The sequence below is a fragment of the Nicotiana tabacum genome, chromosome 5 (genome assembly GCF_000715075.1).
Source record: "Nicotiana tabacum cultivar K326 chromosome 5, ASM71507v2, whole genome shotgun sequence".
NCBI lineage: Eukaryota > Viridiplantae > Streptophyta > Magnoliopsida > Solanales > Solanaceae > Nicotiana > Nicotiana tabacum.
In genome coordinates, this window is record NC_134084.1 from 100,165,153 (window position 1) to 100,237,241 (window position 72,089).

The 72,089-nt window shown below is 35.7% G+C and overlaps 1 protein-coding gene, 1 long non-coding RNA gene and 1 other non-coding gene across 5 annotated transcripts in view; all 3 read left to right on the top strand.

Annotated features, from left to right (window-relative positions):
- The first annotated feature begins 8,985 nt into the window (after window positions 1-8,985).
- Window positions 8,986-24,872, top strand: LOC107775427 (uncharacterized). The gene is made up of 15 exons (XM_075253863.1): window positions 8,986-9,364; window positions 15,843-15,977; window positions 16,062-16,141; window positions 16,280-16,363; window positions 16,495-16,582; window positions 16,684-16,838; window positions 17,010-19,014; window positions 19,380-19,690; window positions 19,867-20,182; window positions 20,267-20,422; window positions 20,828-20,969; window positions 21,212-21,288; window positions 22,242-22,381; window positions 23,379-23,487; window positions 24,180-24,872. Exons 1-15 carry the CDS (start codon window positions 9,182-9,184, stop codon window positions 24,375-24,377), a joined length of 4,179 nt encoding a protein of 1,392 aa, XP_075109964.1. The 5' UTR covers window positions 8,986-9,181; the 3' UTR covers window positions 24,378-24,872.
- Window positions 22,964-23,068, top strand: LOC142181411 (U6 spliceosomal RNA). The gene has a single exon (XR_012710065.1). It is a non-coding gene; the product is annotated as a U6 spliceosomal RNA (small nuclear RNA).
- A 45,339-nt stretch (window positions 24,873-70,211) lies between the features above and the next one.
- LOC107786774 (uncharacterized) overlaps window positions 70,212-72,089 on the top strand; it is a 3,326-nt gene continuing 1,448 nt past the window's right edge. Inside the window, exons 1-3 of one of the 3 annotated variants that reach the window (XR_012709667.1) lie at window positions 70,212-70,411; window positions 70,572-70,742; window positions 72,039-72,089. The exon at window positions 72,039-72,089 is cut by the window's right edge and continues 119 nt beyond it. This is a non-coding gene — a long non-coding RNA (uncharacterized LOC107786774). Of the gene's footprint in view, window positions 70,412-70,553; window positions 70,743-72,038 lie in introns of all 3 variants that reach the window. The other 2 variants (XR_012709666.1, XR_001648226.2) reach the window with 2 other exon arrangements.

Below are 72,089 nucleotides of genomic sequence, written 5' to 3' on the forward strand. Positions count from 1 at the left end.
TGGACCCGCACGGTCAACTCACGTGCTACGCGGACAACTCACGCGCTATGGTATTAATATCCTCACAACCATGCCATCATATCAATACCTGGATCCGCACGGTCAACTCACGTGCTACGCAGATAACTCACGCGCTATGGTATAAATACCTGGACCCGCACGGTCAACTCACGTGCTACGCGGACAACTCACGCGCTATGGTATTAATATCCTCACAACCAGGCCCTCGATCTTACTCAATCATATACCTCACTAGCCTCACTATCATCAACAAATAAGGGGACACAACCCACATCAAGTATCACAACATATTAGCAAATAATAGAGACTAAGATAAATATGTACAATAATTTCTATGACTGAGTACAAATAATGTGAGCATGAATAAAGCCTAAGCATGATCTCTAACATGAAGGCAAACAAGTTCAACAACAAGTAAACACATAACCACAGATAATAGCTATTAGGCCTCGCAGCCTGACGGGATGGACCAAGTCTCAATCCCTCAAGGTATACACCCACACGCCCATCACCTAGCGTGGGTATCACCTCCAAACAATCACATGATATCAAATTCTCCGAGTTTATACCCTCAAAGCCAGAGTTAAAACTGTTACTTACCTCAACAACGTAAAATCCTACTCCGGGATGCCCTCGTCTTTGGACTCGGTCTCCAAAAGTTCCGAATCTAACCATAATCAGATTAATACCATCAATACATGCTAAAGAATCAAATTCGACAATAAAAACTATAAAATATACCAAAAATCCGAAATCGGCTAAAACTCGGCCCCCGGGCTCACATTTCGGAATAAATCAAAATGGAATAATAATCCTCGGCCTCTCCCAAGTCTAACCATATAAAATTCATCAAAATCGGACTTCGTTTGGTCCCTCAAATCCCCACTTAAAACTCTCCAAAACTCAAACCCTATCTCCCTCAATTTCACTTTGAAATCATCAATCAAATCCCAAAAATGATGATGGATTCATGAAATATAACCAAAACCGAGTAGAGAACACTTACCCCAATCCATATGGTGAAAATCGCCTCCAAAATCACCCAAATCTGAGCTCCCCAACTCAAAATATGACTGAATGAACAAACCCTAATTTTATATATTATTCTGCCAGCTATTCTGCCTCATTTCTCATGCCAAACAATCTCGAAACTCGTATTTTATGCCTCCAATGGATTTCTTGTGAAATTTTAGTTAAGTTAGGCTTTTGAATCACTCAATTTAACCTTATAATGAATGAGATATGTATGTTTTAATATATGCAAATAGTGCAAATTTTTAAATACGTTGCTAGTGGCAATTTCGTAATTAATCTGAAAAAATCTGGCAACCTAATTCTTAGTAAAATGATCATAAAATCCTCATACACTGTCTAAATTCGATGATTCTTTTTGCTACAGGTCCATAATTACGATACAAATCTAATGATTCAATTAAATAAGAAATCGGAGCTCATTTGTTCAATATGATATCATTTATGCTTGAAGAAACGACGTTGAAACATAAGAAAAACGAACACAACACAACCCAAACCTGTCCAAAACTCACCCCAGGACCTCGAGACCTCAACCAATAATTTTAACAAGTCATATATCACTACCTGAACTTAGTCGAACCTCCAGAACACCCAAAACAACACTAAAACACCAAATCAACCTCAGATTCAAGCCTAAGAACTTCTAAACTTCCAACTTTCGTCAATTCAAGCCTAATTCTACCACGGACCTCCAAATTACACGCTGGACACATTCCTAAGTTTAAAATCACCAACGAAGCTAATCGAATCATAAAAATCCAAATTCGTTTACTCATAAGTCAACTTTCGGTTGACTTTTCTAACTTAGCTTTCTAACTAAGAGACTAAGTGTTTATTTCACTCCAAAACTACTCCGAACCCAAACCTACCAACTTGATACAACTCAACACAGCTGAACAATACATAAAGAAGCATAGATGGGGCAAATGGGGCTATAACTCTCAAAAATGATCGTTACACTCAGGCCCAAGTGCTTGCCTGAACCTTGGAGTCATCAGAGTTGTTGTTGTTTGTTTTCGCTGTCTGCGGGGCTTAATCTCTTTCAGGACCAAAACTATGAGTCCATTCCTTTTTTTTTCACAACTCTTATATGTTTACTATTATTCTTATGTGTATCAACAATGACGATATTGATTGAATATTTTACTTTATTTCTTTGAGCTATAGTAATAACCTAGGCAAACCCTAAAGACGTAGGTAAAAATCAAGGTACTGTATCTTTGTAGTAATTAATTTTAATTGTTAATCACTTCTATTATCCAATTTCTATTTTATTCTTACTAACGATCTTCACGAAGTTTTGAAACTAAGACAGATTTGCAAAGTCAACAGCCTTCTCTTTTGAAAACAAGAAGAAATCGAAAACCCAAAAAATGATTTTCAAAAGTGGCCTGTTCAAACAAACATTGCTGCAATTAAGGATCTTTCAAATGGTTTGAATTTGAATATGAGATTTGAAACCGAATTTCCAAGGTATACTTAAACCCCGTTTTTAGATAGTTTTACTTAACACAAACAACCACTTTATTTTCGAAATCAATATTTTAAAACTCAACCCCATTTATTAGTAGAGCAGGTGCTATAAACTCATTTTTTCTAAATATTTTTCAATTGTATAAACACTTTTCAAAGGCATTCATCTCAAACAAAAAACTTACACCTTTTCAAAATATATACACCGCTTCTCTCTCAAAATTGATAAGTTTTACAACACAACATAAATATAGACATCTAAATTCTCGTTACCTAGTCTAAATCCTATGGAGCTACCTTAGGTAGATTCTAGGGGGTGCCTAACACTTTTTCCTTAGAAGAACAAGAACCCTTACCCAAATCTCACTGGTTAGCAGACTAATAGGATAATGATCTTAATAATTAAATTGGTACCCTAGTATACCTTTATATATTAGGTGACGACTCTTTTTTATCATCAACATGGAAACCACTAGTTGAATCATGTTTTGACTCGTGCAAAATAGGGTGCAATAATTAACAGTTGAAATAAGTTGTTAATGAGTTAGTAAGATTGCACGTGAAATGCACTTGAGAGTTGAGAGCACTGAAGCTTATATATTCATCTATACTCTTTCTCAGAAAATAGAATAATGAGAATATTTTTCTTCTCTTCTTCCCAATTTCTTCTCTCTAGAATGTATGTGTGCGATTCTGTCTCTCTTCTCAATTTTGGTCATAATTGAGCTCAATTCAATAGTTTTTAATGATTTTTTTATAACTCTGTCGATCCAATATATTCAAATCTCTTTGCAGAGTGAAGCATTCGATAAAAGCTCAGAAGGAAGACATTTCAAATTGTTTCGAGCATGACTTGCAAGAGCAAAAGATGTGCATGTTAAACCTCGTGTTGGACATTACTTCCTCTCTTTTTTTTCATGATCTTTTTAATATTTCTTTTAAATATTCTGAACTGTTACTTATTGCGACTTATATAATTTTTATGTAGTTTTCAAATATGTACTCTTTATTTAAAAAAATTAAAAGATTCTATGTTCGAATTCACAATCAAAATTTAAAAGTTTGACTCTTGAAATATGGACTAAGAGGGTATTATTTTTTTTATACGGTGCTACTACACACTCGATCAAGTTCCAAAAGTCTATGTTTTCAACTTGAACTTTAAATTATATCTTTTTTACATTTCACCTTCAAATGTTGTCCAAACACATTAGCGAATGATTTATTTATTACTGTTTTTTCACTTCACACATGAGTTCAAATGGTTGCTCCCAGTCTGATGCAATGATCAGTATATTCATCCGTCTCTTCTTTGACTCCTCAAATGCACCTCTTTTGCTTAATTAACTTGACAAAAGCGAAAGATAAAAGAACACTACAGAGGAACGATAATAATGATGTTTTCATGACTAGTTGAGGATAACAATGCAAAGGTTCCCTTTTTGAACTTGATTTAACTTTTGAATTAGTTAGATGGATATGCCTAAGGAGAAGAGGTCCTCATTGGGCTCAATATCTTCACCGATCCTCTTTGTAGAAGAATCCATTGGGTGGATAACATAGAGTTTACCTATTGTTAGCAAAAACTATTGAATATTTAAGAAATTTGGATTTGTATCTTTTGAATCTTAATTTATCTTTTGGATGCATAAAAAATGTTTAGTTATATTAGTCCTATTTTTATTTGTACTTTCGATTTTAATTTGTGTTTTTGGGTGCAACAAATTTTTTAATGAGTTGAATATAGGGTAATCAGAATAGATTCATGATCAAATAATATAAAAATATAATTTTGCTATGCATATGCAAATACAGTTAAAGTACAAAGGGAAAATTTATTGTTTATAAGCTTGTTTGGATTGTTGTTACAGATTGTTACATAATGTATCAATTGTATTATATTATATTATGCTATTTTGATGAATACAACATTTAGATAGATCGTATTGTTTGTATATCATTTCTTGATGTCATGCACTAGCAATATGAAGAATAAACTTGTAGTATTATAAACAAGTAAAGTACAAATAGAATTATTAAGGATAAAGGATAGAACATGATTATTTAATAATAACGAAGGTCAATATGAGAGGAAAAAAATAAGGTAACGACGCGACCATACCAAATTGGTCGTTACATAAAGTGATACTTTTTATCGTTACACAATAATGGATTTAACGATATGACACAATAAAATTTAAGTAACAATCAAAACAAATATTGTATTTAAAATAACAACACGATACAATACAATAGATAACAATCATCCAAACAAGTTGTAACTTAACTCATAAAAATTTGAAAATTCCATAACATTGTGTTATCAATAAAATGATTAATTAATAAAAAAACTTATTATTTTTCATCATTTAAGAGTTAAAACAACTAATTTTAAATAAAATAAGTCTATGGTACAAAAATATATATATTTAAAAAGATAATATAATATATCTATACTATATTAAAAGCACGAAGGCCCTTAGCGAAATGTCGTTCGTCTTTTTTACCCTTTTAAAATAGAGTTCACACTGGACAAAGTAGTCATTGATTTAATTTCTCTAATATTTAGGAAGAGTTATTTAATTAATTTCCTACTATTTAGGAATAGTCATTTAATTATTTCTTAAAATATACTAATATATTTTTATTAATCATTCCTTATTTGAACTAAGTAAAAAAGTACTTCTAATATTTAGGACTTTAAAGTTGTTAAAATAATAATTAATCCAACATTATCAACTAAACCACAGAATTATAAAAGCGTACACGTAAGAATAATTTATAGTCTACTATAAAATATAGAAGGAGTTTCCTTTTCCAACAAGGAAACTCCACGATAATTTTATGTTCTTTGTTCTTTGTATTTTAATTATATAAGGCCAATTTTGCCTCTTTATTTCCTTTCATACTTCTATTCTTAAAATTTCAATCGATAAATATTTTTTAAAAGCTTGGTTATTAAATTATATTATTTTTCTATTTTTAAAGTTTACTACGACAATTAATTCTACTAATAATATCCATCATTAGCTTTAGAAATAGTAATCATTAATGTTGGAAAAATATATTAATCATATATTTATGATAAAAAATAATAATTATTTGTCAGAAAAGAAACTGAGAAAACCTAGAAATATCAATAAAAAAACAATACTACCTTTATATTTGACTATTGGTTTCGAGAGATGTCAAAGAGGGTATTTAAAAAAAATAGGAAACCAAAAATAAGTTATGAATTTACTTATATTGCCAAGAGAACTTCTATAAATTAATATTTTCATATCAAGTATATTCTGCTAATTAATTTTAAAAATAGAAAAGACAACTGCATAATCTGGGTAATTGGAGGCAAATCCAAAAATCACAAGGAAGTGAATTTGTTTTCTGCCACTACTCTTCATCTTCCTACTTAAGAAAAATCTTGTAAGGAGAAAAACAAATATTAATCAAACTTCTAGTTGGACCCTACTTCGGTCAGGAGTTTTTCATACGCGTCCATTATGGATTTAGTAAACTTGAATTGTCCTCAAACTCAAAAATTTCACGTTTAAGCTTGCAATATTCGAGCTTGCATTTTCAAATTATTTCCTTAGGGAAGCGTAAAGATCATAGAAGGAGTGAAATATTATTGTGAGCAATGTGAATATAATTCAACACTTTGTGCTTCTCTCTATAGGTTTCGTCACCAAATACTTAACCCATATGGCAAAAATACAATAAGGCATCAGATGACTAATAGGAAGTAATTTCTTCTTTTATTGAGCTAGCTAAATAGAATTGACATACATTATTTTAGAAAACTTATACTACATTTTTAATTTAGATTCATCAACTAAAATACATTACTTCATAATATTTGTATAATTTTTGAAAAATTTATATTTATTGACATAGAATACACGCGCAACGCGCTGAGTTTCGGGTGCAGTCCTCTCCCCAAGTGGAATTTCCTTTTTAGGAATTCTTCAAATAATGCAACTTGCTCCAGTTCTTCCGCCGTGGATTTCGTTGCATCTGTCTCTTCTGGATCGAACTTGGAAATATCTCGGCACCTGATAATATTCCGACGCATATGTTTTCGGGCTAAAAGCACGAAAGCCCTTAGCGAAATATTTTGCCTTGTTCACCCTCTAAAAATAAAGTTCACACTAGACAAAAGTCATTTAATTATTTCTCTAATAATTAAAAATATTTATTTAATAAATTCCCTAATATTTAGGGATACTCATTTAATTATTCTCCTACTATTTATGACTTTAATTTTCTATTTCTTTTAATTCTACAAGTCGTGCCTTTTCAAATCCATGTAGATTTAGTAGTGTTAAATTTCATGAACTTTTAATTACCACTATAAAAATTTCCCAAACTTTGTACTCTTTATATGTTTAAGATTGATCTTTTAATAAAATTTTCGTCACTTTCAAACCCCATTTAGTTTTAAATTTATGATAGTTTTTTACTTTCTACCTCCACTTAAATTTAGAAGTATTAAATTTCAAATACAATTTATCTTAGGAAAGTATTCGACCACTTTGTAACTCCTTTTAATTTTAGGAGGCTTTTTAAATAAAATTTTGACTCAATTAAATTTCAAGCACTTTCGTTTTGTACTAGGAAAGTTTCAACCACTTTGTACCCATTTTAGGTTTAGATTAATTTTTTTTATAAGTTATTAGGTAAAAAAATAAGCACTTTGAACTCCTTTTTGTTTTAGGAGTCTTTATTTTTACCTTACATAAATCTTTTCCTATTTCAATTATATATGTAATGCATATATAAACGAAGCTTTACTATTCTATTATTTTTATCATCAAAAATTGCATAGTTTTACTGTAGGAAGTGTCAAAAAAATTACAATGAACAAAATAGTTATTTAATTATTATTTTTAAATAGTTAGGACCTTAATTATTTCTTAAATATTTAGGACGTCAAAATTAATTAAGTTTTATGTATTAAATTTTTTCCTATTCTAATTATGTACTATACCTTATTTGTAAAAGAAAATCACTTTTTGAGATTTAGAAGCTTAAAAACCATATATTACAAATTGATATTAGGCTAAGGCACGTATGCCAAATGCCTTGAAATCATATTTTTAGTTTCGAACATCATTTTTAGGCTTCAGGGTCTTAATTATTATAGTTCTAAAACTTTTAAAGCGCGTAGGCACAAAATATATTTTTACCTTTCAATCTATGATATTTTTGTATAATGAAGCAAGTATTCAAACAAATTAAAGGAAGAACTACTAGAATAGATCAAAATTTTAAACATGGTTGACACAATTATCATTTAAAATTTTAATTTTTGTTAATTCTTATATTATAACGTAAACACATTTTTTGAATAATACTTATGTCGTTTTAAAAAAAAATTATTCTTATTAATACGAGGTAACGCCCAACGAACGTACAATAAGATGCAATGCACGTACTTTGCATCTATTGATACTATATTAAAAGCATGAATCTCCTTAGCAAAATTTTATTCGCATTTTTTATTCTTTAAAACAACTTTCATATTAGAAAAAAGCTATAATTTGATTAATCCTCTATTATTTAAAAATTTAATTATTATTTTAACTATATAGAACTCCTAATATATATAACTATACATCACCAACAAATTTTCTTTCGCATATTTCACATAAAACTTTACTCTCCAGAATATTCTTATTACATATATATATTTTTATCTAACATTAAATGTACATACAATATTTTACTCCTATGATTAATAATTTAGTAATTTACATGTATTTTTTTCCACAATAATATACATGCATACTTACTTTTAATATTCTTTATTTGTATCTACTTTAATGTCCATTATAATTTTACATAACTTGTTCTTTTACAAAAATTTTAATTAATTGACACGATAAATACGTGCAACGCACGTACCCTAAAGCTAGTTTTAGAAAAAAGAACAAACAAAGTGTAAAGATTTCCATTTGGTCCCTCACAGCTTGTTTGGATGATTGTTACCCATTATATCGTATCGTATTGTTACTTTAAATACAATGTTTGTTTTGATTGTTACTTAAATTTTATTGTGTAGTATCGTTATATCCGTCTTTACATAACGACGAAATGTGTCACTTTATATAACGACCAATTTGGTGTGATCGCGTCGTTACCTTATCTTTTTCTCTCAATCTCACCCTCTATTATTATTAAATTATTTTATTTTATCATTTATCATACCTTTTTATATAGTAATTTTACGTTGTATTATAATTTTTCTTTATAATATTGTAAGTTTATTCTTCATATTGGTGGTGCGTGATATCATGAAACTATAGTAAATGACACAATCTATCTAAATATTATATTTATGAAACAATACAATACCATAAAGATGATGAAACAATACAATACCATAAAGTGTGTAACAACCATCCAAACAAGCTGTCACGCGAAGGGCACATGGAATGACTGACTCCTCCTCCTACTTACGATTATTCCTGGTAAGTATGAGTAGTTAATAGTAATATTAGTAAGCTTTCTCTTCTTCCCCCAAACTTGTACTGCTTGATTACATTCACTGTAAACTCACCTCATGCATTAAACCCTATTTTTCTCCATCCATCTTTGAGTCCATTTTTCGCTGGCGACGAATTGGAAAAACTGAATCAAATCTCAGCTATTAATGGCGGTTTCGGAGGAAGAATCCTCGTCTTCATCCTCTGCCGGTTGCAGCAGCAAGTCACGATCAGCTGCTCCTCGTGGCGCCTCTTATTTAGCTAAGACTGTTCTCAGAGGTAGTGTTGTTCTGCAAGTCGTTTATGGCCGTATCCGCTCTTCTACTTCGTACGACGTCGTTCTTGGCAAGGTAGCTCATTTTTTTAAACTTCATTTGCAGATTAGTTGTGTTAAATGTTAATTTCAATGTGTGATCATCTGCTTTGAAATTATTGGAATGAAATTGGCCAGGGCAGAGCAAAATTGATATAAAAAAAGACATATGGCTGACTCCAGTTGCTTTTCTTACGGGATTGCTTAATGTAGATAAGGACTATCAATCCTTTAGATTTAAAGTTTCTAAATATAATTCGAATGAATACTTATATATCTGAAAGTATTTTGTAATGGAATAAGGATGATTATTTCAAAGAGGAGGTTAGGCTTCCACTTCCCCTCCTATATATATTTATCTTTTGGATATTAATATACTCGTAAGGCGCAGGCTAACCTCCCGTCTTTAAGGATGTATTAACTTAAAGAAAAAAATGATTACTATGTGATTGGGGGCATAGTTGATTGATTTAATTTTATTTGAAATTAGATTAAAATCGTGAAACGTAAGCTTGTAAAATAGCTAGACCAAATTTAATTAATGGAGTCTTCTAGTGACATTATGAAATTGAACCCATATGGCAGAAAGCATAAGCATTGGGTACGTATGTTGTGCTCAGATTCTACCGATCGATGCATAGCCCAATTTTTCTTTTATATGCACGTGTAACTACACGTGTAACTATTTTGGGGTGCCAGGTGCTCTTTCTGTAGTCTTCCCTTGTGTTCTATTTGAAGCAAGTGGGTTGCACCAATGGTCAATAACCGGGAAGTCTACACCACTATTCCTTTTTATGAATCTTACAAAACCCCATTGCGAGCCTCTCTTCTCCTTTTGATGCTTGAAAGGGTTATGAGAGGAAAGTCACGATTTAAATCTTTATATCAATACGAATTCAACCATGATCTAGTTATTTTGTGGGATAATTAGAGGGAAGAAGTGGAATAGCCGTATGTAGAAGGTTGTATTATCATAGTTTCAGGAGTAAGAAATAGTGTTTGCTTTATCAAAAAAAGAAAGAAAAAGAAATAGAGTTTAAGTTTGTAGATTAAGTTTTTAAGGAATGTTGTAATAGTATGTTGTGACTTTCTTCTTTTCACTTACATATTCAATCTCTAGAAGAAAGTTTTCTTTTTTCTTTTTTTTTTCATTATGTTTTATGGAACCTGGTGGTATCGGTTTGTCAATTTTCTATCATAGATTCGTAGAGACGTACCTCAGAGGGTTTTGGCAATCTCACTAAGCTCCTTTGCCTTACAATAATGCCAAAAGCTTTCGATAATTTTGTCTCCTCTTGATGAAAATTTTATTGGTCAAGTGTTTTGGTCCAAAAATAAAATTGGCCTACTCCCATTATGATTTTTGGCCTGTGACACCTATTAGAAATTAGTTTTTTCCGAAATATAGTACTATGTCAAACTTATTAGTACTAAGAAAGTCTATCTACCATTCTCCATAGACAACTTACTTCCTTTAGTAAGTTTTTTTTTTTTGATGAAATAAGGTGTTCCATTAGAAAAAGGCAACAAGAAGTTGCAAAGTTACAGAAGTATTGAAATGCAGAAATAATAAGAATTGCAAATCCCTTTACAATGTCAATCTAAGACAAGGGAGCTAACAAAGTCCAGAAATTGGTCGGTGCTAATTACAACAATTAACTTAGTCCAACAAAAAAGAGATCCATAAACACCAAATAATAGCACCGGGGATCGTCAACTAGATTTTTTTGATGGTCTTATCAACTCTCCATAAACACCAGCTAATGTGTGCCTCTTTTATTCTGTGGCATGATCCAAATCTAGCCAAAAATGCAAAGGGACATATTCCAAAGGTCATTTGCCACTGGGCAGTGCAAAAACAGGTGGCTGACAGTTTTCGCATCTTCCAAACATAGATAACACCTATTGACCAGGTGGAAACCTCCTTTGTTGAGGTTGTTTTGTGTTAAGCAGGCCTCATTGAGGGCAATCCAGTTATGAAAAATAACTTTAATAGGTAGTTTGGTCTCCCTCATCTATGTTGCTCGGACTCTCTGAAAATGTGGCAGGATACGTGTTGGATCCTCCAAAAGTAGTGCATTTTTAAAGGATCCGACACGGGTGCGACTTCATTTTGGAGAGTCCGCGCAACATAGTCCCTCATTAGCCTCCAGGGCCATGCATCATTCACCTGGTTCAGAACCAATCTGTCTGTAGCATTCTTTTACTGTGAAGGTGCCCTTATTCCCGCAACATATGGTATTTGGTTGGCTCACATAAATATTATACCACTCCACTTTTGCTAGCATATCCATTATACCCAGTCCTGCACAACTCTTCTAAGATTAACCTCCTAGTTGCTAGATCTCTGACTCCCAAACCTCCATTGCATTTCGGCTGAATGACTTTATCCCACTTTATCAGATGAAACTTGTGGGTGTTGCTATTACCTTCCCCAAGGAAGTCCCTACTGGTTCTATCCAATTGCTTTAGCACCTTCCTTGGGATGGGGAACAATGACATGTAGTATGTTGGTGTGCTGTCAAGCACACTACTGATGAGAGTTAATTTGCCACCTACGTATATATATTGAAGCTGCCAGGAAGTTAATCTCTTCGCAAATTTTTCAATAACCCCATTCCATATCTCACAATTCTTGAATTTGGCACTCAGTGGTAGACCCAAGTATGTGGTAGGTAGAGTCCACCAATACTGCAACCTATAATGCCTGCCCAGCTCCTCTACATTAGGCACATGATTAATAGGGTAAATTATACTTTTCAACACATTGACATGTAACCCTGACAAAGCTTCGAAGAGAAGAAGTGTGAGGTTCAGGTACATAACTTGTGATTTATCTGCCTCACGAAAGATCAAAGTTTCATCAGCATATAGCAGGTGAGAAATAGTGATTGAGTTCCCAATATTGGAGCCTACTCTGAATCCCTGAATCCACTGCATTTCTTTGGCCTTTTCCAGCATCGTGCTTAGTCCCTCCATGGCTAGAATGAACAAGAATGGGGAGAGTGGGTCTCCTTACCTGATCCCTTTTTGGGAGAGAAGAAACCCACTGGTTCTCTATTAACTAACACTGAGTACTTGACTGTTGAAATGCTGAATCTGATCCACCTTATCCATTTGTCTCCAAATCTCATCTTCCTCAGTATAGATATTAGATAGGACCAGTTCAGTTGGTCAACAACCTTCTCTATGTCCAACTTGCACATATGCCAGGATCCCCAGTTTTAATACTCCAATCTAAAGCCTCATTGGCTATAAGTGCTACATCAATGATCTATCTTTGTTCGATGTTCGATAAAGGCATTCTGATGATTGGAGACAAGTTTACACTTTATCGATAACCTTCTTCAACCTTTCTGCTAGCAGCTTGGCCACAATCTTATAAACACTTCCAACAAGACTTAGTAATTAAATTAGAGGAGCTTCCAGGTTGCTATCTGCGTACTGAAATCCCTTACCCAGCAGCCACCACCACCCGATTCCAGTAGTAGGAAGAGAAATCTACAAGATCAAGGTCAAATTGAGATCTGGTCTGCTGAATTTAACCTGACCTCACTGCACATTGAAGGTTTAAGTTCTTGTAGAGCATACATGCACTGCGCCTTGAAGCAAATGCAAATTGAACTTTCTGTTGTTTAGGGAATTAGTACCAGTGGAAGGAGGTCTCATTCTTAATTGTCTGAATAACAGTGTACCGACCAAAAAATGTCTTTAGCAGCGTTGGAGAGTAAAAATGACACATATATTTGTTGATATTCCCTATCAGGTAAGATCCGTTAATTGAATGATGGTCATATAAACTTTTATTTTCGCTCTTGGCGAATGTCTATAGGTTGAGCTTGCAATCAGAAGCTTGAATCTAAGCGTGAGATTTATTCACTCTATCAGTAACCAAGCTGGATTGGGTCTGTAGGAATTTGCCTTTTGTATCAGTTTTTGTTTGCTTGCTAAAAGACCTTTTCTTGAGGGTGGGGGGATTGGTTGGAGGTTGAGGCAATGTATTTGATGGGAGATGTTCTTTTCTTGATGAAGTAAGAGATATTATCAAAAGCATCAAGAAGATGCAAAATAGAGCATTGTGCAGGCGCTAATACAAAAGAGAGTTTGCTAGCCCTATTACAGATAATCCTATGCTAAGGATAGGGAGCAAACAAAATCCAAAAGTGACTCATGTGAGCTAAAGAGGGGAGAGATTACTCAAGCTACATAACAAAATTAAACAATTAGCCTTGAGGAAGTAAGTTGAGTTGATATTCCATCAAAACATCTTCTATTCCTTTCTGCCCAAATTGTCCAAAAGATACATCCAGGAATCATTTTCCAGATCTTTCTGATGGATTTATCAACTTTCCATAAGCTCCAGCTGCTGTAAGCATCTTTAATACTTTCTGGTGTCACCCAATTGAGTCCAAGCACTGAAATGAACATGTTCCAAATGTCTGAAGTTACTCAACGATGCAAAAAAAGGTGCCTGTTTGTTTCAAAATCTTGATGGCGCATGTAGCATCTGTTAACTGTGGGAATACTCCTTTTGCACAGATTGTCTTGAGTGAGGCAAGCTTCATTCAATGCAGTTCAACTGTGACAGATAACTTTAGGGGGTAGTTTTGTTTTACCGATAAGCTTCCAAGGCCAATTGTCCACCATTTCATTCTGGCTAGTGATGTGTCAGTATCCCTCTTTCACTGTCTAGATTCCTTTTGCTCTTGTTCCCCAAATGAGTTTATCTGGAACCTGCTCATTGGCCATACATCTTCCCAATCCGTCTAAGAGGCTGAGTAGTTCACCCAATTCCCAATCCTGCACATTCCTTCTGAGAATTGGATTCCAGGTGTTGTATGCTCTGTTCTGAGAGATAGTATAGTCACTTCTGCTTGCTATTTGATAGATATTTGAGAAGTCATTTTGCAAAGTTGAGTCCCCTAGCCAATTATCTTCCCAAAACTTGACATTTGCACCATTTCCTATCTGAAATCTGCTATTCTGTCGGAACTCTCCCCATAGTCTGATTATGTTTCTCCAAGGTCCAACCTCATGTGCTGGCTAGAGACTTTTGTGACCAGTTGCCTTGCATTCACCACTTTCTTTCAGGTTCCCTGATCTTCCTGTACATATCTCCACAGCCATTTCATGGGAGATGCTTTACTTGTAATTTTCATCCCTATCATCTGATCACGTTGATCTAACTTTCAGTATGTTACTTTTTGCTTGGTTTTCATCTCAAAATTATTGACAATCCCAGTGTTATCAAAGGCGAAAAGCGTAAAAAAGCTCTAAGTCCGTTGGGGCTTGAAGCGCAAAGCGCAAATAAAGCGTGGGCTTTAATGAAAAAAGGCGCAACGGGAGAAAAAGTAAAAATATGCATGTAGTTCAAGACTAATCATTTTAAGCATGAATAACCAATATATGGACAAAGAAATTGAAAAAAAAATTCACGATAAAGTGAAATATCAATTGTTTAAAGTCACCTTTTCAGGATTACACTCATTGGCAAGGAAAAGTATGCCTTAGAGCTTTGATGTGACACTGAAGCACACACAAAGCGAGGCGAAGCGCTCAACGTGTTTTGAGCCTCGCTTCAGGGCTTAAGCACGCTTTAAGCGCGCCTTTGACAACACTGGACAATCCATTAATAAGGCTCTCTTGTATCAAACAACCGGAAAAAACATACAAACTCACATGGGAATATCATTTATAGTTCAATTAATTACACTATCATAGTTACATTAAACAATTCTATGTTATAGAAGTTGTCATAATTTTTAGCCACCACCCAACCATTTTGCCCTCTGTTTGTATCTCTGAATCTTAAAATTTAGGTGTTGACGAATCTGGCTTCTAGATTGATACCCGTATTGGATGCTTGTATTGAGTCCATGTAACGTGACAACAAGTAAAGCTTAGATGCTTTAACCAATAGATGTTCTTGCTCAACCTTGTAGCTAACAATTTTGTTATCCTTCCTTTAGATGCTTTAACCAATAGATATTCCCAGTCAACCTTGTAGCTAGTATTGGTTTTTGCTGTTTTTTTTCCTATAAGGTAAGTATTGGTTTTTTGGCGTTTTGCATCCTTGTTTTTTGGTTTTTGGCGTTCGCATACTATCAGTTTTTATAAGGTATATGAAATTTTGTTAATTTGGAAACTCCCGTATACAAGCAGTTAGCCAAAGAAATAGAGAGCCAACATAAGAGATGTGGTTCTCTATAAATAACACCCAATATTGTATACTAAAAGGAGCCTTGTGGGTGCATAAAGGGGTCAACCAGGATTAATCTATTGTTCACTGCCTTGTATTTTATTAAAATATGTTTTTTAGTAGCACTTGCATGTTCTCTTGATTTCTAGATGAATTATAGTATCCTATGCTTATATAGCACGGGTGTGCTGCATGCTTAATTGCTTCTGATTGGATACTTTGCATATGGGCTTCAACATGTTGAATGTTAGCTACTCGGTTTACAGTTTTATTTAGCAAGTTTCAGCAAGTAATATGACAATGTATTTTGATGCAGGAAACATCTGTAGAGTTGGTGATTATAGATGAAGATGGAATTGTGCAATCTATCTGTGAGCAGCCTGTATTTGGCATAATAAAAGATATAGCTGTGCTGCCCTGGAATGAGAAGTTTCGTGCTGGAAGCCCGCAGGTGTCTTAGATTGCTCCTTTCAACTTATCCCTTATTTCTAAGATTCTATACTCATGGCATTTTCCTTTCACTTCTTTTAAATAGCTTTTGAGCAAGGATCTCCTGGTTGTTATTTCGGATTCAGGGAAGCTCTCAGTTCTCAGATTTTGCAATGAAATGCACAGGTTAATTGTTTCTCAACTTATCTTTTTCCTTTTATTTTTGTTACACATAAAAGGAGCAGTGAATTCTTCTTAAAATCTTGATTTAGCCAAGACAGTCATCCTTTTCATTAAAGGCGTACCTTTGCATTGTTCACATAGGTTTTTCGCTGTAACACATGTTCAACTTTCATCTCCTGGAAATCCAAGGCATCAAATTGGAAGGATGTTGGCTATTGATTCCAGGTAAGTTGTATTTTTGATGGACAAATGAAACTAATTAGATGGTTGGCAACAATTGAAACCAGTCACCTTCAGCTACTACCTAAAGATTCTTAGATGTCCATGTCGGTAATTTCTTATTCTGCCCTATGCAGTGGCTGTTTCATTGCTGCTAGTGCATATGAAGACAGATTGGCTCTTTTCTCCCGCTCTGCTTCAGCTGGCAGTGATATACTTGATAAGGTTAATATTTTTGCATACATTTCGTGCTAGATATGTATACTACTTAACCGCTTGGATAGCTATGTTCTATTCTACTGATTTGTTTTAAATAATGATATTAGAGAATCTTTTGTCCCACTGACAATCAAGGGAAGATTGGGACTGCCAGTGGTTTCACCAGTATCTGTGGTACCATATGGAGCATGTGCTTCATCTCAACAGATGTTCGTCAACCAAATAAGGAGCACAATCCTGTATTGGCCATTCTTCTGAATAGGTAGGATGATGGATAAGTTCGCAAACATAATTAATTGTCAGATTCGCAATCGTTAAACTGGCTTTGTGATGGAAAGTGGGTTTTCTCTTTTGTAGTTGTATATGACAAATCATCATCTTCTAATTTCTGCTATGCTAGTATTGATATGATGTTTCAAATTTGGCCCTGCAGGAGGAGATCATATAGGACTGAGCTCATGTTGATAGAGTGGAATATGAAGGAGCATTCACTCCATGTAATATATCAGTATTCTGAACCTGGACCACTAGCACATCATATCATAGAAGTTCCTCATTCTTATGGAATCCTGTTAGTATTTCGTGCTGGGGATGCTATTGTGATGGACTTTAGAGATCCTCACAACCCTTGTTTTCTTTATCGAATAAGTTTAAATTTTACACCACCTTCAGTTGAGGAGCAGAATTTTGTAGAAGAGGCTATTAGAATTCCTGATATTATTGACGAAGACGGTATGTATAGCGTTGCTGCATCTGCATTGCTTGAGCTTAGCGACTTGAATAAAAATGACCCAATGAACATTGACGATGATAGCAATGTAAAACCGGGTTCAAATTTTGTCTGCTCATGGAGTTGGAATCCTGGAAATGAGCACAGTCCTAGGATGATATTTTGTGCTGATTCTGGAGAGCTTTTCCTGATTGATTTTTTATTTGATTCTGATGGCCTGAAAATATCTCTGTCTGATTGTCTTTACAAGACTCAACCTGCCAAGGCACTTTTGTGGGTGAGAGGTGGGTTTTTGGCAGTTATCATTGAGATGGGTGATGGGATGGTGTTAAAAGTTGAAGAGGGAAAACTTGTTTATAGAAGTCCAATCCAAAATATCGCACCAATATTGGATATGTCCGTTGTGGATTACCATGATGAGAAACATGATCAAATGTTTGCCTGCTGTGGGATGGCACCTGAAGGATCTTTACGAGTTATACGCAGTGGCATCAGCGTAGAGAAATTGTTGAAAACTGCTCCTATTTATCAGGGTATTACTGGAACTTGGACAGTGAAAATGAAAATGGCTGATTCTTATCATTCTTTCCTTGTACTATCATTTGTTGAAGAGACCAGGGTTCTATCTGTTGGTGTGAGCTTTTCTGATGTAACTGACTTCATGGGTTTCCAGCCGGATGTTTGCACGTTGGCTTGTGGTCTTGTGGGCGATGGTTTACTGGTGCAAATCCACCAGACTGCTGTGAGACTGTGTGTACCTACTATTGCGGCACATCCAGATGGTATTGATTCGTCATCACCAACTTTCACCTCATGGTCCCCTGATAATATGACAATAAGCCTCGGAGCTGTTGGGCCTAATTTGATAGTTGTTGCAACTTCCAGTCCATGCTTCTTATTTATTCTTGGCATCAGGACCTTATCAGCCCATCATAAAGAAATATACCAGATGAAACATGTGAGATTGCAAGATGAACTATCCTGCATTTCAATCCCCCGGCTTGAGCAAAAACCTTTTATATCTAAAACTAGTCATACAAATGGAGTTCCTTTGGATTCTCTTCCATCCGGATTGGACATTAGTAACACCTTCATTATTGGTACACATAAGCCTTCTGTGGAAGTTCTATCATTTACTTCTGATAAAGGCGTGAATGTTCTTGCCATTGGATCTATAACCTTAACAAACACTCTTGGAACAACCATAAGTGGCTGCATTCCTCAAGATGTAAGACTTGTACTCGTTGATCGGCTTTATGTTCTTTCAGGATTAAGGAACGGTATGCTACTCAGATTTGAGTGGCCCTCCACCTCGATAGTTGCCTCACTTGAGTCGCCTGGCCTTCAAACTTTTGACAATTCTTGTATGGCTAATTCCAGTGGTTCCTCAATTTTTGCATCTCAGAATTTTAGAACTCAACCTATGCAAGTGTCCAGTTTATTGGCTAAGACGAAGGATTCTCCTGTTTATCTGCAATTAGTTGCAGTTCGTCGGATTGGCATCACTCCTGTTTTTCTCGTTCCATTGAATGACTCTCTTGATGCTGATGTGATCGCTCTAAGCGATAGGCCCTGGTTATTGCAAACTGCAAGGCATAGCCTCTCGTATACTTCAATCTCTTTTCCACCTTCCACACATGTTACTCCAGTCTGCTCACCTGAATGTCCCAAGGGAATTATCTTTGTTGCTGAAAACAGTCTTCATTTGGTAAGAGAAAAGCCTCATTATTGTTAACAGAGCTCAACATTGGTACATCACCTCCCTAGTTGCACTTGGAGTAGGATTTCTTCTCGGTGTTCTCATATGCGGTTGATGGCGGATATTCAATGGCACTTTATTCATGCCACTTCCGTTTGCCTGACCTTCCCCCCCCCCCCCCCTCCCCCTTTTCCAAACACACACACACACATCACACCCAAAAAAAGAAGAAAATAATAGAGAATGAAAACTAAAGAAGCGAAAAGCAAAGGATGGAATGAGGGAGGTTGACTGTGTTTAGTTGTATATATCGATCTTGGTCTTTTTACACCTTTAATAGTCAGTCAAAGTGGTCCTCTATTTTCTTGTTTCAGGTGGAGATGGTGCCTAGTAAACGGCTTAATGTGCAGAAATTTCATTTTGGCGGCACTCCTCGAAAGGTTCTATATCATAGTGACAGCAGGTTGTTGCTTGTATTACGGACTGATCTCAGTGATGATTTATGTTCATCTGATGTCTGTTGCGTAGATCCTCTCAGCGGATCGGTGTTGTCTTCCTTTAAGTTTGAGCCAGGGGAGATTGGAAAATGCATGGAGTTGGTAAAAGTTGGATACGAACAAGTTCTTGTTGTTGGAACTAGTCTCTCTACTGGTTCAGCTATAATGCCTAGTGGTGAAGCTGAAAGGTAGTGCCATCCGCCAGTTATAACATTTTACTTCCATAAATCTACAAAGCATACATTGTTTTTGCTTATATTTTCTTTCCCAATAATCTATCTTATCTGGGTAGATCTTTGTTTGTGTGAAGTGTATGAATGAATTGCATGTTTTTGTATTATTTTAATAAAGATACTTTTTACAGCACAAAGGGCCGTCTAATAGTTCTTTGCATCGAGCAAATGCAAAACTCGGATAGTGGGTCAATTGCATTTTCTTCAAGGGCTGGATCGTCTTCTCAACGGACTTCACCTTTCCGTGAGATTGGTGGATATGCCGCTGAGCAGCTGTCTAGCAGTAGTCTTTGTAGCAGTCCTGACGATAACAGCTGTGACGGGATTAAACTTGAGGAAAGTGAGGCATGGCACTTAAGATTAGGTTATTCAACCACCTGGCCTGGAATGGTGCTTGCAGTCTGCCCATACCTTGATCGTTATTTCTTGGCCTCTGCGGGCAACTGTGTACGTTGAAATAACTCTCATATACTGACTTTCTCGCAAAGTTAGTGTTACTTCTTACTAAAATATATTTCATGCTTCCCGCAGTTTTATGTTTGTGGTTTTCCAAATGATAATGCTCAAAGAGTCAGACGCTTAGCAGTAGGGAGAACTCGTTTCATGATCATGACTCTTACTGCACACTTCACTAGAATTGCTGTTGGTGATTGCCGTGATGGTGTCCTCTTCTATTCGTATCAAGAGGTAAGTAGCTAGAGTAGGTTTTTAAAAAAAAAGGCTGCGTACACACTGCCCTCCCCAGACCCCATGTATGGGATTAAGCTGGGTTTGTTGTTGTTGTATGTTTTGTTGGGAATTGGTTGTTTGTATTCCATTATGGGGCTGGAAATTTGGAAATCCTCTTTCTAGGTTGTAGTTTGCATGGGACATGTAAATACTTGTACCAGATATTACCACCTTGCGTCTATGTTGCTCGGACTCTCCGAAAATGTGGCCGGATACGTGTCGGATCCTCCAAAAGTAGTGCATTTTTGAAGGATCCGACACGGGTGCGGCTACATTTTGGAGAGTCCGCGCAACATAGCCTTGCGTTGGTAGGTTTGGAAATTTTGTTGCCTTACAAGCCATCTTCTTCTGTCTTGTGATCAGGATGCGAGAAAACTAGAGCAAGTTTACTGTGACCCTGTCCAGAGGTTAGTTGCTGATTGCACTCTTATGGATGTAGACACAGCTGCTGTTTCAGATCGAAAGGGGAGTCTATCCATTTTATCATGTTTGAATCACTCAGAAGGTAAATTCAACTTGCAATATCTATGTAAACTCCAAATTCTAAAATACAACTGCATAGGAAAAGAAAGATCAGGATCTCTGTTCATATTTAATGCCTTATGATTACCTTTTCTGCTGTTTTCACTAGCTGAGATTCTTATGGCATATCCTCATCATTTTCTTTCTCATACTTCTCTTCCTCTAATAACTATTTGTAATTTAAATCCTTTACTTGTTTTTTGAAAATATGGCTTTGTTTTACAGATAATTCCAGTCCAGAATGCAATCTAGCTCTAACTTGTTCATTCTACATGGGTGAGATAGCTATGAGAGTTCGAAAGGTAAGCATTTGGCTGGAGCCGTTCAGTTTTGGATGATGGGTTTAGACCATACTTGTCAAAGATGATAACCTTTACACCCTATAATGCACCTTCTAATGAACCCTCTTCTTATTTTTTCCTTATGAAATAGTATAAATGACATAGACAACAATATATTTGTCAGTGGAAAGCAGGTGCACTTTCCTATAGGAGATAATTGTTGGATGCCTTATGGTGTTTGTGGTCCAGAAAGTAGATACAATGCATATCATAGGATATATAGAAGATGGCAAATCTGACACAGGCGTGAACCACAGAACTTGTGATAGACCCGAAAATTTGATTGTAGCTGATATTATTCTCTTAGATGATGCCCCAAGCTGAGAAAAAACAAGTATGGTGTTCAGTGGTGACACGGGTGAGGTTATGAGTATTGAAAAATTTCCTCGGTTCTGATTTTGGTGCTTGAGGGAGATGGAGAGAACAAAATTCTTTTCAACTCTTTCCATCTATAGCAAATTATCTGATTTCATCGATTATCTGTTTTTCGCTTTACCAATTGTATTCCTTATTATATATTTAAGTTAATAGTATTCAACTATAATTTCCAAAGAAAACTAATAATTCATAATTCTTATACTTCTTCTTAATCAATCATTTAAGTTGAATTTAATTTTTTTACATATTTAAGCTTAGGTTAAAATAAAATCAATACTCGAGCACCTTCACTTTATTTGAAAAAAAAAAAACAATACTCCTATATTTAGTGATATTGGCTTCACTTGATTTTGTAAGAAGTCTTAAATGTTTTGATGGAATAGGATATGAACTTTGATGATTTGGGACAAAATCGTTAACAGTTGATGGAATGGGATATGAACTTTGATGATTTGGGACAAAATGCTGCAGCATTATCACCTTGGCTTTGTTTTGGTGGCAGCCTCAATTGATTTGAGAATTATTATTTGTTGCAGGGGTCATTCTCTTATAAACTTCCAGCAGATGATGCACTTAAGGGCTGTCAAGTTGCCAGCAATGTCGGTGACATATCACAAAATAGTATCATGGCTAGTACACTTTTAGGGAGCATAATTATTTTCATTCCTCTTACTAGGTATTTCACAATTATCCTGTCAAACTTACTGTTCATGTTACCTGAAAAATTTAGTTCATCTTCACCTTCGTGGGATGTGCTTCGTCATTCTTCGACTCTTTGTGCCTTTTATTTCACTATTTACATGCATTTTTTAGTTTGTTATTCTAGTGTCTGAGCTGCAAACTTAGGATATGACTATCATCTGATAATAACATTTGGGTGGTTGCTTTTGCTCCTCGGTGACAATCAGCTTAGTCTCTTCATCAAGATGTTAAATAATTAATATATGCATTTATAGCTGTCTCAGCATGTTGACTCTACTGGAGTATTAGAATGCCAGTTTTTGGACTTCTCGTGATTCGTGACATTTAAACTGATTGAATTCAACTACTCTTTTGAACGGCTAGTGTCGGGCAACCCGAGTTAGATGTTCCTGCTTTGTAGTTGGTTTAGGAGTTCTTAGTCTCTGTAAGTATTATCTGGTGTTTTTTTCCCCTTCCTACCCCACTCCTTGCTGTCCTGCAGAAGTGGGAGGGAAAACAGTGACTGGGAAATTGGAAAGCAAGTGGTCATAAGTAGTTTCTGGAGTGTATTTACACTGTTTTATTTCGGGGACATCCGATAAAATTGGAATGATAGAGAGAAGATTAGCATGGCCCTTGCACAAGGATGACACGCACAAATCGAGAAATATTTCATGATTTAAATTGAAAATGTATATGATTTTCAAAAAGCTTCCGGTCAGATTGATTTTCATGCATATGGTTGGGGTACATCATACGGTTTGGTTCATTCGGGTGGGGTAGTGTGCTGGGTGCCAATCACGTGTATTTGGGTAGTGACATTAAAATAGGAGATGGGTAAGTTGGTACAAAAAGAGAATTACTCCTAACATGGATCAAATGTTGAAGTATTTTAATTGAATGCCAAAATGCAGTGTTTTCAATTGGCTATCTATTTTCTCTGCATAGAAGATATTGTTAAACTACCTCTGAAGAAATTTACTTTCTCATAGGGAGGAATATGATCTCTTAGAAGCGGTACAGGCTAGGCTTGTCATCCATCCATTGACTGCTCCTATATTGGGAAATGACCACGCTGAATTTCGCTGTCGTGGGAGTCTGGTAAGGATCTATTTTTCTTATTTTAGATGTAAACTGTTTTGAAGTTCTTTTTTTATAATTTTTTTTAAAGAAGTTCTTATTTAATTCCGGCTTTTACAAGGTGAAGTTTCTAATCAAGCCTGATGATTTTTTATGAAAAAGAATTGTCATTAGATAAGACTATTATGTTAGATAGTGATGTCTCACACTCTTGTAAAAGAATTGTCATTAGCCTTTGGCTATTTAAAGCTTTTGCTTTGTTCAAGTATAATGCTACAATTCACATGCTGCTCATTGTGCTCATGTCAGAGGAGTGCAAATAGAATGTCCCAATAAGCATGTGAACAAGGACAACGGGACATATAGCGTAGTGGAAAGGACCATTCACCTCCTGCCATGTGGCGGTTCAAGCCACCTAGGGAAAAAGTGGGAAAAGGCCATTGGTGAATGTTGTCTCCTAAGGGGTGGAGGGGTTACTGGAGTAGGATTTTCCATATCACACAAGAAAAAAAAATGGAAATGCAAACAAGAGGAATCTGTGACTACAGTCTTTCACTCTTGCTCTCTATAGTTCTCGTTTTCCTTGACAAGGTGTTTTAGGTTTGCATTGCAGAAACTAGAGGGCCATGCTTTTTATGATTGATGTTTAAGTATCTGCCTGAAACTGTCACTCATTATTCTTTGTGCCGGTATTTTGCCTTTTCCAATTATAGGCTAGGGCACCTAAAGCTCTGGATGGTGATATGCTTGCTCAGTTCTTGGAGCTTACTAGTATGCAACAAGAAGCTGTATTAGCATTGCCTCTTGGTGCACAAAACACGATTACGTTCAATTCAAAGCAATCTCCTCCTCCAATTACTGTCAATCAGGTTGTGCGGCTGCTAGAACGTGTTCATTATGCCCTGAACTGAATATGTTCTGATGCTTTGAGAGCTGTAAACTTGGACTTCCATTGACTGCCAATCATGTGGCCTTACAGCCTTCCTCCAGATGATTGCCAGTGCGAAGGCCATCTTTTCATATTCTTGGAAGCAAGATGATTGCGATTGACACATGATGTTTGAAGCTGGATCAAATATCGTGCCCAGGCCAGGCTATTCTGCTTTGTTTTGGCTTTTTTTTTTGGGGGGATAGTTTTGCAGGGTTGTGCTTCTGGGTGCCTCTTCCTTCATTGTCCGTACACAGTTTTGTACGGCAATCTTTTAGTTTACCTGAGATGCCTTTGCTTCTCGACAGGAGCACGGGGTGTTTTTTTTGGGGGTGGGGTGGGGGGGGTGGGGGCTATGGACTCTTTTCTGTATAATATGGGCTCCAGTAGGTTCAGTTAATTGTAAATATATCTAATACCACAGAATTCTTGTCGAGAACTTTTTTCTTATTCACATGCCTCATTGCGCAAACATTTGCCATTTGCCTCCTTTATTCTTTTACCCTTTCTGCTGCTGTTTTTATATTGTCCTCTGGAAGCAACAAATGGTTGTATTTCACGTTGGCATGATTTTGCCAGTTTAGATTTTTAATCTTTTTTCTGGAGAGAATGATGAGCCCCCAGTGTAGAACAGAGTATTGAAATCAGAATGCTAAGTGATTTCTTTCTATTTGTATAGGCGTTGCTGTGCAACATTACTCAATGGAACACTTGTATTAGTGGGAGGTAGTAGGTCTGAGTAAAATAGTCGAACTGTGCGGGGGGGGGGGGGGTGGGGGGAGGGGAGGGGGGAGAAACAGAGGCCTTGATTTAATTGGTCAAAGTAGTAAATTATTGCTCTGCTTCATGTAGGGGTGGTCATGACCCCTTTTGTTAGTGATGAACTGAAAACAGGAATTGCAAGAGTAGGAATGGAATTGAATGCAAGGCTTTTTACGTATCAAAACGAATAAATGATCATATATAGAGGATGTGATAGACTCATTAAATTCAAAAGGCTGACAATTGACAAGTTCAAATTGCATTGCGTGGCAGAGAAGTTGGGTAGTTAGCAGTTGGATGTATTTTGATGGCCTTAATTACAGGCTACAACTAAAGCTTTTTGGGGTCAATAATTAAGGTGATACACAATTTATCTCCCCGCTTTGATCTAGGTATTTATCAGTACGAGTGTTCCAAGCGGACTGGAAAATACTAAATGCCGATGACGCTAAGAAAAATGCAAATAGAGATGTTTGCTATAAACAAAATTAACTAGGAATTTGCTGCAAGCATTGGCATATGCTATATGGAAATGTGAAACATCAAAATGCATCTAATGACTAGATCTCGTTGCTTGATATCGTATTCATCAACAAAAATTACGATTCAGTGAATTGGTTGTCACGTCTGACAAAATCTTAGCTAGGAATCAGCATGAAACTCGGACGTCATTCAAATTCAGGCAAAATGCGAGCCCTGGATGTAAGACCATGCTGTGAACATCTTCTCTCCTATACTAACATAGATTCTAGACCATTTCAAGAAATTATGGTCCTTTTCATAGTGTAGTTGAGACCATTTCCATGAATGCAAAAATGTATTTAATCTGATGAAATGCTCACTAAATTTACGTAAATGTAGTTTTTAAATACTCCCTCCAGTCCACTTTTAAGTGATTTTTTGGTCTTTTTTTTTTGTGGTCTACAATATTTGATTTTTAAATATCAAGAAAGAATTCCAAAGCTGCCCTTGGAGTAAAGAGCCTAGGAGTATTTGTTGTATTATCAATAAACAAATTAAGGTTAATATTGTCAATTACATTGTTAATTAATGCTAAAAGGTGAAAGATGAAGATGAACCATAAAGTCTTGGTGATAGCCTATGCAGCTACAATTGATAGGTATTCTGGGAATGCTCTAGCAATTAAGGCTATAATTGATGGGTATTCTGGGAATGCTCTAGCAATTAAGGCCTTAGAGCTATTTTTGGAGATGAGTGAAGAAGTAAAAGCACATGAGATAGGACAATTATCCATTCACTTTCTTACTTTTAATGCCAGTAGTATTTGATTTCCTATATATAGGGTTCTAGAACTGATTCATAATTTTGTTATCTGTTCTGGTTTGACGCTGCTTTTCTTTCATTGCACTCAATGATGTTATGGTTGTTTGTCCTTGTAGATTTCGAGAAGAAGAAAATGCTTCTTGTATTTCTGTATGTTTATATCCCATGAGCAAGGGAATTTATACAAAGTTCCTAATGCTAATTAAGGAAATAAAATAAATCTATACAATCAATCCAGCTATCAAATCAAATCAGAATAAAATTAAATCAAATCTCCTGAAATCATGCTAATCAACACTCCTAAATCAAGTCTCCTTGAATCATGCTATTCAATACTCCCCCTCAAGTTGGTGCAAAGATGTCGCACATGCCCAACTTGCAACTCAAAGTATGGAAAGTTCGCTTGTTGAGACCTTTGGTAAATACATCAGCTAGCTGTTTTTCCGATGGCACACGAAACAAGCTCAAGACACCAGTTGTAACTTTTTCTTTGATGAAGTTGTAGACAATAAATTTGCGTCGAGAAAATAAAATCAATATCGAAAAATATCTCAACAATCGTAGTATTTTATTTTAAATATTTAAGTGTTACAATCTCTATGAATCCTCTGATTCTTCTTTCCAATAGTAAATAAATTCAAGGGCTTTCGAGCTTGATCTTGAATATATATTTGTTGCCACGAACGATGATCTTGAATTCAACTAGCACGAACTTTGATTTGAACTCGCACTCCTTGAACCTTGATTTGTTCATCGTTCTTGAGCTTGAACTTGATTTGTTCTTCGTTCTTGAGCTTGAACTTGATTTCTTGAAGCTTGAAACTTGTGGAGAATTTTCGGTGTTTAATCCACGAGCTCTTTCTTGCTTCTTGTTATAACTTCTGGTGACTTTCTGAGTTATAAAATCCCCTATTTATAGTTGTGGGATGGAAGAGTTATGATAAGAACAAACTCTTTCCTACCAATCAAATCGAAGTATGACGAGGCCGCATTTGATTGGCTAGAACATGTCACTTGCACACGTGGTGCGCTTTCATTAGCCTTTTAATGTGACTTGGTATGCCTTGTCATTTTGACACGTGGCATGATCCTATTGGCTCTTCCGCTTGACTTGGCGTGCCACATCATTTGACATGTGGCACCAAACTAGGCCTATATGAAGATGGCATATTGGGCCTAATGAAGTGAGCTCATCATTTGTAGCCCAACTAAATAGACTAGCCCAATGGATTAAAGCTTATTTATTTAATCCACATATATTGGGCTTATAATTAATCCAATTATATTAGCCCAATAAATTTATTTGACCTTATATATCTTGAATTTTAAAATATAATCTCAATTATTTTACGGATTTAATTTCAATAAAATTTATATGCCTACAGAAGTGTCGATCAATTTTCACATGCTTGGTTCGGTCATGCTGGACTGGATTATGAGCTATACTAATGGCAGCTTTATTGTCACAGTACAAGGAAAGTTTTTCTTTTTCATATAGTCTTAATTCCTGTAGTAGCTTTTGTAGCCAAAGCAGTTCGCAAACACCCTAGGCCATAGCTCTATATTCTGCCTCCGCACTTGATCTAGCAACTACACTTTGCGTCTTGCTTCTCCAAGTAACCAAGTTTCCTCCTGCGAGCGTACAGTAACCGGATATTAATCTTCTGTCATCTAGAGATTCAGCCCAATCCGCGTATGTAAAGGCTTCTATTTGGAGGTGGTCATGTTTGGATAAAAGTAGACCTTTGTCACGACCCAAACCCCGCTCCGGTCGTGATGGCGTCTCTCGTGAAGACAAGGCCATCCAACAAACCCATATCGCCTTTTCAAAAATAGTTAAACATTAATAAACAGTTTAAATATGATTTAATGATATAATTAACAGAAGCACAACCCGACACAGCCCTAACCAGGGTGTCACAAGTCACGAGCATCTACTAGGGTATAAATACAACTAAAAGCTTGGAGTGTACAAATACAGACTAATGAAATGAGGAGAGAGAAAAGCAGTGCTGCGAACGCCGGCATCTACCTTGCTAAACCCTGATGACTTTGCCTCCGATCAGTCAAAACATACCTGAATCTGCACACAAGGTGCAGGGAGTAATGTGAGTACTCCGACTCAGTGAGTAATAATAATAAATAAAGACTGAAGGCATGAAATCACCCAAAAACACAAGGTATTCCATACTGAAGAAATAAAATCACTTTAAACAGTAAAGCAGTGAGAAATCAAATGAAAATCCCTTTTTTTCAACAAGTAAAGCAAGTAGTTTACAAGTGAGTAACAAAAATAATAGAAATGTAAATAGCCCCTCGGGCAAAACATGTACAACAAACCGCCCCTCGGGCATAATATCAACAGAACCAGCCCCTCGGGCTCAATATCAGAACAGTGCCAGCCCCTCGGGCTCAATATTAGAACAGTAACAGCCCCTCGGGCTCAATCACTCAGAACAGTATCAGCCCCTCGGGCTCACTCTCAGAATAGTATCAGCCCCTCGGGCTACCTCACAATCACTCATATCAGCCCCTCAGGCATAGTATCAATCACTCAGAACAATGGGTACCCGCGCTCACTGTGGGTGTGCAGACTCCAGGAGGGGCCCCTTACGGCCCAAGCGCTATATCAAGCCACCTCGTGGCATCATCACTCAGCATATCCTCACATCACTCAAGCCACCGCGTGGCATATAAAGTATCTCAGGCCCTCGGCCTCATATCACACGGCCTCACATCACTCAAGCCACCTCGTGGCATAAATAGTATCTCAGGCCCTCGGCCTCATATCACTCAGCATATCCTCACATATGGCCCTCAACCTCACTCAGTCCGAAAATCATCATAAGCCCTTCGGGCATTTGTAAAATAGTAGTTCTCAGCCCCAAATACCATTTAGAAATATCATTTGAGTTTTCAAATCTGCATAAAAGCGGCTGAGTTTGTAAAACAATAATTATCAATAGGACTGAGTTTAAATATAAGTCAAAATAGTAAGGAAATAATGATAAAAATTTCCAAAGGATTCAAATAATTGGCACAAAGCCCAAGTATGGCAATCAACCCAAATCATGATGATAACAAATAAGTTTCAATCAAATATGCGGTAAAATCATCAATCGGGATGGACCAAGTCACAATCCCCGGTAGTGAAAGACCCCGCGCTCATCATCCAGCGCATGTCTCACCTCAATATAGCACTACGATGTGCAAATCCAGGGTTTCAAACCCTCAGGACATCATTTACAATCATTACTCACCTCGAACCGGCTAATCCTCTAGCTCGCGATGCCTTTGTCTCTCAAATCGACCTCCGAATGCCTCGAATCCCGTTGTTTTCTCTGAAAATCTCCCGAAAATCGCCTCTCCCCGAGCTCCAATTTGGTAAAAATGGAAAGTCCCATTTTCAGAACTCAACATTCTGTCCAGAATTTCTGTGGTTACTGTTCACGCATTTTACTGTTCATAGGTACTGTTCACGTAGGTGCGGTTACTGTTCACACGTGCGAAAAATGCAGAAACTGCCCAGAAAATTGCAGCAGCTTTTCTTTTCACTAAAAAGGCTCTAACTCCATCATACGAACTCGGAATTCGATGATTCTTGTTCCTATGAGTCACAAATAATAATACAAACATAGCCCTTCAGTCGAAACTCAATTCGGAGCTCATTTGCTCAGTTCAATACCCATTTCGCTCGTTAAACAATTAACTCATATTTCGTGTCAAAAACCCGATAGCGACTTGATGAAATTAGACCAAACTTTCCAGATCAGTCCTATAATTCATTATCAAAATTCCGGAAGTCTCAAAATCAAATTTCGATCTCTAAAACTAAAAATGGACCTTTGGATCATTACATGCTTATGCTCAAAACGGCAAAAACTTCCAAAAACTCTTCCAAAACATATCCGAGCCTCATGGGACCCCGACCAAACATGCTAACACACCTCATAATTTAATTCAAACTTGTTCCAACCTTAGGAACGCTCAAAACAACATCAAAATATCAAATCACCCTCGGATTCAAGCCTAAGAATTCCAAAACTTCCGAAATCCGAATTCGATCAAAAAGTCGACCAAACGACGTCCAAATGACCTAAAATTTTGCACACACATCACAAATGACATAATGAAGCTACATCAACTCTCGGAATTCCATTCCGACCCTCAGATCAAAATCTCACCTATCAACCAGAATTCGCCAAAATATTAACTTTGCCAATTCAAGCCAAATCCTTCCACGGATTTCTAAAATGCATTCCGATCGCGCTCCTAAGTCATAAATCACCCTACGAAGCTATCCAAATCATAAAATTTCTGATCCGAGCTCATATACAAATAAGTCAACTCTTAGTCAAACCTTTTAAATTCAAAGCTTTCAACTGAGAGTATTCCTTCAAATTCATTCTGATTTTTCCTGAAAACCAAAACCAATGATCCACATCAGTCATAATACGTTACACGGGGCAAGTCATGCCCAGGAACTGGCGATCAAAGTGCAAAAGTTCAAAACGACCGATCGGGTCGTTACAACCTTTCCCTGGAGCAAACCTCATATACCGCAAAATGTGAAAGACAACTTGCATATGAGGATCTTGGGGATCATGCATGAACTAACTCACCAGGCTAACTAAATAGGCTATGTCTGGTCTAGTGTGGGAGAGATAAATTAGTCTTCCAACCAGCCTCTGATATCTCTCCTTATCAACTAATTCTCTAACTCCGCTTTGTAACTTGTGATTCCTTTCAACGGGAGATTCTGCGGGTCTGCAACATGTCATACCGATTTCTTTCAAAAGATCCTGAATATACTTTCCTTGAGAAATAAAGATTCCTCTTTTGGATCTAGCAACCTCAATTCCTAAGAAGTACTGCAATTTTACTAGATCTTTGATCTCAAATTCATATTCCAACAACTTCTTAAATCGAGACATCTCCTCTTTGTCATCTCTTTTCATTACTATGTCATCAACATAAACTATGAGAATAGTAAGTTTACCCGTTTGATGTCTTATGAAGAGGGTGTGATCAACATTGCTTTGTTGGTATCCGAAGGAGATTATTGCTCTACCAAATCTGTCAAACCAAGCTCTAGGGGATTGCTTCAGTCCGTATAAGGCTTTCTTCAATCTACATACCTTTTCTTGATTCTGTGCAATATCAAATCCAAGAGGAATCTCCATATGCACCTCTTCTTCTAAGTCTCCCTGAAGAAATGCATTCTTCACATCAAACTGTTGCAAGTCCCAATCAAGATTAGTTGCACAAGATAAAAGAATTCTAATAGTGTTCATCTTAGCAACATGGGAAAATGTCTCTTGATAATCCACTTCATAAGTCTGAGTGAATCCCTTAGCCACCAATCTTGCTTTGAATCTTTCAATTGAGCCATCAGCTTTGTGCTTCACAGTAAAGACCCATTTACAGCCAACCAGCTTCTTGTCTGGTCGTGAAGTGACAAGTTCCCATGTCTCATTTTTTGACAAGACCTTCATTTCTTCAATCATAGCTTGCTTCCATTTAGGATCTGCAAAAGCTTCCCTCCAATTCTGGGGAATAGACACAGAAGAAATAGACAAGGCAAAGGCTCTATAGGAGGGAGACAAAGAATTATAGGAGACAAAATTAGATAAAGGGTGTTTGGTGGTGCAAGACCTGACTCCTTTTCTTAGAGCAGTAGGTTCATCTAACTCATCAGAAAATGTAGATAACTCACTAGTAGAAGAAGGTTCAGCTTCGGTAGATTGCATGATGGCTTCTTCTGCTGTATTTTTCCTTGAGTAAGTTTTCAAATCAAGCCTATCCAAACTCCCAATAGTCTCCCCCTGAATTCTTTCTCCAATTTTACTTCCCCCATGTGACAATGTCAGCAAAAGGTATAGTAATGGAACTAGGTAGAATCACCTCTTCTTCCTTACTGCTTTCCCTCGAAGATGTGACGAGGTAATACTGAAATAGGGCTCAGATTCTCTAAAGGTAACATCCATTCTAACAAAAGATCTCATAGAGGGAGGATGATAACATTTGTAACCTTTCTGTCTCGGAGACTACCCAATGAAAACATACTTTATAACTCTAGGATCAAGTTTCCTAGAATTTCTAGTGTGGACAAAGCAAACACACCCAAACACCTTTGGGGAAATAGTATATTCATTCTTACCCTTTAAAGTTTCTAGAGAACTTTGAAAATTGAGGGGTTTAAGTGGCATTCTGTTGATAAGATAGGCAGTTGCTAGAATAACATCCCCCAGTAATGTTTTGGTAGATGCATGGTGAACATAAGAGATCTTGTTACTTCTAACAGATGTCCATTTTTTCTTTCAACGACCCCATTTTGTGCACTAGTGTAAGGACAACTAGTCTGATGGACTATCCCATTGGACTCCAAATAAGCACCAAATCTTTTATCTATGTATTCGCTGCTATTGTCAATTCTCAAGATTTTTATTTTGGCATCAAACTGAGTACAAATATCTTATGAAATGACTGAAAACAAGAGAAAACTTCACTTCTGGGTTTTAACAAATATACCCAAGTCATACTAGTGCAACAATCAATGAAAGTAACAAACCATCGACTACCAGACAAAGAAACAGTTTGGGTAGGACCCCATACTTCAGAATAAATAGTTATAAATGGAGTTGTGCTTCTATTATCACTCACATGATAAGAGTTTATAGTATGCTTGGCATATTCACACGCATCACAGAACAAAGATTCAAATCGAGTCCTTAAAAATAAATCAGGATATAACTTCTTTAAAACAAAGAATGATGGGTGTCCTAACCGTCTATGCCGTTGTATTATTTCTTGGTTGACATCCTTACTTTCCCCAAAAAAGGCTTGACTAGAGTTTTGAATCCCATCTAAAATATACAAGTTATTACGCAGTCTATCACTGCCACTCTTTTTCCTTGTTTGAAGATCCTGAAAAATACAATGATCGGGAAAGAACTTGATTTTACAGTTTAGAGCTTTGGTGATGGCACTAACAGATAAAAGATTGATAGGGAACTCAGGGACATGGAACATGGATGATAGTTTAATATTAGGAGTAGAAATGACAGAACTTGTTCCAGAGATTATCTCCTTTGGGAGATGGAGAATAGTTTTGAATGCCTTTAGAAGAGCCTGTCATGTGTCTATTTGCACCAGAATCGACAATCCAAGAATTAAGGCTATCAACAAAGGTAGTACCTGATTGCACTTGATTGGATGTGGAAATAATAAAGGAGTCAAGTTTGGCTAGGAGGCGATGGAGAAGCTGAATTTTATCGGAAGACAAGATTTCTCCAAAAACTGTCTCCTTGAAGGTCTCCATATTTCAACCTAATCAGAAGGAAATCAGAAGGAGTTTGTGTACTGACAACCACCAAGAGAGAGGAGACTCGACATCTTTGATAAAAAAGGAACCCTAATGCTGCGAGGGAGATAGCTCACCTCAAAAAGGCAGCAATGGCTCTGATACTATGTAGATTTTGAGAAGAAGAAAAAACTTCTTGTATTTCTGTATATGTTTACATCCAATGAGCAAGGAAATTTATACAAATCTCCTAATGCTAGTTAAGGAAATAAAATAAATCTATACAATCAATCCAACTATCAAATCAAATCAGAATATCATCAAATCAAAGCTCCTGAAATCATACTAATTAGCACTCCTAAATCAAGTCTCCTTGAATCATGCTAATCAACAGTCTTATAACGTTTATTAGACTTACGTGATTCCAAGCTTACTTTTGCTGTTTATTTTAAATCGTATTTTTTTTCTTGAAAAATATTATGTTCTATATCACTCGAAGCCTTGAGTAAGAGAATCTATTTGAGCTTAATTAAGAGAAATAAATAAAAAAAATAGGTGTAAAAGGACTACTATTAGTTTGAATAAAGTAAAAAAATATAATTTATTGCATCTGAGTGATCACATAATAAACTTTACATGATTGACCTTTCCAATCAACTACAAGACAAATAAATAAAGTTTCAGAATCTATTAGTGGTTGAGAATCTCTTAAGTAGCCTAGATTTAAAACTACGCCGACTTTCGATACAACTTGAGTTTGTGTGACTATTTTTATGCTTTTTATATAATTTGCTCCCAATTCGGAGAACTGGTGTTAAGGAAAAAAACATTTCAAGTAACAGATTTCAATACTTCAGACTACCGAAGTGAAATATGATTTATCTTCATATTTTGAAGCACCTTTATCGAAAGAGACAATTCATGATTCTTTTTGCATGTTTAAAATTTCATCATTGTAAAGATAGTTTATTGAGTCTTGAAAGATTTGAGTTTTCAGTTAGCTGAATAAACTATAATGAGAAAGTGGCATACAAATTAGTGCTAACATTACTATTTACTTTCGGTTCATTTTGTATTCTTGCATCTAGTGCATATTTTCAGAGGCCAGAGTATACCTGTGAATGTCTTTATCACTTTTAACTCTTGGAATATTTCACAATTTATCTCTCATTTCAAGAAATCTACTACTGTCATACTATCAACAATAACGAAAAAAACTAAAATTTCTCATAAGAATGGTACATAAGCTTAACGCTAATACAACACTAAAAGGTAAAGCAAAATTAAGATAGGCTTTAATATCTTACAGGAATTATGACTGCTATGGCAGATACCTATAGCAAGAGAATGATGCAGTTGGATTGTCAATTCTCTTTTATAGCATGATCAATGATATGAATATATTCCATATCAACAATTTAATAGTTGCTTTCGTCCAACCAGAAAAATTGTCATTAGTAAATAACAGTATGATAAGTATGTGTACCCAGGGTAGTAAAAAATCTCTCTACCAGACATATCATTATGGGTGTTACGAAATGGCTTGGTAACACAAACCAAGATGACCATCCTTATGAGGAATTTTTGGAGTTATCTGGCTGACTTCAATGGGGACGATACCACCAGTTCTATCTTTGTTTTTCTATTAGTCCATCTTTTGTTCTTTCTCGCTCACTCTCTTTAATTTTCTCATATTTTTGGGACTGAGGCATAGTAGTTGTTATTATTTGCTTGTTTGATTTGGTCATTATTCATGTGAACAGAATTGCCTCCATAATCAAGGTTCAATCGGTATTTGATTGCTCTTCATCATTACCAAGATAATGAGATGCTTAAAAGGAAAACTATTGTATTTATGTCACACTCATATTTTCCAGTTTTTGATTTGTATAATTAAATGATTATTTTATTGGAAAGTGATCAAGGCACGATTTTACACTTTAGCCAGTTCTACTCTTGAAAGTTGCAAAAAAGCCGTATGCTTGATGTAGGCCAGATCAATGATGATTTATAATCTGAAGCCAGATCAACAATGATTTATAATCTGAAGTTACTTGACTCTTTATGTTATTGACTTGATAAATAGTAAAAGAGCTACTGAAAAGGTTTGAAATATCGCATTTGAATGTCTATGTTGTTATATCATTCAAAGAATGATAAGAAGGAACTTTTGGATGTTATATGTGACTTGAGTAAATGAATCAAGAGCTGAATAAGTGTTTTTGTGTAGTTAAGATTTCCGTATCTACTTGTGTTTATGAAACTTCAAACGTCTGATATATATTTTATGAATGAGATATTGAAGCCACTCTTGTAAAATGGAAAAAAATGGAATCAATACTCAAACATTTAAGCCACAACATCCCAGTTTAGGACCTGGGAAAAAGGTTCCCAAAGTGCACGCTTAGAAACCATGTTATTTTTGAGTTTGAGATGACTCCCTTTTAAATTCAGCATCCTTGACCATATTTATGTATTTATGTAGTAAATTTACCATACTTTCATAGAATTCAAATGAGCAAATAATTAAGAGCAATATTGTTATGCTAATTTTTTTTTAACAATCTGCGCATTGCGCGGATTCTAATACTAGTTCCTTAATATGTGTGAAAATAACTAAAACATCACTTAAAGTGGACCGAAGGAGTAGTTAAATACTAATTTCAAGAATGTAATACTCATTATAATCAGTATTGCTTTTCTCAAATAAATAAATTGAGAAACATAATAACACAAACATAGGTTGACATGCTCATGAATTCCACGACACTTGCAAAACTGATTTAATACTCACTAAGTTTGCTTCTTTTTTTGTTTTAAAATTTCAAGAATAAATAGACTTTTTCATGGGTAATTTCAAGTAGATAGTTAATTACTTCCTCTGTTCTAATTTATGTTACACTCATTCCCTTTTAGTCATTCCAAAAAATGACATCTTTTTATATTTTCAACTTGAAATTTCTCGTTTTATCCTTAATGAAATGATGACATAATTTTTTGTGATTTATTTAGACCACAAAATTTCAAAAGTCTTCATTTATTTCTTAACTTTCGTGTCAATCAAACACTTTCACATAAATTGGGATGATAAATATTTTATTTTTATTTTTCGAGGACATATTAGTAAATGACAAGCATGGTATGAGTAAAAGAACCTTTAGGGAAGCTATTGTTTTAAGTTTAGGTTACTAAGGAAGAACTGAAAATCATCTTCGGTGAATTGTTGTAAGGTATCCTTCACCCACCATTCCATACCAATATCTGAAGTGAATCTGTTGCTTCTCTTAAGTAAATTCAAGTCATAAATACCATTATTGGAGTTGAAGGAACAACTAGATGATGAGAAAGAAGTAGAACCACTAAGGGTGTGTTTGGTATGACGGAAAATATTTTTCAAGAAGATATTTTCTTGGAAAACAAGTAGTAATCTTATTCATTTTCTGCTGTTTGGTACGCAAATTAAAGAAAATATTCATTCATTTTCTGATAAATGGATATTGATGTTAATATCCCACATGCACTCTTTACAGCTAAGGAATCAACATGATGTGCTGAAGTTATTGGAAATTCAACATCAAATTGAAGATTGCTGAATTTCTATTTTTTTATCATGGTATCAGAGTCAGGCCCATATGTCCAACACATTCATTAATATAAAGATTAATCATAATTTGACTATTTTTACACTAGCCATCAACCAACGCAACATAGGTGTTAGATTTGGTTTTGAGACAAGTTATTCAAAGCTCACATAGGTAAGTTTCACATGTAGTTATTTAGCGTCGAATGCGATTGAGAGAGTTTAGGAAAACAGGAGCCACGACTTAACACAACTTATATATCAAACTTGACCTCCAACATAGAGAAAAGAATGAAATTAGAAGACAAACTAATGGATAAAAACAAAGTTCAACATAATAAACCAAACAATAAGCAGTCAGCAATATTACATTCGATTTCCAAAAATATAGGAATTGAATAAACAAACAAGATAGGAAAACCAGTCTATCAAGAACGAAAAGTATAACCAAGAGACATACCAGAGGAAGAAGAGCTTAATGCATAATATAAGTGGACTTGATAACAATTGCTTCAAGTGTAATCCGATAATGGGTGTGTATATATACAGACAAGTCATAATTCTTCTGTATACTCAATGTTGTTAGGACTGAAAATAATCAGGGGTCATGCGAAAACTATCAAAGTAAACCTTGAACGACGATAAATCATACAACAAAGAGAAAAATACCAAAAGAGATACAAACATTTAACGTGGTTCGGTCAATTGGCCTACGTCCACAATAGAGATGAGCAATCCACTATAATAAAAGACAGTACAAAATATCGAGAGAACAACCTCACGAAGAGGCAAACACAAGTGACATACTAATACTTGTCCCATAAAGTTCTCACCCTAAACAAGACTCTCAAGCCCCCTGTAGCTACATTGTGGATGTTACTTAATGTAAATGAGGGATCCTCAATTTATAAAACTCCAAACTTTTTCCTACAAGAAAAAGGACTAGCCAAATATGAGAGATTTATAATTTCCTTATACAAAAAGGAAAACCCAATTATGGTAAATATGTTGCCCTTTCCTTCAAGAGATAGGAAAACCCAATATGGTAAGAAAATTATGGAAACACCTAACAATTCTCCTCCTTGGCCTGAATTTTCTGATAAAATAAACTTGATCCACCTTCTTCACGCAGCCTTCAACATGTCGCATCTCCAAATCTCCATCGCAAAATTTATCTAACAGTGCGTAGCACACCGATCAAATTTCTTATACAAAAATCATGATTATCATCAAATATGTTGCGGCTAGAACTGAACCTGCAAGATGAATCTGTCTTGAACATCGCTCTGATACCACTTGTTAGGACAAAAAATAATTAGGTGTCATGCGAAAACTAGCAAAGCAAACCTTGAACGACGATAAATCATACAACAAAGAGAAATATGTCAAAAGAGACATAAACATTTAACGGGGTTCGGTCAATTGACCTACGTCCACGGCGGAGATGAACAATCCACTATATAAAAAGAGAGTACAAAACATTGAGAGAATAACCTCATGAAGAGGCAAACACGAGTGATACACTAACACTTGTCCCATAAAGTTTTCCCCTAAACAAGACTCTCAAGCCCCCTTGGTTACATTGTGGATGCTACTGAATGTGAAAGAAAGATCCTCAATTTATAGAACTCCAAATATTTTCTTACAAGAAAAAGGACTAGACAAATATGAGAGATTTATAATTTCCTTATACAAAAAGGAAAACCCAATTGTGGTAAATATGTTGCCCTTTCCTTCAAGAGATAGGAAAACCCAATATGGTAAGAAAATTATGGCAACACCTAACAATTGGGCCATTGGGCCTTTGGCTGGACAATATGGGCATGTACCCAACAAACTCCCCCTCCAACCAAGGGTCCAAGTAGAGGAACTATTGACAGGTTTCATGCCTACCAATTTTCTGTAAAACACTTATCTATAAGCTTAAATACGAAGTCCTCAGACTGCTCCATGTAAATCTCCTCATTCAAATAACCATGAAGAAAAACAGTCTTGACATCCATTTGCTCAACCTCTAAATCTAGACTTGCGGCTAAGCCTAGAACCACACGAATAGAAGACATCTTCACAACAGGGGAGAAAATTTCATCAAAGTCAACTCCTTTCTTCTGGACAAAACCTTTAACAACTAACCTCACCTTGTACCTAGGCACAGAGGTATGGTTATCTTGCTTTATTCTGAATATCCATTTGTTAGATAAAGCTCTTTTACCTTTCGGCAATTCACTAACTCATATGTGCTATTCTCATGGAGTGAATTCATCTCATCTTCCATGGCTTCGATCCACTGATCTTTGTGAGTATATTGCATGGCTTCATCATAATTCTTAGGTTCTCCCATGTTAGTCAAAAGTACATACTCATCAGGAGGATAACACATGCATTTTTGCTTCTCTCTTTCTGATCTTCTAAGAGAGGTTTCAGGAGTATTCGAAGTAGTTACCTGAGCAGGAGTTGGTTGTTGATCAACCACAACTTCATCAACTGGAGCATCCATAACATCTACACCATGATGATCATTTTGATCTTGATCACTATCTTTATTATTGTCTTGGGTTCCTTCATGTGCAATAGGTGCCTTAGCAATAGAAACTGGATCAATATCAACTAAGGTCTCATTACTCTGAGAATCTGTCTTCCCTGCTTTGTCAATATCTTCTATAGTCTGGTCTTCAAAGAATATTGCATCACGACTTCTAATAAGTTTATTGTCAATTGGATTGTAAAAACGATACTCAAACTCATCTTGACCATAACTGATAAAGATGTACTACTTAGTTTTGACATCAGTTTCGATCTCTCATACTTAAGAACATGCACACAAGCTTTACACCCAAAAACTCTCAGGTGATCATAAGAAACATCTTTGGCAAAACAAACTCTGTCTGGGACATCACCATCCAAAGAAACAACAGGAGACAAATTGATAACATATACAACAGTGTTAAGTGCTTCCGCCTAAAATTTATTTAGAAGTTTAGCCTCTGAAAGCATGCATCTAACTCTTTCAACTAGAGTTCTATTCATCATCTCTGCCAAACCATTCAATTGAGGCGTCTTGGGTGGAGTTTTTTGATAACGAATTTCTTGTTCCTTGCAATAGTTATCAAAGGGACCACAATATTCACCACCATTGTCAGTGCGAATACATTTTAGTTTCTTCCTCGTCTGTCTTTCACCTAAGGACTGAAATTTCTTAAACATGCCAAGTGCTTGATATTTAGATTTCAAAGGATACACCCAGAGCTTACGATAATGATCATCAATGAAGGTCAAAAAGTAAAGTGCACCACCTTTTGACTTTACTTTAAAAGGACCGCACAAATCAGAGTGTACTAGCTCCAATAAATCGGGCTTTTTTGAGAGAGGATGGCTATGAAAAAACCCTTTTCTATTTGCCAGCTAAACAATGGATATAACTTTTTAGCTTTACTTGTTTCACTCCAGAAAGCAAATTTTTCTTAGCCAAACATGTAATCCTCTTCTCGCACATATGACTCAATCTTTTGTACCACAATTTTGATAAAGTGTCACTTTCCACCAGATTTATGGAGTCATTAAGAATAGAGCCCCATGTCACATTTAAATGACCAAACTTGACTCCTCGAGCCACTACTAACGAGCCCTTGGTGAGCTTCCATTGGCCATTAAAGAAGGCATTATGGTAACCTTCATCGTCTAATCTTCCTACGGAGATTAAATTGAAAGGAAAGTCTGGAGCATGCTTGACATATTGAAGAACTAATGTTGAACCATTATTAGTTTTCAAACAAATTGTACCAACACCAAACACCTTACCTTCACTGGCATTGTCCATCTTTAATACTCCCGAATCAACACGAGTATAAGATGAGAAAAAAAATACTTTTTTGTTATGACATGTGAGGTAGCTCCAGAATCTACTATCTAGCTCGTCTCATGGGATACCAAATTGATGACGTTTTCATCATAAGCAAAAAGAAGGTCATCTCGAACAATAGCAGCAACATTGTTCTCGTTATTTTCAACTTTCTTTCCTTCTCTATTGTCTTGCAACAACTTGCGGCAAAACCTTTTGATATGTCCTTTCTTGCCATGGTGATTGCATGTAATATTATGGTATTTGGACCTTGACTTACTTCTACTTTTACCTCTATTCCACGAACCTCTTGTTCTATCTCTCCCATGGTCTTCTGTAACCAAGATATCTTCTTGTGAGGACGAACATTGAGATTTTATCCTTACTTCCTCGTTTAACACACCACTCTTAGCATATTCCATGGTCACCTTACCTCCAAGAGCTGAATTTATCAAAGAAACATGAAGAGTTTCCCAAGAGTCTGGAAGAGTATTAAGAAGCCAAAGTCCTTGTATCTCATTATCAAAATTAACTCCCATTCTAGATAGTTGATCAAGGATGCCCTGAAAATCATTTATGTGATCAAGGATAAGGCTGCCTTCCTTGTATTTAAAGGGCATCAATTGCTTTAGCAGAAATAATTTGTTGTTCCCAGTTTTTGAAGCATAAAGAGTCTCTAACTTTTCCCACAATGATCTCGCATGTATGTCGTTCATAATATGGTTGCGAACATTATCTTCAACCCATTGTCATATATATCCACATACTTGTTGGTATTCGAAATCCCAATCTTCATCAGATATACTTTCAGGTTTATGAGCTAAATAAATGGGTAGATGCTTCTTCTTCACGAACAACAGATCTTTCATCTTGCTTCTTCAAATATTATAATTTCTCCTATTTAAATATACCATCTTGCTCATATTCGCCTCTATTCCGTAACAACCCAAATAAATAACCAAGGCTCTGATACCATTGTTATGTCGAGGAAGAGGCAAACTCAAAAATAAAGAAGATAAAGAATACCAAATTTTAACGTGGAAAACCTTTCAAATCGAAGGTAAAAATCACGGGATCACAAAGATCCAAAAAGCTCCACTATAATAATAATAGGGTTACAAAAGTTCTCCAAATTGGATATGCAACAAGTTCCAAACACGGAGCAACAATAGCAACAACTAATCAATTGAAGAAAGAGGAGAATCCACAAAAATGAAGCTGCTGTTTGAGTCTCAAAATCAGATACTACGGATCTCCGAATCCAATCTCCGCCATTAAAATCAAATACCGAGATGTTAGAAACACTCAGTCAAAATTTTAGACCGATCCAACGGTTAACGAATCATAAAACGTAATTTGAAGTTGGCTGGTCGGAATAAAAATTTACAGCAAAAACAAATACTTTTCTTCTCTCTTCTCTCTTAATGAAAGTTTTCTCAAAAACCACTCTTATGTTCTTAAGTCTTTCAAAGATTATATCAATGAGCATAGAATAATTCTCTAAGGTTGTCCTATTTGTATATCATGAGTGGTGCTTTCTCTTATAGCCAAAACCCACTCAAAATAGAAATAAACACCGAATCCAATTCCGATTAGGAATAGAAACCAAAAGAGAATCGGATTATGCCATTGGGCCTTTGGCTGGACAACATGAGCATGTGCCCCAAAAATATATTAATCATTAGTTCGACTACTAGCAGCGTAGGAAGTGTAAGACATGAATCACCTAACAGGTGCTATGAATTGCCACATTTGAATCAAGACTTTTTTTTGATTGGACTTGCAAAAAAATAACACACACACACACACTATCATTGTTGTTGGATTTCACTTGTGACAACAACATATGTCGATTCAAGTCTAGGTAAAACAGGGAAGTTAGGCAAATTAAACATCAGTGTAAAACTAATAAACTATGTTGAGCTGTATTGACCTTGATAGCGTCTCATGCAGCTAACCTAAAGATCTTTTGTATTTAGGTATGACCATTACCTAAATATCGTTCGAGCCATTACCTTTCCTTTTAGATTTGGCTTATGGACATTCTACATTGTGTCATCTTTGTACTCTCTTTTCAGTTTTCTGCAAAAGGAGGTATGAGAATAGGGTCGAGTTTATGGATACTTTTTGTGAGAGTGGGCTTTGTGGCTGGGATCATATAGTTGGTTTGGTTAGTCTGGGCTGAGATCCACTTAATTAAGTAAAAATGGCATGTGGTAGCCACTAAGTAAGGTTGTGTTTATTTTTTATTCACTAATTCTAATGCTGATCAAAAATAGCCACTACTCTATTAAATTATTTTGAAAAGACAGTTTTACCCTTTCTTCAATTCTTATATTCCCAAACCATTGTTTTATTTGTTCAGAGGGAACATTTGAGAGCGAAAATTTTAGAGGCAAGTTTCGCGTGCTCCTCAGTATCTGTATCATCCTCGCATACAAACCAGCTGCACTTAATCTTTCTCCTTTGTCATCTTCTCTACATTGAACGATTGAACTGGTATTTTTGTTTTTTGCTTTTATGCATTTTTGTTTTTGTATATGTGTAATCGCGATCAATACTGTGTCAAGTATGTGTGAGCTTTCAAAAATAATGATTATAAGTTGATTCAGTGTCGAATAAGTAGCGAATTTTTGTGAGGAAGTTATTCAAACATTTTTGGTATTGAAATGTGTTTGTGGTTCAATAAATATATTTGATTATGTAAGGACATTTCATAGAAATAGTCGTACGAATTCATAAGCTAACTGTGTTTATGAATTTTTAGTTAACTGTGTTCATAGAAGTTAAGGACCAAGTGTCATTAACTTTTGAACTTGGAACTCAAAGTTAAGGACTGAGTGTCCTTAACTTTTGAACTTGAAACTTGAAGTTCAGGACCAAGTGTCCTTAACTTTGGAACTTGAAACTTGAAGTTCAAGACCAAATGTCCTTAACTTTTGTCACGAGAAGCTATAAGTTAAGGACTGCATATTCTTACCTCTTTAACTTGTAACTCTAAGTTAAGGACCAAATGTCCTTAACTTTTGAACTTGTAAGTCAAAGTTCAGGACTAAGTGTCCTTAACTTTTGAACTTGGAATTCAAAGTTAAAGACCAAATGTCCTTTACTTTTGAACTTGGAATTCAAAGTTAAGGACCAAATGTCCTTTACTTTTGAACTTGAAACTTGAAGTTCAGGACCAAGTGTCCTTAACTTTTCAACTTGAAACTATAAGTTAAGGATTGCTTGTCCTTAACTTTTTAACTTGAAACTTGAAGTTAAGGACCAAGTGTCCTTAACTTTTGAACTTGAACGTTAAAGTTCAGGACCTATTGTCCTTAACTTTTGAACTTGAAACTTTAAGTTAAGGACTACCTGTCCTTAACTTTTTAACTTGAAACTTGAAGTTTAGGACCAAGTGCCCCGAACTTTTCAACTTGTAACTGTAAGTCCTAATCTTTTATGTTCTTTTTCCTTCTTTGTAGTGTGCTAATGGAAGGAGTGTTTGACTTTGATGTTTAGCGTAATTTAATGAGCTATTGAAAATGAGATTTACAATATAAGGAAACAATAAAAAGTTTTTTGTCGAACAGGCAGTGGAAGAAGTTGATGGATGGTATTTTCGGAAACTTTTTCCGATTACAAAGTGTAAAGTTCTGTGGTAAACTTATTCACTATGTATTGTTTTCAGAAATTATAAATAATGACCCTGATTTGATGACATTCAAGGTTTTTGACCATAAAATTAAGTTTACACGTGAAACATTTCATATTATTACTGGTTTGAAGTATTATTTTTCACTGGACATCAAAGGTTTGCATGAAAAAGAGAATAGGCTTTCGAAAGTCTATTTCCCCAGAAAGTATAAAGTTGAGTTGAGTGATTTGTTTAATTTTATTACTAGTCACCCAAATGGTACAACTGCATCATTTGTAGGCAGCGGCGATGATGTTGTGAAGTTGGCAACAATTTATTTTATTGAATCTGTTTTGATGGGGAAGCGGAAGAATAGGAATGTGTCCGAGGAGATAATGAAAATTGTAGATGATGATTAACTCTTCTCTTCTTTCAACTGGGGCTCTCTTTGTTATGAAACGTTATTAAAATCATTGAAGAGTTTTTTGAAGCCCAATGAGAATGAGAATGAGAAAGAGAAAGACAAAGATACAGACAAGGATAACTACACTATAATTGGCTTTCCTTTTGCTTTTTGTATTTGGATTATGGAAGTATTGCCTATTTTCCAGGAAAAACAATTTGTGAACTTCCGAGAATGTGGTTTTCCTCGGATGTTATGTTATTCGGAAATGAAATCTCCACAATATGATTCTCTGTCTAAAAAATTACTTCCATAATGAAAATATAAGTTAATCTAATTACTATCTATTTTCTTTTTGTTTATTTGTTTTAGTTCTGAAAACTTATTTTTTTGTTATATAATAGTTGTATAATTTGATCGAGGTGGCACCATTTATTCCTATTGAAGAAGATATAGAGCCTGTTAGTGTGCATGAGCCAATTTCTCAAGATCAAAGCTCAATGCCTTCTTCCACACAGTTTGATGAAGCCATGCTTAAGGAAATCTTTAAAGTAGGTTTTCTGTCTTTGAATAGCATTGGTTTTTTATTTGATTGTTTTTTTCTTTAGGGACTTTTTTGTTTTTATGGTTTTTGATTCAGAGATTATCAGAGAAGTTTAAAAAGGATCTGCATACTGGTTACTAGAATAAATCAGAAAATATATGTATCAGAAAAAAGATTCAAAATGATATCAAGGTAATATCATTAATTTCAGTTAGTCTAAGTTCAGGACCTTGTGTCCTTAACTTTTGAACTTGTAACTCAAAATTAAGGACTACCTGTCCTAAACTTTTTTACTTGTAAGTCTAAGTTCAGGACCATCAACTTTTGAACTTGAAACTTGAAGTTCAGGACCATGGCCCTTAACTTTTAGACTTGGAATTCAAAGTTAAGGACTGCCTGTCCTTAACCTTTGAACTTGAAACATGAAGTTAAGGACCTATTGTCCTTAACTTTTGATCTTGTAACTATAAGTTAAGGACTACCTGTCCTTAACTATTGAACTTGAAACTTGAATTTTAGGCGTAACGACCCGACCGGTCGTTTTGAGTTTTTGCGCTTTGCTCATTAGTTCTCAGGCATGACCTACCCTGTGTGATGTATTATGACTTATGTAAATCGTTGATTTTGGTTTTCAGGGTAATCAGAATGAATTTAGAAGAACAATTCTCAGTTGAGCTTGAAATTTGAAAGGTTTGACCAAGATTTAACTTGTTAGTATATGATCCCAGATCGGGATTTTTATGATTTGGTTAGCTCCGTTAGGTGATTTGGGACTTAGAAGCGTGATCGAAATGCATTTTGGAGGTTCGTGGAAGGTTTAGGTATGAATTGGCGAAATTGAGATTTTAGCGTTTTCCAAGAAGTTAACTGAGCTAAGATGTTTTAAGAGATTTTATAGCTTCATTGCTTTCTTACTGGTTTTGTATTGCTTCTATATAGCATGTTGATGCACTTTTTGTGATTTCTTACCATTTAGACTTTAGTTATGATTAGTATTCACTGAGTTGGAGTACTCACTTTACTCCCTGCACCTTGTGTGCAGATTCAGGTATTTCTAAATCCGATAGCGGGTATTGGCTGATTGGAGGCAGAGTCATCGGAGTTTAGCAAGGTAGCTGCCGGCGTTCGCAACACTGCTTTTCTCCCTCCTTATTTCATAAATCCGTATTTTGCACATTTCAGACTTTTCAATTGTATTTAGACCCTAGTAGATGCTCGTGACTTGTGACACCCCGGTATCGGGCTATGTTTGGGCTGTATTCCACATATTATAAAATCTTTTGCTTAGTATTTGGTTTATTTACTCATGCTTAGACTGTTTATTAATGTTTAACCGTTTAAAAATTGAATTTGGACAAGTTGGTTGCCCTTGTCTTCACGAGAGGCGCCATCACGACCAGGTCCGGGTTTAGGGTCGTGAATTAGGACCAAGTGTACTTAACTTTTGAACTTGTAAGTCTAAGTTCACGACCATCTGTCCTGAACTTTTGAACTTGAAACTTGAATTCCAGGACCAAGTGTCCTTAACTTTTCAATTTGAAACTTGAAGTTCAGGACCAATTGTCCTTAACTTTTTAACTTGTAATTCAAAGTTAAGGACTTCATGTCCTTAACTTTTGAACTTGAAACTTGAAGTTTAGGACCAAGTGTCCTTAACTTTTGAACTTGTTACTCTAAGTTAAAGACTGTTTGTCCTTAACCTTTTTACTTGTAACTTGAAGTTTAGGACTACCTGTCCTTAACTTTCTAACTTAGTTTCTTTCATAGGATTTAATGAAAAGTCTAGGATCAAAGACTGATACTTTGTTGAAGATTTTTGTGAAACTCGATGAAAGGAAATATATGTAGAATCTATTGGTGGAGTGGAAGTTCAAGATGTAGTAGAATGTCAAGATCAGGAAAATCCAAAAGAGACAGGAGTAACAAAAAAAATTTGTAAATGTGGAGTGCAATCTCAGGATTTAGAAAGTCCATTGGGAACAAGTGTCAGTGAGATTGTATGCAAATGTTTAGAAAGAACATATGATATGTCTACACCTCTCTTATATAAAGAGAAATTTGGAGTTCAAAATTATGCCAATCAAGGTTAGATGGAATTTTCATGATATGTTGAATGTTAGTTTTAGTGAACTATTAGAATGAGTATTAATTGTAAATGTTACAAAATCTTTTGAAGCTGCAAGGGAAGAAGATGGAGTGGAGTATCAAGAGAAAAGTGGAGCACAATCTCAAGACTTAGAAAATACCCAAGGAACAAGTATAAGTGAGATTGTTTCCAAATGCATAGATGGAATATATGATCTCTCTACACCTCGCTCTCTTACCGACACTATTCGAAGCCAAAAAAATGCTAGTGAAGATAATGATTTAACTGCGATGATCTTGACTGTTGCAGACGGTTAGACAGTACTTTTTAAATTTTATACATGTTTGTTTCAATCAAAGATTAGTAAAAAGTACTAATTGTGTTAGCTCTTGTAAATATTTTGCAGAATCTTGTGAACTTGCAATTGAAGAACATGGAGAACAGTTGCAAGATAAAGAAAATGTGCAGTTGGAAGATAAAGAAAATGCAACCAATATGTCAGCTCAATTGTCTGTTGAAAAAATACAAGAAGGCAGTCTGAACAAGACATGTATTGATTGTATCCTAAATATTATATTCATAATTGAAAATGCCAGTACATTTTAAAAATAATGTTCTTAGTTTTTGTCTCTTCATTTGATGACTTGCAACAAACTTATATATATATATATATATATATATATATATATAGTGTTGTCTACAGAGCAAAACAAAGATGAAGATCTTAACCAATATACTAGGAAAAGGAAGAGAGATAGTATTGGTTATGATGGTCCATCATTTTCTATTCTTACTCCTACTCCTACAAGTACATAAATGAGCATTGATGAGGGTTTGTCTATGGAGGTTGAAGGAAATGTTGAAGAAGAGCTTGGTCGAGGTAAAAGGAACAAAAAGCTTTGTCAGTTGAAATCTCCTTTTGAACAGGAAAGAAAAATAGGAACATTGATGGCGCACAATGCAAATACTCTCAATAATACGGTCTGGATAAAATCAAAATATACTCGTACATGTATTTTTCATTATGCCAAAGATGATGCAAAATTATTGAAGAAATTCATTGGATGGTTGGGCAAGGAGAAAAGGAAAGGTCGCAAAAAACGTAAGTCCCTAAATGTATTTCATTATTTATTAATTACTTAAATTCGTGTCCTTAGCTTGTAATTTTAAATTTAGGACTAAGTATGTTGATATTGAAATTCCTAAAGTTAAGTGTCCTTAACTTCTGTGATTGTAAGTCTAAGTTTAGGACCAAATGTCCTTAACTTTTGAATTTGGAAATCAAAGTTAAGGACCAAGTGTCCTTAACTGTTCAACTTGGAATTTAAAGTTCAGGACCAAGTATCCTGAACTTTTGAACTTGTAAGTCGAAGTTCAGGACTATGTGTCCTTAACTTTTGAACTTGTAAGTCTAAGTTCAGGACCAAGTGTCCTCAACTTTTGAAGTTGAAAGTCTAAGTTCAGGACCATGTGTGAACTTGAAACTTGAAGTTCAGGACCTAGTGTCATTAACTTTTCAACTTAAAACTTGAAGTTCAGGACCAAGTGTCCTTAACATTTCAAATTGAAACTCAAACTTCAGGACCAAGTGTCCTCAACTTTTGAAGTTGGAACTATAAGTTAAGGACTACATGTCCTTAACTTTTATACTTGTTAGTCTAAGTTAAGGACGAAGTGTCCTGAACTTTTGAACTTGTAAGTCTAAGTTCAGGACCATGTGTCCTTAAACTTTTGAACCTGAAACTCAAACTTCAGGACCAAGCGTCCTCAACTTTTCAACTTGAAACTCAAACTTCAGGACCAAGTGTCCTTAACTTTTCAACTTGAAAATGTAAGTTCAGGACTAACTTCTAAATTTGATATTTTTAAAAGTTTCAGGGGACAAATTGATATATATGCTGATGATAATGGTGTGAGAAAGAATCCATACAAATTGTATCATCAAAAAATCAGTAGCAAAATGTTCTTCCTTGAGCTTTCAGATAGTAGCTTTGTACTTGATGATAAGGTTTGATAATCTGCAAGGCAATTATTTTCTTTAATCTTAATTTATTATTTTTTAATTATTTTATGACTGATGGATTTGTTTTATTTTTTTCCTTTTTATGAAGCATATTGACATTGCCCTACATTATCTGATAAAGAAGGAATGCTACCCTCACGACCATCCTTTTTGTTGCACAACTACAGATATACTTTTTGATAACTATATGGTGCTTGTGTATAAGGATTTCAATGAAGATGTTGCAGATGAGTTTTGGTATGGTGATAATCAATTGTTTTTGACACCATATGTGTGGGGTAACGATCGTAGATGTGGAATTTCTTGGACAAAGGTTGACAAAATCTTTTTTCCATGTAGGCTTCCTTCAGAAGATGATAATGTTGTGGCACATTTTCTTTTGAGGGTATTGGACTTGAATGAGAAAAAGATTGATGTGTACGATTCCATATATAGTGAGCCATATGAGGCAGGAATGAATCACATTGAAATGTATGCACGCATGATCTCCCACTTGCTAAAGTTCTCACAGTTTGAGAAACATCACAAGTCTTTTGGAAATACATTCAACAAATTTGATGTTCAGTGGCAAAGATCACCACACCAAACTGGATCGTACATGTTGTTATTTGTTATATAATTTATATGTACTTTAGATTTATTGTTTAATTGACTCCATATCTTACATTTTTCTTAGGACTGATTGTGATGCATTCCTAATCAAGTATGTGGAGTTGTTGATGTTGGGAAAGGATGTGGAGAAATTCCAACCTGAAGACATAAAAGACTTTAGAAAAGAACTTGCAGCAAATCTTTGGGCACATGGAGAGTGGAAAAGAAATTCTGGTTATGATACACCACCAGAAAATATTGGCGACAACTATGATAGTGAAAATGAAACTTACTGTCCGAAGGAGCTGTAGTTTAGTTGTAAAGAAAGTTAGTTGTGGTTGAGTTTTTGTATAAAAGTGCTTTAAAGAATCCATATAAATTCTGAAATATCTTGTAAATTCCTCAAAAGACACTTTTATTTTGTTTGCATAGCATAATGTTTTCTCACAGCTATGCAAAATTACAATTTCAGAAGTAATATGAAGGCATCATGTTATAAATTTCTTTGTTCTATCAAGTATTGATTTGTCCATTGAGCTTGTAAGTATTAGTTCAGGACCAAGTGTAATTGAACTTCAAATTCAAAGTTAAGGACCAAGTGTCCTTAACTTTTGAACTTGTAAGTCAAAGTTCAGGAGCATGTGTCCTTAACTTTTGAACTTGAAACTGAAACTTCAGGACCAAGTATCCTTAACTTTTGAACTTGAAACTCAAACTTCAGGGCCAAGTGTCCTTAACTTCTGAACTTGAAAGTCTAAGTTCAGGACCATGTGTCCTCAACTTTTGAAATTGAATCCTTAACTTTTGAACTTGGAACTCAAACTTCAGGATCAAATGTCCTTATTTTTTGTACTTGGAACTGTAAGTTAAGGACCAAGTGTCATTAACTTTTCAACTTATAAGTCAAAGTTAAGGACTGCCTGTCCTTAACTTTTGAACTTGAAACTCAAAAGTTGAATAATATTCAAAAGTTAAGTGTCCTTAACTTAGACTAACAAGGTCAAAAGTTAAGGTCACCATGTCCTTAATTTTATAACATGCAATTCTAAGTTAAGGGCCAAGTGTCCTTAACTTTTTGACTACACACATGAAAGTTAAGGACAATACGTCCTTAACTTTTTAACTGATTAAAGACAACATGTCCTAAAGTTTATAAAACAGAGTAATAAATTCTTTTTTGATTGTTTACCTGTTGTTATCGTCTATCTTTATGTTAGTATGTGTTCCCGGTTTTTACTTCTCATCATATACAAGTATGAAGACAATAATTCATAATTCTCTTCAGGAGTTCCTCTTTTTAAAGTGGAAGCACATTGAATAGAACGCCACGTCTTGTGATATCCAATGTCTAGTCCTGCATTTTTTTGCATTTCTGCCATGACAAAAACTGGTGTAACTTCAAACCTTGGGTCTCGAAGATTGTCGATAATGTAACCACTAATCAACTTTGAAGTTGCATGCCTTTGATCAACTTTCATAGTGCTAACAGAGCAGTCATGATTTTTCTCAATCTTTACTATCTTGAACAATGTTGAATCTTTAATTCTGAAAGCACACACACCCCACCCACACCTATCATCATTGTATTTCAATGAATATCTTGTTGAGCTTGATCTAACAACTTTGAATTCAAAATGTCCTTTAATTGCTATATTCGAAAAACAGTTAATTATACTCTTCTTTTTGTCAAATATTGATTCCACTTATTTCATCCAACGAAGCATTTTCTCTTAATATCGTAGTTGAGGATTCTTTCTTTTTTTCAAATTTGACCTTCGTCTAGTTAATTGAGTAGAGGTTTTTTCAGAAACTTCTTCGATTACCGGTACTCTCTCTAAGACTTGAATACCCAAAGCTTGTTCGTTGTCAATCTCTATAATACGTTGTCCTTCTACTTGAATAGAATCAAATGTTTGAAGCAACTCTTCAGTTATTGTTTGGGCTTCGAACATATCTATTTCCATTATCTTTTGGCATTTGTTTTAATTTCCATGTTGAGTTTCTCCGTTGACATGTTCAAAGGTACTTGTTGATCCAAAAACGCTTTCCGAAATATCAACAATGAAACGACATCCCTTGAAGAGTGAATGACTTTTTAGTAACTCTATAAATGTGTGAGGATCTAAATCTTTGGATATAAGCATTCCCTTGCTTGTTCCAAGGTTGGTATCAAACCATATCACTGCTTCAAACTTGTCTCTATCCAATTCAATAACTTTAAAGATCTGTTTAATGAAATCTTCAAACCGAATTGCCTTAGGTACTAGAACAAGCTTTGTTTGATGATCAAGATACTTAAAGTCTTCAGTCCATCTACCATTAAAAGCAACTATAATGCAGATTGTTTCCATTCTGCAAGTCAAGAGAATGGGAAACTCATAACATATTTTATAGAGCAATTCTTGTATAATTAAAAACAGGTACTGTAAGTTCAAGAACAAGTTAAGGACCAAGTGTCCTTAACTTTAGGACCAAGTGTCCTTAACTTTTTAACTTGGAACTCAAAGTTCAGGACCAAGTGTCCTTAAGTTATGAACTTGGAACTTAAAGTTCAGGACCAAGTGTCCTTAAGTTATGAACTTGGAATTGTAAGTAAAGGACCAAGTGTCCTTAACTTTTGAACTGGTAAATAAAAGTTCAGGACCAAGTGTCCTTAACTTTTGAACTTGGAATTCAAAGTTAAGGACCAAGTGTCCCTAACTTTTGAACTTGAAACTTGAAGTTAAGGACTGCCTGTCCTTAAATTTTTAACTTGTAACTCTAAGTTAATGACCAAATGTCCTTAATTTTGGAACATGTAAGTCAAAGTTCAGGACCAAGTTGTAATGACCCGGCCGATTGTTTTAAGAATTTATGTCCCGATCCCCTACTAACTGCTTTCCCCGTGTTTGTTTCTGCTGTTGTGAGTTGCCGGGGGGAATTATTTGGAGTTTCAGAGAGTTTTGGGACACTTAGTCCCTAAATGAGAGCTTAAGTTTGGAAATTTGACCGTAGTCAGAACAATGTGAAGACGGAATTGGAATGGAATTCGTATGGTTCCGTTAGCTCCGTTGGGTGATTTCGGATTTAGGAGCATGTTCGGATTGTATTTTGGAGGTCTGTAGCTAATTTAGGCTTGAAATGCCAAAAGTTAAATTTTTGAAGCTTCCAGTTCGATAGTGAGATTTTGATCCGACGGTCGAAATGGAATTCTGGAAGTTGTAGTAGCTCCTTAGTGTTGAATGTGACATGTGTGCAAAATTTCATGTCATTCGGACAAGGTTTGATAGACGTTTTTATCGAAAGCGTATTTTGAGAGTTTTTGAAGTTCTTAGGCTTGAATCCGATGCTAAATTGGTGTTTTGATGTTGTTTTCAGCGTTCCGAAGATTGGAACAAGTTTGAATGATGATTTAGGATTGGTTGACATGTTTAGTTGAGGTCCCGGGGGCCTCGGGTGTGTTTCAGATGCTCAACAGGTCATTTTTGGAACTTAGAAATTGCAAAAAAAATGTTGCAGCAGTCAGTTCTGGTTTCCTTCTTCGCATTCGCGATGGTGTTCCCGCATTCGCGTAGGAGGAAGAAGTGTTGCATCGCGTTCGCGACCTGGGCATCACGTTCGTGATGAAGAAATCTGGGCCCAATTGAATTTGTGCTTCGCGAACGCGAGGGGCCTTCCGCGTTCGCGAAGAAGGAATACCTGGGCAGTAATTAAATAGCCCATCCGCGATCCTTCTTCATTTTTCCACCATTTTTGAACGGGATTGAAGCTTTTGAGGGTGATTTTTGAGGAAACCAAAGGATAATCGCTTGGAGGTAACATTTTTGACTTCATAACTCGTTTATATGTGATTAAGGACCTAATTAGTGGTGAAAAATTTGGGAAAATGGGTAATTAGGGCTTGAGATTAAGAGACCTTAAAATGGGTATTTCAGGGGTCAATTGAACTCTTTTAGTGTTCTTGTTATGTATAGACTCGTGAGAGTATGAGGGTTCTAAAAATATAAATTTCACCCGATTCCGAGACGTGGGCCTGAGGGGCGTTTTGGTCATTTTACCTAATTTCACTATTAGCTTAGAATTTCTGTGGAATTGGTTACTTGAAGTGTTATTTATATTATACAATTGAATTGAATAGATTTGAGCCATTTGGAGTCGAGTACTCGTGGCAGAAGCATGGTTTCGGGTTGATTTTGAGCTGGTTCGAGGTAAGTGGCTTGTCTAACCTTATGTGGGATTTGGTATTGTGGTAATTGAAATGCCTTGTACGTGAGGTGGCGAGTGCGTACTTGTGCTAATTATTGAAAATCCTATTTTCACTTAAGTAGCTTTAATTGTGTTTTCCTTTTTTGCTTACTCTACTTGAAATTTAAATTTGCTATTAGCTTAAAAAGGCATGTTTAATTTACTTAATTGCTATTGTTTAAACTGCCGTAATTGTATTATGTGAAGCATGTTAGGTTAGAATTACCTATTTTTACTTGGTACGAAATTTAGCTTAATTGAGTATTCCTTGTGTTGTTGCTGTGTGTTTTACTTTGGGAGTACGGGACGACATCCCAGGAGATTTCCTGCACGTATTTATGATTTGAGTTGAGATGTGGGATACCGAGAGATCCCTAGAACGTATATTGAGGATATTAAGAGATCCCTAGCTTATATTGAGGATACCAAGAGATCCTCGGGATACTAAGAGATCTCTAGCATATATTGAGGGTACTAAGAGATCCTCGGGATACTGAGAGATCCCTGGTCATTATCTTTGAGATGAGTGGTATTCCTGGTGATTGTTTCTGTTTCAGTTATAGTTATCCTTATTATCCTGTATTGATTCTTATTATTATCTTCCAATTGTACTGTTTATCTTATACCGTCGCACCTTATATTTCATTTAATCTCAGTAGGTCCCTAGCCTTCCTCGTCACTACCCGACCGAGGTTAGGCTTGGCACTTACTGAGTACCGTTGCGGTGTACTCAAGACCAAATGTCCTTAACTTTTCAACTTGAAACTCAAACTTCAGGACCACGTGTCCTTAACTTTTCAACTTGAAACTCAAACTTCAGGACCAAGTGTCCTTAACTTTTCAACTTGAAACTCAAATTTCAGGACCAAGTGTCCTTAACTTTTTCAAAACAATTTGCAAAACTATGACAGTCTTTGACACTACTTGGATATTGGTTAAGGACATTGTGTCCTTAACTTTTTCAATTCAATTTGCAAAATCAGGACACTATGTCCTTAATATTAGTAACAACGGTAATGTTAAGGACACCAAATCCATAACATTATGTGCTCAATTTTTATAGAATTATCACAGGACGCGATGTCCTTAACCTTATCAATCCAGAAATTCAAAAAAAATCAAATTCCTAGTAACGAAATAAAAATCAATAGAAACACACAAAAGCATAACTTACCGTAAATTTATGTCGATTTTTGGATGAGAAAGTTGAATTCTATAGTTTCAAATTGGAAGAGAAGCTTCTGCAATTCTAAAGTTTGAAATTCGACGATCACAGTCTGTTGTTGCTGCTGATGATTGTCTAGTCAGGTAAAAGTTAATAAAAGCATAGGTATAAGTTATAGCAGAAGGGTATTTTTGTTCGGTCAGGTAAAAATTTATTAAACCAGTGGCTAAAGACTAAAGACATTTAAAACACTGACTTTAAAGTAAAGACATATGCTCTTAATGGCTATTTGTGCACATCGGCCCTTAATTAAAGTATGGGCTATTATGTTTTGGTTTTGATCCATTACAAGGCTGGCCCAACTTTTGTTAGACATTTTCTCCTTTGCTTTAGAGATTTGTATAGTTGTACATATTTTACAAATTTTTGAGTTCTCGATAGTGTACCTCTAGCAAGAAATAAGTGTGATAAAATTACTTTCTCAAAAATCTTTTAGCTTTTACATAAGTTAATAAACATTAAACATATATAAACTTTGATTTGATAGTCAATGGTCTTTTGAATGGATTCATGAATTATAGGCTCCGACTATAAGCTCCACAGAATTGATCTTTTTTCTCCAAATTACCAAATAAAACTAATTTTATACATTTAAGAAATATCTGTACATGCTTTATGTTACGCAACGTCTTCCTGATGTTCTTTGGAAGGGCAACGTAAGACTAAGCAACCGATGTCAGTGAGGTTGTTGTCCGCCAATGAGGTCCCCTCCGTACTCTAGACTAGATTGTCAGTGTCGTGCGGGAAAACCAATGTCACGAGCAATTGCGAAAGCTGAGAGAGAATTGGGTTTTGAATGATGATGATGATGATTTTATTGATGACTGAAATGCTAATTACAAAAGATGCGGTGTCGAGGGGGAGAGACACCAGTACAGAAAATTGCTTGCTTGAAAATGTTTGATTGTTTGGTCCCCCTTAATAATGCTTAAAAAAAATAAACCAACATTACATGACTAGTCCTAATAAAGCCGTAGAAGCACACTGAATGAAAATGATGTAAACTAGCCAATAATTACAATGAAAAAGACTTAGTTTATTACAAGGTAGAACTAAGTCCGATGGCAGCAACTTTGTCTTGCGGGTCAGGGTCTGCGCGCGCGTTGCTGTGGGCGCGCGCGACACTTGCTGTATTGGCCTGAGGCTAGGCGCTGGTGTTTGGCATCAGGGTCTGTGCGCGAGGCGCTGCTAGAATGGGCCTGCAGCTGGGCGCTGGCGAGGCATCAAGATCTGCGCGCGCGGCATTGTCGGGGTGCGCGACGCTGTTGTCATTGGCCAGCCCTTGGGTGCTGGCAAGAGGCATCGGTGGGACAACAGAGGCGCATGCGCGCTTGTCACTTGGCGCAGCCAAGACCACGGGGCCGACCATGGCGCTAGGCATTGTGAGGCTTGCTAGGCCGCCATGGGGCGCGGCCAAGGGGTCATGGGGCATGTCTGGAAAGCAGCCCATGACATTCTCCCCCACCTGAGTTGGCGCCGTCCTCGGAGCCTTATGATGATGATGATGATGATGATGATGATTCTGATGGTTGTTGGATGGGAGGTCTGCGCCCCTCTGTTGTTTGAGCTTGCTGTTGTAGCGAAGCAATGATTTCATGCGGCTGACATGGAAGACTGGATGGATCTTCCACCAGGATGGAGTTTTCACCTGGTATGTGGACTCCCCAATGCGTTTTTCAATGGACAGGGGCCCGATGTATTTTTGTTGCAGGCGAGGGTCATGGGTCCTCTCTGCAAACAAGTATCGCTTTGGGATGCATAGCATTACTTTGTCCCCTGTTTGATGTTGGGCAAAGCAAAGATTTTGTTCGGTGAATCTTTTTGCCCGCTCTTGGGCTTTGACGAGATAGCTCCGCACTATCCCCATGTTGCGCTCCCATTCGCTCGAGAAGTTGGCAGCTCGAGGATATTTCGGCATGGTTGATGTATTCACCATTTGCGGGAGAAGCGGTTGCTGTCCGGTAACAATTTCAAAAGGGCTTTTGTTTGTATGATGGCTCTTTTGAGAATTGAAACACAGTTGAGCAGCATCTAGGAGCTTCACCCAATGCTTCTGTGATCCGGTTGCAAAGTTACGGAGATATAACTCCAGCATGTCATCGAACCGGTCTGTCTGGCCATTCGATGTTGGATGGATGTCTAAGTTGTGACTCAATGTTGACCAAAAACACCTGAAGAGGTGGGTCCAAAAGTTGCTAGTGAAGCGTGAGTCGCGCCTACTAACAATGTCTTTGGGCAGGCCCCAATGTTTGACAATGTGCGAAAAGAAGAGTCAAGTTGTATCTTCTGCTGATGCGTTTTGCGGGGCTGCTATGAAGGTTGCATAGTTTGAAAACTGATCTATGATAACCATGATGGATGCAAGATTACCGACTTGGGGCAATCTCGTGATGAATCTGAGGGAAACACTTTCTCATGGTCTCTGAGGGACATGTAATGGCTGTGAGGGTCCTTTCTGTGATGAGTGATCCAACTTGTCCTTGTGGCATGGCTGACAAGTCTTTACACGTTGAGGAGCGTCACCAGTCTCTTGAGGTCGATGACCTAATGGCTGATTGTTGCTGCGAAGGGTAGCCGGAACCAGGGGTTCATGTCTGTTGACTACCTTCTCCAACTGCATGGCCGAGATGTTTTCAGCGGGCATCTTTATGGGAAAGCATGGTATGGTGCAGGGCTTGGCCCCGTTTTCTCCCATCATCAGGAGCATGTTGGCATATGGTACCGGTATGGTGTTGGTTTTCCTCATGAACTCCAAACCCACGATGATGTCGAAGTCATCTATGATTGCGATGCGCAGGTCGATGCTTCCTTTGTATGGACCAAGTTTCACTGGGACATTTGTAGCTGTTCCACCCAATGTCTAGGGTGGTGAGTTGATAGCCTTGACGCGGCCTTTGCTCTTTTGCACAACAAGACCCAGGCGCTTTACTTGAGTTGACGACAAGTAGTTGTGGGTGGCACCCGTGTCTATTAATGCGTGAAGGGGCTTGCCATTCACTTTCAATTTGACGAACATTAGGGTCCTCGCTTGTTTAGGAGGTCTCTCGTCCATCTTTTCCTTCCCTTTCTTGGTGATTGGGACCGAGATTTTCTTATGAGAACATGCACTGGTCTCCGCTAAGGCATACAGAATAGAGCCAACAATTGCATTGAAGGCGCCTACCTGGTCTTCTTCTGATGTGTCTGATGCGTCTGACTCATCCTCGACAGTCTGATGAGCATTGGCCTTTATGTTTGGGCATTCATTGTTCCAATGTGCCCCGCCGCAATGACGGCATTCTGAGGGAGGCTTTCTCCCCTGATTGTTGTTGATGGATGCATCATTGTTGCTATTGGAGGGAGGAGTCTTAGTTTTGGATGCACTCCGATCTCCCTCACTTTTGCTTGGGCCACCATTACTGGGATGGTTCCCGTTGAATCCCCCTCGGACAGACGGATGGGGCCTGTCATTTTGAGTTCCCAAATGATAATCACCAAGGCATTCTGCAGCTTGAATGGCCTTGGGCAGGGTGTCTACCCGTTGTCTCTATAGTTCCATACGGGTATGAGGTTTCAAACCTTATATGAATGCGAAGAGTTTGTCTTTGTACCCCATATCGCGTATGTTTAGCATGAGTGCGGAGAATTCGCGCACGTACTCCCGCACTGATTTGGTGTGGCGGAGTTCCTGTAGCTTTCTCCTTGCATTGTTTTCCACATTTTCGGGGAAGAACTGCAGGCGTATGGCTACCTTCAATTCATCCCATGTCTGGAGAGTATCTTCACCGGCCTTGATAGATTCGTATTTGACCCGCCACCAAAGTTTGGCATCGCCCTGAAGAAACATGGCAGTAGTCGCTACCTTTGCAATGTCATTTTCGGCCTGCCGCATTCGGCGGTCCAGGTCGTCCAACCTTTGCACTAGGTTGTTGTTTTGATCAGGCACCGTATCCATGATGGGTCGTAATCGGTCAACCGTCTCTTCTAGGGATGCTAGACGCTCCCCATGATTCACCATGGTCAGAAATGGTGATGATGGCAAATGTGTTCCCTCGTCCGATGTCGAGCCTAGGCTCTGATACCAACTATTACGCAACGCCTTCCTGATGTTCTTTGGAAGGGCAATGTAAGGCTAAGCAACCGATGTCAGTGCGGTTGATGTCCGCCAATGAGGTCCCCTCCGCACGCTAGACTAGATTGTCAGTGCCGTGCGGGAAAACCAATGTCACGAGCAATTGCGGAAACTGAGAGAGCATTGGGTTTTGAATGATGATAATGATGATTTTATTGATGACTGAAATGCTGATTACAAAAGATGCGGTGTCGAGGGGGAGAGACACCAGTACAGAAAATTGCTTGCTTGAAAATGTTTGATTGTTTGGTCCCCCTTAATAATGCTTAAACAAAATAAACCAACATTACATGACTAGTCCTAATAAAGCTGTAGAAGCACACTGAATGAAATGATGTAAACTAGCCTATAATTACAATGAAAAAGACTTAGTTTATTACAAGGTAGAACTAAGTCCGATGGCAGCAACTTTGTCTTGCGGGTCAGGGTCTGCGCGCGCGTTGTTGTGGGCGCGCGCGACACTTGCTGTGTTGGCCTGAGGCTGGGCGCTGGTGTTTGGCATCAGGGTCTGTGCGCGAGGTGCTGCTGGAATGGGCTTGCAGCTGGGCGCTGGCGAGGAATCAGGATCTGCGCGCGCGGCATTGTCAGGGCGCGCGACGCTGTTGTCATTGGCCAGCCCTTGGGCGCTGGCGAGAGGCATCGGTGGGGCGACAGAGGCGCATGCGCGCTTGTCACTTGGCGCAGCCAAGACCACGAGGCCGACCATGGCGCTAGGCATTGTGAGGCTTGCTAGGCCGCCATGGGGCGCGGCCAAGGGGTCATGGGGCGTGTCTGGAAAGTAGCCCATGACATTTAACATGCTCCGATATTTGTACAACGCACATAATTCGGGCTAATTATCGTGACCCGCTATATCATCATGCCACTGGCATATATTTTTGCCATGTGAAAAGTTGACATAGGAAGGAGGCTAGCACTTGTGGGAAGGTTCTAAAGAAATATGGAGATTCTTGGAAGACTCTGAAACCCTATGAGTTTTTTAAAAAAACCTTAGAAGATTCTAACTGTGTAGAGAATTTTAGAGAGCAAACTTACTTGTTAATACTAAGGGACTGGTGTAATAATTATTATTTACTTACCTGCCTCTAGGAGACTAGTATATAATGGGGACTATTAATTTGTAACTCATCAAGTAAAACAATCAAATTTTCCAAAATACAAAAAGCTTCATTTGGCAAAATTCTCTTGCCTCTCTTATCTAGCACTCATTTAGGGATCTTGAGTATAGTACTTTAGGCTGACTTGGCATAGCCAAATCATAAGCAAGTTGTGCAAGAACGGGGCAAATTGTCATGTGCGTGGTTTAATACTCTACAACATATATTACAAAAAAAGCTTTTTAGACATAGATATTTATACCAAACCAATGAATACATCATTTGATTTTTATTTGATTTTATCACTTAACCATACCAACGGAAATTACTTCCTGCCTTTATCCACATTGACTTTTCCTCTATGCAATACCTTATCCATACGTTTCTACTACCAAAACATAAGGCAGAAAATGGTTTCTTATAGAAAGATATTTCCTTCTACCCTAATGTTTTGAGTTTGACTGTTTTATCTTTATAGTTGCTCCAAATAATGTGGGGCAACCACTTTATTCACTTTCTTTCCCTAACTCATCAATGCCATACTAAATAATTCATCTTCTCAACTCCATTCAGATGTCCATCTAAAATATCCAACAATCAAAGCTATTTTTTTTAAAAAGTTTTTTCCATGGCTTCAATCTCATTCAGTCATTCATTCCACAGCAAAAACACTACTCCTACTATTCAAGAATGTCACACAAAGTGCACTACTCCAAGATCATTTTCCATCTTAATATCTTGTCAAAATCGTGAATCAAGTGATCTCAAAAATGCGAAAGCAGAGAAGCAAATCAACAAGGAAAACAAAAAGGGTGTATTGCCACAGCTTATATTTGATGTGGAGAAATTAGGAAATGGTTTAAGGGATAATTTGAGTCCTAAGCATAAGGGTGATTGGAAGGATTTGACATTAATGAGCTTATCGTTTGCAGTGTATGTGTACATATCTCAGAAGATTGTTTGTGCTTATTGTGCATGGACGTCCTTTGTCGGACAAACTTGGTAGGTCAATTCAACGGCGGATTTAGAATTTTAAATCTCTCTATATGTACCTTTTTTAACATAGTAGTATATATTTAAGGGTCTGAATTCGATTGAATCTACTGCGTCTACTCTAGATTCGCCACTGGGTCAATCCGACATTCATGGTCTTTCCACAATATCATCTTCTCTGTGAAAAGCAAAAGAAAAATTCTTGATTTTTCTTGTTTATAACTTAAGAATAAACACTTGTTTAGGGAGAATCTTTTGCTTCATATAATATATGTTTAACTTATACACTAACACTTTGTTTGAATGGTTGTTACTTCTTGTTTCTTGTTTCGTAATGTATCGTATTGTGTTGTATTGAATTGTATTATATTGTTTCGATGAATATAACGTTTGGATAGATCATATTTTCTATCTTTACATAATGTTAGACATCAACAATTTGAAGGATAAACCTACAAGAAAAGTAGGGTACCATGTAGAGCTATCATAAAAAAGTAGGACAAATGAAAAAAATATAATTATTAGATAATAAGTAAAGACAAAATGAGAAAAAATAAATAAGGTAACGACGCAATAACACCAAATCGGTCGTTACATAAAATGAGAATTTTCGATGTTACGTAACGATTGATTTAATGATACGATACACTAATTAAAATAACAATCAAAACAAATATTATATTTAAACTAACAACACTATACAATACAATAGGTAACAACCATCAAACAAGCTGTAAGAGAGGAAAATGACAAGAGAAAGGAAGTTACTGCAGTACTTTCTTTCACACCATGGGCGGATCCAATCCTTTAGGAAGGGGTGGCATGACACTCGCTGAAATGATAAAATTTTTATATACATATGTTGAAATTTACTTAAACTAGGTTAAATATTTGATCCTGCTACCCGCAGCTACCCGCAACCGTAATTTACTAGACAAAGGTGTCATGACTGGCAGACTTTTTTGAAAGTTTTTCTCGGCGTAAAATTCAAGTTGCAATTTATCTTGAACCTTGTCCGACTTCCCCTTTTCTTTATGCTTTTTATTTTCTTTTGTCCCAGTCATTTCCCTTTTCGGCTATCTCCTCATTTGCTATTTGTCGTTTTATTATTTATTTATATTATTTTGTTTCTCTATTCTATTATTTTATATGTAGTCTCTAGCAAGAACACTCAAAAAGAGACTCCAAAACTTTAAAATTATATAACATAAGCATTCCTCTTAATCTTAAATTTATGAGTTTTCTTCTTTGAAATCCGAAAAACTTAGGTCTTAATAGGAATTTTGGATTGAGATTAATTGTTTTCCATCTTCTTTTATTATATCATAAAAATTTGTGTTATTCTATGGTTATTAAATATAATTAAATCTCTTTACTATTAAATTATCATGTAGATTTTGTAAGCCTTTAAAAAGAATATGAGATTTATGATTTTGATTTTTGGGAACTTGAAGTTTATTTAATTTTATACTTATGGGATACTCCCTCTGGTCCAAAATAAGTGATTTTTTAGCTGTTTTCACACGGATTAAGAAATCCACCTTTTAACATTAATTAGCAATGAAATTGACCATATTAACCTTTACTATCTCTTCACATAAATACTCATAACACATACTCCAACACTATTTACTCCAAGGGCAATGTAGGAAAAAAATAATTAATTCATTCCTGAAATATGAAAAAATCACTTATTTTGGATCACAAAAAAAGGCCAAAAATCACTTATTTTGAACCGAAGGTAGTATAATTTATCTATTGAAGATATGTTTTAAAAAAAAAATCTATTCTGATTGATGTAATTTCCTTATTTAAGATGTTATCTTACTTGTATAAATTTATTTTTTATATACAGAAAAAGATGTAACTTTCTAGTGAAAGTGTTGATTTTATTTGTGTTGTTATAATAAAGGTGTCGTTCCTTATTTAAAATGCCAATTATGTTTGTTTTTTATATTTGAGTTGTAATTTTTATATTTACAAATAAAAAATACATATTATGTTGAACCAAATAAACTCAAAAAAATTGTATAAACGTTCCTAATAAATTCCGTATTAGTCAATAAAAGGTATACATTAAAGGAAATTATGGCACCCGACACCTTCATCCTAGACCCTCCTATGTTTCACACTACTTGTATTTTCATATATTAGTTTTAGAGTACGCGCGTTGCGCGTGAATCCTTATCGATGGGAATAAATTTTAATAAATTACATGAATAAAATTATTTGACTTCCTATATTACTTAAATAAGCATTGATTTAAAAAAATATGTAGAAAGTTAACGATCTTATAAATTAGAGTACGATTTACTACTAATTTCAATATACAAATTTAAGTATCTTATCTATGTTTCACTTGTCAAATATTGTAATTGAGTTTGTGATTTAATATGTCCATATATTATAATATGTTAATAAAAAAATTAAAGTATATTATATATTATTAGTTATTACTATGAATTATATTATTTTTAAACGTAAGCATGTTGTTTATTTGCAGATATTTTCTTACTCGTCCTAATGTGTTTATGGTAGTTTACAACAGTAACCTTTAATGTTTAGAAATTTAAGAAATAAATTTATATAACTTAAATATTAGGAGTTTCTACATAGTTCAAATAAGAAAAGATTTTATATAGTTTAAATAAGAAAAGATTCAATACAAATTTTTAATGTATTTCGCTTAAATATTAGAAAAATAATTAATTTACACTTTTTCCCAATGTGAAATCATTTTTTAAAGAGTAAAAAGGCGAACGACATTTTGCTAAGGGACTTCATGCTTTTAATATAATATATAGTATATAGATAGATACAGATATAGACAATTTATATAAGATAAAAGTTTAATTAATTTTGATTAAATTTTAATTGATATCAAAATCCTAAATATAAGGACTTAGTTCAAATAAAGAGGATAAATTTAATAAATAAAATTTTAGTTGATCTCAAGATACTAAATATTACAAGAAAAACATAAACAAGAGAAGCAGCTGAAAGTCATCATGTCAGCTTGCCGACCAGGGACAATTTTGGCATTTCGCGCACAACTGTACTTTAATCTTGTAGTACTAGATTACCTTGTGTATTGTGCGTTTCCTTATTTGGACAAAATATCCATAACATCCGTCATTAATAGCGCTGCAACATTGGGGCCCAATCGACTTTTTCGGCTACATGTGCGTTGCAGCCTTTTTACCTATATATGTCGGCCCTCCTCCTTAGAAATAACTTTTATAATAGCTTGACTTAACTTCTTCTGTAGATTATTATCTGTACAAATTGGTCAAAGACACAAATACATTAAATTTAAATTAAAAATAGTGATCATAACAAATACTATAAAGTTAACAAATATAGTCAAAAAATCGAACCCAAAACAATAATACACTGGTATTTGCAATGCAACTTAAAAAAAGAAGGTAATAGACTAATATAATAAGTTAGCCACATCTTGAAAGTTAATTATAGAAAATCGGGATACTCGCAAAGGTCGATTCATTGGTAAGTTATGCATGAACTCCAACAATTAGGGAATATTATTTGTTTTAATTTGAAAAATTGTCTCTACGTCACTAAATTTATTTTTGTACATGTAAACATTTGATATTTGTTAGGAAATATAATGAAAACAATTCTATTGAACTCTAATTGGGTTTTCAACAAAGTTATCCGATAATATATTTTGTAAGAAGCTGTGACGCTAATTAAGTTATAGTAATAGTTTTACCCAATTTAACAGACAATTTGACCAAACCTCTTAAATTTATTTATTTTGAAAAGATCTTTCTGTCAAAACTATTTCAAAAAAAAGTACTACTAGAGAGTTACTACAATTTATGTTTGGGTATTCAGTTGTTTTTCAAAAAAAATCTCAATATTAGAACAACAATTTATGCTCGACCTAGGTTTCAGAAGTGTTTATAGGAAAAAGTTATTTTTCAGCTTCTGAAAAACAACTTATGCTAATACTTAAAAGCTATTTTTTCATAAAAACTTGCCCAAACACTCTCTAAAATAGGACAATTTTAAAAGAAAACCACCATATTCATTAAGTTGTTTAGCAAAGAAATATACATTAAGATTACAATTTGTTACTTTACACATGATGTGGTTATTTGTTCTGTATTATTTATTTTTAGAGTATTTATTTATCTTAACTGTTATTTATTGAGGTATTCAAAATTTATCCCAAAAGGTAAAAGATGTAACAAACATGTTTGTTATGATGTAAGTATAAGAGCTAGGAGAAAAATGGTTTCATGGAGAAAACTACAGATAGAAACTTTGTCAGACTCATGTGTTGAAAAAACTATATATTTAGCAATTTCAGTACACATATTTCAAAGTTCTATACAATCTTATCTTTAGCAATTTCAGTACATATATTTGAAAGTTCTATACAACTCTGCGATGTTGTTGCAAAACAACAGATCTACTTATGTGTTAAGCAAAAAAAGCTTATGAGTATTTAGAATAAGTTCCAATACACATATTAGAAAGTTTTATACAACTCTACAATGCTTTTATAATATTTGATATATAATTTACTAATTTTATACAAAATAATGTATTTAGACTGCAATCTTCCTCATTCTTTCTCTCTCTTCTTTCTCCCCTATTCCACCCAACTCTATCCGACATACTAGGGGTGGCAAAATAGTTAAAAGAAAAGAGTTAATCACTCATATTATCCACTAAAAAATGGGTTGGATAATGAACATTTTAAAAATGGGTCAAATATGGATAAGAACAATTTTATCCATTTAGAAAATGGATAACAAATTAGTCTAACTTTTAGATTTGTAAAGCCTCAAACTAGGGGTTCCTCAAGTTAAGGAGACTAAGAATTCTCCCAAAAGTAATCACATGCAAGAAGTCATGGATAATATAGTTATAAATATTATCCGCCGGTTAACCCGTTTTTTATCCGTATTAAATATGGATCGGGTCAGATAATTTATTCGTTTTTTCATTACCCATTTTGACCCAAACCATACCGATCCGACCCGCCCGTTTGCCACTTCTATGATATACATAGAGATAGGCCTATGCACTCTTACCAGCTTATAGGCCAGAAATCCTTATTTTTTACTGCACCTCCCGTCTTCGTTTTTAAACTATGAAGGATAAACTTATCCCAAAAAAGGGTCGAACTAAAGCTTCCTTGAAAAAATCACATCCCGTATAATTGATCCATGTTAACTATCACATAATTTTTTACGTCATCCTAACCATGCTAAAGTCAAGTTACTTTTAAAAAAAAAGGAACACTGCTGAAGGCGAGACTGAAACCATTTATTTGTTATTTTATGTGAAACTTATTTATGTATTCTCTTATACACAATTTTTTAAGACATGTGAAACATAAAGACATAAGCTTAAACTCCATTGACATCCATAAAAGTTTCGAAGTTTTGAATTCAAAAATAGAATCTTACAAAATTATTATTTATCTGAATTAGACGTTGCAAGTAATTGAAATATCCTTTGGCGTTTATATATCAATTTGGTAAAAATTTGAGTAGATTTTGAATGAAATTTTAGATTAACACTCAAAGAGTAAGATATAAATAGATTGTATATATTTTTGTATGTCATTTGTACAACAAAAAGCTATGTTCAAATTGTATATAAATTGTAGTGTTTGACAGAATTTGCATGTTCTTTGTAAAAAAACTTTAGTTACTTTCTGTAGAAAGGAAAATGTAACTAAAACCAAATAAATAAGTTTAAAATTTTGCATACATACGAAAAATTCAACTACACACTATGTTGAGCCCGTGCTAGCACGGGCCGAAGGTCATCTAGCATTAGGAAATAAATATAAACAAATTTATTCTTTATGCCCATGAACTCCTTCTACGTGTAGTTAATATTTGGCCTTAAATTTTTTCTAATTTTGGTACTACTAATTATAAACATGTTACATACTTTAATTAGGAAAAGAATTTATGTGAGGTAAATTTTCATCGATTATAAAGTCCTAAATATTAGGATTCTATAAATGTTTCAAAAAAGAAAAAATATTTAAATTGATTTTAAGATCCTAAATATTAGGAAATTAATTTAAATTACAATTTTGTCCAATATGAAATCTCTTTTTAACGGGTAAAAAAAGCGAACGATATTTCGCTAAGGACCTTCGTGCTTCTAATATAATATGGATAGGTAGCAATTATTTTCTGGTTTCCAAATGAGAGATTCTTGTACATAAGAACTTGTTTCAGTTGTGACCTTCTCATTTATTCGGAAGTAGTGGTGCTACGATTATTCGGAGACCAAAAGCAAACCGAAGCACCTTATTTTCAAACCTAGCATAAAGGTAAATATGAACATACAACATTTTCCAAGAATTATTTTCAAAAACTAAACTAAAAATCAACATGGACTTCATTGTGGTTTAAGATCGAATTCTCTCTCTATGTATATTTCAAAACCACACTCCCTCAACTCAGAATTCTCAAGGTCTATATTTTGACTTAGCACGGGTTCATTAATCTTTGTTAGAAGTCCCAAGTACTTGATATTTTACTTTAGGGGTAATTATTACTAGTTACTCAACTTTGCTTTATCATACCAAAGTTTTTTAATTATTTTGTATAACAAAAAATTCGTCTTTTATCTATGTATCAAGAAAGTTACTAACCTATTATTTTTAACTGTATACGGTCGAAATCAGGTATGCCCGATTTTGTAGGCTCGAGGAGTTGCTTCAAGAAAAAGTTCAAAACAGACCTGGCTCGAGCCCGATGGTGGAGTATGGAACTTGAAGATCGAAGTGCTCGATGAAAACCAAGGTCGAGTATGAACAACCTCGAGATAATACCGTTATGGTTTAGTAACAAAAAGAGCGAGATTCCCGCAACGATCCGAAGATCCCGGCATAAATTCCGGAACGGATTTGTACATGGCGATTAGACAGCTGTCCAATAAGATTTCCTACTAGAATTAGAAGTGTACCTTATTTAGGACTCCCATATTATATAAAGGGGAGCCCATTCATTTGTAACACACGATTCATTGACAAGGGAATATAAATTTTTCACTTTCTTGCTTACTATTCGTCAGAGTTGCCTTATAATTTTGTTGTTCTTACTAACCTACCTCGAGGCCACCATAACTCGAGGTCAAGACTTAGCTTGCACACTGGTTTGACTTGTTTTACTTCTACAATTTAGATATTTCATTTTTTGTTTATCAATTGGTATTGGACTAAATCACGTATCTTTAAAACCATAATATAAGTTTAATTGTTACTCAGATTTTAGGGTAAACAGTTTGGCGCTCACCGTGAGGCTAAGGATAATAGTGATTGTTTTTGTGCTGATTCCGATAACACACGTTATTTTTACACTTGTTCTTGTCAAGAATTTTTGTTCTCAGGATAAAACATGTCAAATTTACAAAACGCACCTGCACATGGTGATGATGGTCTTAAAATTCACGGGGAAAACGATTACGTAATTGCTCCAGGAGCCGGGGTGCCACTGTCTAATCTCGGAGGAGAGCCGGTTGATCCAGTCGATATCAGTTCACACATTACTTTGAATGCGGATTTAGGCGCAGACCCCGAAGGGAGTGTACGTAGGTAAGGCCGATTTGGAGGCCAAGGAACACAGGGTGTAGGAGATGAGGAGTTAGTCTCCAGGTAATATTCGAAATGCCATAGGCTTAGTAGGTTGCTATCGCTCAGCTTCAAAGTCAACATAAAACTCCGAGTGTGGTCGAACCTGAAATTACTCACTGTACCGAGCAGGTGCAGAAAGGTCGAACGGTAATGGATTGGGGACTAATCCTACAATTATGAAGATGCTCGAGGAGTTCACCAAAAGAATCGAATCGGGAGAGAACAAATTTGAAAATAATGATAAGAAAGTGGAAACATACAACTCCCGAGTTGATCAAATACCGGGGGCATCCCCGATCTTAAAAGGTTTGGATGCAAAAAAGTTCGTGCAAAAGCCATTTCCTCATAGTGCTGCTCCGAAGCCCATTCTTAAGAAGTTTAGTATTCAATTAAATACAAATTTCTATTATATAGAAGAGGGAAGGTGGTCGACCAAGGGTATATATGTAATTTCAGCAGATTTAACTTGAATTTTTATTGCTCATAAGTCATAAAACACGCGTCCTTCCTGATATTCTTCATCTAGAATTCTCTATTTCTCTATAGCTCAGTTCTCCAACTAGCTTTCTTTCACTTTTTTAGTTTGTCCAGTGGTCTATCATTTGAGCTTCTATCTTTTTCTTATTTTTGTTATACCAATGCGGTATCCCGGTGGTTAATCTCTTCTTACCCATAGTTGAAGACAGAGATGAGTAAACGAGGTATGTGCCAATAACTTTATTTCTTTTCAGTTCTTTAGACTACTACAAAGGGAATTGTTCAAGCATTTGGACTACTTCTCTTTTTAAATAAATATAAAATAGAAGATCGAAATTCGACTCAAGGTGGTGGAATTGGTGACAGATTGTGCTCTTGATATAGGCGGTTTAATGAATTGAGATGAAATCAGATTTCGAATGCAACTGTATTTCACAATTTGGGATAAAGTTGTGTGCTACTGTAATATCTGTGCCGATCAAAGAAAACGCTCACATGATTCTTGCCGGATAGAGCACTCTTGGAGCTTTCAAACTTCTGAATTGGAATATTGTGGTATAACCCCTTAAATTGCTATTTTTAAATTGTTTCTGTATTTTCATTTATTTTCTTTATTTATTATATTAATTAGTTAAAGATTGATTCTCTGCTAATTTTGAGGTGTAACCCCTTTGAAATTTTGATTTCTTTTGAGGTATATAACTGGTGAAATTTTTGATAATCGCTGATTGAAATTTTGATGTATAACCCCCTTTTTTAGATTTGTCTACATTGCCCGACTGCTTTGCGCATTGGTTCCTCATCTATGCTCTTATAGTCTCGTTCTTTCCCTGACCGAGTTTTCTCTTTTCCATTATTTCTCTTTTATTTTATCTTCAAAGCCTCCTCTTGAATGAGGGTTGAAATTGATTCGTTGATCCGAAATGACAACTTTTTACTTTACTTCCTTTATTTGTTATTTCAACTATTAAAACATTTTATAATGTGCTTTCGTTGTCAATATAATCGATGTGGAGTATGGGAATTTAACATCATAAAGGTGATAACTTGGTAATTAGTTTTTGAATCACTTTAGAGTTTACCGGAAAAAATAAAGGGGTGGGGGGTATTTTCAGCTTGCTGGTGGTGGTGGTGGTGGTGGTGTATTTTCAGCTAAGGCAGCAGGAAGAATGTGTAGAAGGTTATGAGACTAAAAACTCCCACGGCATTATTGTTTTGCTAGAAACTTCATTATGACCAGCTGAACAATAAAAGCTTAAAAAGCATCGAAAATTAATCAATAAAACATCATGAAAACTAGATATGGCTGACCAATCGCAGCAGGAGCAACATCAGGAATGCCTTTGAAGAAGGATTCTATTATGTATGTCCGCATTTAGATTGCATATGCTTAAAAATTCACTACTAACTAACTAGAAAAGGATTTTCTGACTTCAAGCAAATATATATGAATAGATCAACCTGTTAACTTTGAGCAACCATCTTATAGTAGAATTTGTTTAATTCATTTCAGATGTAATTGAAAGCACAAGTATTGACATATTTTACTTTTCCTTTATTTTCTTTGGCACGTCGTATAATTCTAATTCGCTATCTGAATTACAAAAAAAGGAATAACTTACCAGTAAAATTATAGAGTAATTAGAATAGTTAAAGAGGAGAATGATACGTGGGAAGAATAAAATATGTTCTTAATCCATTTGAAATAGATCTTAGAGTCAAATAATATTTCAAACGAAAGACTCATCAACTGAGATCTTTCTCCAAAAGATATTAACCAGAATATCTTCCTATGATTCTTTTTAATTCAACTGAAACATTTTCCAAAGAATTTTAAGGAAAATATTGCAGAGGTCATAGAATTTGGCAAAGTGGACGGTTGACAGTTACAGTGGTGGCAAT

Bases quoted from the DNA above. Each gene is read 5' to 3' on its own strand.
- LOC107775427 (XM_075253863.1), top strand. From the start codon at position 9,182: ATGGCGGTTTCGGAGGAAGAATCCTCGTCTTCATCCTCTGCCGGTTGC. The intron at 16,839-17,009 runs GTAGGATGATGG...TTGGCCCTGCAG, and splicing joins TTGGCCATTCTTCTGAATAG to GAGGAGATCATATAGGACTG. The intron at 20,183-20,266 runs GTACGTTGAAAT...TGCTTCCCGCAG, and splicing joins TGGCCTCTGCGGGCAACTGT to TTTTATGTTTGTGGTTTTCC.